This window comes from Ambystoma mexicanum, chromosome 6p (assembly GCF_040938575.1).
Source record: "Ambystoma mexicanum isolate Mex_15411 chromosome 6p, UKY_AmexF1_1, whole genome shotgun sequence".
NCBI lineage: Eukaryota > Metazoa > Chordata > Amphibia > Caudata > Ambystomatidae > Ambystoma > Ambystoma mexicanum.
The window spans coordinates 390,071,172-390,143,260 of NC_090935.1; positions in this window are offsets into that span (position 1 = coordinate 390,071,172).

Here is a 72,089-nt window from a genome sequence, read left to right on the forward strand (position 1 = left end):
ACATATGCATGTGCACTCAAGTGACCATCAGTGTTCCCTACACATCACATGTGAACATCCACCATGTGTACACCCCAGCATGTCAAACCTCAACTATCCCCTCGCACCTGAAAGGAAAACACAACACATGAACAGGCATTGATCAGCAGAACACAACATGTACATGGGATACCACCATTACTATGTCAGAGTTCCCATCACACTGCAGGGCAAGGCAACAATCAACAAAACCCCCCCCTCCCTCACAAATGACCATGACCCACTGAACAACTGCACCTGGGTCATGGAGCCCCCAAACCTCAATTCCACCTGGCCACAGGATCACCTTTACCCTTCGTCATCATCTCCCACCTTGTGTGTAAAAAGATGCCTGAACCCCCTGAATACACACTCATTTCCGAAACACAAAATCCAAGGCATAAAAACGAACCCAAACACCCTCCAGTAGATGACTTGACGTAGCAGTACCTCACAAAGGCCAAGTACTACCACAATGATGCAACAACCAAGGTAGCACAGCAAAACAATGTCACGACAGGATGTGAGACATGTGTGGTACATGACATCGGATGATGCACCATGAATGGATGTGTACTGTCACAGGTCCCCTGTACAGGCGCGGGAGTGCCACGAAACAACCACCCCCACCATGTCCCGGGTGCCTGCAAGGTCAAACTCACACATGCCCCTGAGACCCTGGTGGGGAAGGAGGTTCAGGGATATGCAGTCGGGACAGGTGTTGACACACTGGATGACTGGAATGAGCGGCAGGAGAGGGGAGGTGGAATGACACATGAAACTAGGGAATGCACGAAAATGTACAACCTGCATGAACACATACACAATCCAAACAGACTTGGACATCATTGTCATGGCCTTCTGTAGTCCAGGCTCAGGAGTGGTACGAACCCACCACCCCCTCTAGGGTTTTGGCGCCTGCAAGTTCGGGGCTTACACAGGCATCCGCAACCCCAGTGGGGAAAGAGGGTCAGGGAACGTTGCTTGGATAGGCACGGGAAGCAGGAACACCGGGTAGAGGGTACAGGTTTCAAAATTGCATAGGATCATGGGTGATTAGGGAGAAAATAACATACCAAATAGAACCACACATACATCCATGCATCAGTACACTCCCCAGCAAGCCTATGCAGAGCAGTTTGTAAGAAAAACAACAAGACACTTAGCTCTGGTTTTGAGTGCTGGCCTCCTGCCTGCGCACTCTCAGGTCCGGTTACAGGAGCACTGCAATGCTGCAAAGAGAGACACAGTCAACAACCTGTACGTGCCAATTGCACAAAAACACAACACCAAACATGCCCCATAGCAACAGACTACTCTACAAACAGACAATCTGTGGTTGATGCTTCGTACCCATATATAACATCACCCCTGTGACGGGTCATACACAGTAAATGCAGTAAGGCAGCCGCTGCTGGGTGCGTGGAAAATGGAACACCAATGTGTCACAATTCACACAACATGCAATGTTCCCTGGGTAAGCAGACAGACCCATATTGCAAGCCATGACTACAGAGCAAGTTGTGTACCACCATGACCGAAACAAAGTTGGCAGTGCATTTATCATGAAGTACGTGGAAAAGACATGCACTGCACCCGAGTATGTCCCTTGCTGCATGTCCCTGTGAGCTGCCCCTGTCCATGTCTCGGAAGGCTACATGGTTGATACAAGTGGCTCAATGGACCTTGGTGTACCGGAGAGTATGTGCCACTGCCCCTGCATGTGTCCCAGACAACCCTACTATCAGCAGCCATCAGTCCACAAACACATCTGAGCTGCATTGTGTGCTTCAACACCAATATTCGTCTAAGCTCACCCTCAGTGCTGTGACTAAGCCTGCATGTGCAACTCGCCTGGTGCAAGCTTTGCTGTGTCGTGGCCCCCCTGTGATGCTCACCTTGCCTGGAGTTCCTTGGAACATGTCAGCAGTACTAGGATGTGGGTCTGCAATCACTGTGCCTCTGCTCCTGCACACATGTGCATGTGGGCACCAACAAACGGGTCCAGAATTCCGTCGTCCAATGGGACATGTCTGCTGGCAAAGGTGCTCTGGAGGCTCATCCCCCTGCAGAAAGGGCATGTAACACATGATTAATGCTTCAAAGTAATTTGTGTGTGTCTCATCAGGCATCTCATTACTTGACCATGTCAGAGAGTCACATCACAAATCACACCATCAGTCCGTCTTTCACCTACAAAGTGTGGAACACTATCTACAGCATGAATAGCAACACGCACATGTACAGGAAAGAAATGAAACATACTACACAATGCATAGCAATCAATGTCCACATTAATCATGATACACCCCATCTAGCAAAAGCTGAACAGTGGACAATGACACCTAAATCATCCCCACTAGGGGTGTCAACACAAGTCACACAGCACCAGACATGCCACAGATATGACAGTCCAATGCCCTTGTGTAAAATGCTGTAACACCGAACCATCCTTGCAAGCCCATGGATAAGGGAGGCAGGAGTGGCATATGTGAGTCAAGGAACCCAAGCAGCAAACACATACACAAGACAACCATGAAGGGCCCAGCTGGAACAGACAGTGGATGCCTTCAAAAGCCACAAAGCACCGCACCGTCACATGAAAGCACAATAGACTAGCAATTTTAAACTAACTCAACTATTAACTAATTACACTAACTATGGAAAACCTACATTACCTATTTAAACTAACTATCAAACAGAAACTTAACTAACTAAACTAGAAGAAAAATCAAAAATGGCCACATACGACCCGGGGGGGAGGGGAGGCACCCAGGAGGGGGGAGGTACAGGGTGCTGCTCAACATCCACATGCGATGATGCTGAGCCAAAAAAAAATACCTCCATGGGCTCAACGCCTGCACAGCACGACCTATGTGGGAGATAGATGGTCGTCCGAGTCTGGCTCATCCTGGAAAGGAGGACGTGGCACAGTAGCCTGGCCACGCCTAGCCGCAGCTTGCCCCTCGTCGGCAGCAAGTCTGCCGGACGGGTGAGCCTGGTTCTGTGTGGCGATGTGACGTAGGTCTGCATGCAGAACCTCCCGTGATACACGTGCTTCCTCTTGCAAGGTAGCACGTGTAACACGGAGTTCCTCCTGCAAGGCCTGGCTTGACTACCGCTGCACCTCCCGGCAAGCCTGTAGCTCAGCCGAGATGGTACACTCAAGCTGTGCAAACCGCTCCTCTGCCCGCTGCCTCTGGGACATCATAAGGACACCCAGAGTGGATCTGAGGGAAGCATACTCCTCCCTCAAGGCATCCATGTGCGCCTCTGCGTGAGCAGCAATTGCTTGACGCAGAGACGACATTTCAGCCTGGCGTGCCCTGTCTGAGGCCGCCATGCCCAGCCTGAGCGAGCGGGCCGTGGACCGTGCCGCCTTCTGCTGGAGAAGCACCTGCCTAGCAGGGGGGAGCACAGATCGGGCCACACGCTCCATGCTCTCAGCGATGTTCTCCATTGCTGCCCCCTGCCGTTCGGAATTGGCAGTCATGTCTTGCTCCCACTCAGTATACAGCGGTTGCGCGCGGCGACCGCGTTGCCGGGCTTGACCCCTGCGGGACCCAAGGACCGGGGGTCCTCGCTGTGTTGGCACCGCCTGCGGCTGCACGACTACATGCCCCCGTCGACGTGATGTCCCAGGCACATCAGTGACTGGTGTGGAGGGTGACCCTGCGTCCCGATCCACCACGGGCGGAGGAACCAAGACTGTCTGATCCCTCAGTGCAGGTGTCGCAGACAGAGGAGTGTCCACATCAGAATCACTCACCCCTGACACATGGACTTGATGGTCATCCAACTCAACATGGACGTCAGAGTCGTCATCAAGGCTGGACTCATAGGCAGCCAGAGACAAGATGGACTGCAGCACTTGGGGGTTTTCGTGGCCTACCACCCCACGACCCACACTAGTGCCGGGTTGATGTGGCGTTACCAACCCTGTGTCTGGCATGACAACACCATCCTCTGCCTCCATTGCGTCATCACCTGAAAAATAGAGGGGAAAAGGTCAATACACATGTCAGAAGCACACAACACACACACACACCGACAGCAAAGGCATCAGGCAGACATGTGACACACAACATATGACCTGGCATGCATGCTGGGTCTACTTTGAATAGCTTCTGTGATCAGACCTGTTGAAAGGTGGCAGTTTCCATGGAAGTGGGTCTATGCAGTGCAGAAAATGTGTACGCCACTCACTACCTACATGTACAAGCACTACATGGTGTGTGCCAGGAAATGTGAAGGCAGTGCAATGTCAAAATCAGACATCACGTGCATTGTGCATTCAATGTGTACCATGTCCAGTAGCCAAGCACCCCTCCACCCCAGTACCAAAGCAGGGATGCCTATCATGGTATCAAAAGGCTGACCATGCACCTGTGTATTGACAGGCAGTGTTGACTGGCATCAACAGCTTCATGTGATTCAAATGACAACACTGCAAATGATGCTGGGACAGTGGGCAGGACACATGATGGAAACTCCGGAGGCCGCCCACGTGTGAAGAAGACACAACAAGAGTTGGACAGAGTCATTGGCCATTGAACAGGCTGAGGCCTGTGAGCCACACAGATTGTCAGAGCCTAAACATGTGTGCAACGCAAGACTGAGGCACAGTTGACATGGGAAGGCTGATGAGATGGCAGGCAATGTATGTAACCAAGGACTGATATTACAGTGAACATCCAGTCAAGGACACATAGGGGCATGCGTGCAATGCACATGGAGCATGAATGGGCACTCATGTCCCTGCGGGACATCTGACCCATGCACAGTACAAGTGAGATACCCTGCATCGAGTACTAAGGCTGTACGACATGGCATATGTCTGGCAGATTCTACGCTGGAAGTTGGCATCTACACAGGACACATGGACAAGAAACTACACATTGGCAAGATTGGATCAGACCAGTGCAAAGGTGGAACTGGGGTGCAGAGTGGCGGAGGAGGGGCAAGGGAGCATGCCTACATGGAGTCCCGCATGCAGGCAGAGGTGACATGCATGACGTTAGCATTGCATTAATTACACATCAGAACCATGTACACGTCACATGTAGCAGCAATCATGCACAACACATCCCACAAGTGAACCACACACGTCCTCAACAAACACGCATCAACACTCACTGGACTGGGCATCGAAGTCCAGCTTCTCTCCCACTCCTTCGACCAATTCAGGTGGTATGAACTCCGCAACGAGAGCCTCATGCGGAGTGAGTTCTTCCTCCTCTGGTGCAGGCCCACCGCCAGTCACCAGAGTCAAGTTGTAATTTGAGGCACGCTTGGCCTTAGTGCTGCGCTTGATGTCATTCCAACGCTTTTTGCACTCCTGCGCCGTGCGCACCTCATGGCCGAATGAACTGACATGTTCCGCAACATGCTTCCAGTGGGTGTCACGTTGGGCAGCCGTGGTCTGACTATTGGCACCCACTAGCATGTCACGGCTGTGTCCCCGCACGTAGTCCACGAGGAAGTCCAGTTCCTGCTTACAGAAAGGCTTCTTCCTCGACGTGCAGGAGGTCGTGGCTGTGTGTGGGGTCGCAGCCTGTGCTGCAGGTGCAACCTTCCTCCTCTTGGACTGTGGCGCAGACCCTGGCTGGCTAATGCCGCCCTGACCAGCATGGCCAGTGGGTTCGGTGGATTGAGCCAAGGGAGTGGCAGGTGGAGGGATGACCAGAGGCCTGACTTGTGTCAGTGGCAGCTGGGTGCCCACTAATGGACCCTGCGCAGCAACATCAGCTGTGGCAGGGTGCTTGGCCGCAACGGTCCTGGTTGGCAGGCTCACAACCGGGGTGCTGTTGGGTGCATCTGCCCCTGCACTTGCCAACACCCGGCTGTTCGGGGCAGCAAATGACATGACTGCCCCAGGGACACGTGTCTTGGTCTGAGCAGCCCAGCGTGCCCCTATGGTTTCCCCCCTGGCCTGTTGGAGATCTACCAAGGGCTCTTCAAGTGCCAACGCAGCCTGCGCTGGCAGACCCTGAGCCTGGGTGGCGGTGTCCACAGCTGCACCTGCAGCTACCACCACCCTTGGGCCCGTGGCAGTCGATGGAACGGACTGCCGGGTCATATGGGTGCCAGTGCCAGATGCAGGAGCTGCATCCCCCGGAACCACAGGAGGTGGTGGCATGGCTGCACCGACACATGGCACAACATTGTGCTCAAGTGGCGCACCCCTGCCTCTTCCCCCTCTGTGGCTGCCCTGGACACCCTGGAGTCCCCCTACTCCCTGGTCACCACGGCCACGTCCCCGACCACGCCCGCCACGAGGAGTACGCCCAGCTGAGGCGCCCCTCACCTTTGGTGGCCTCCCAACCATGGCACAGATGTAGTAGTGCTGGCACAGATGGAGTGGTGCCAATGGGAGGTGTACACCACAATTGACCTGGGCAATTGGGGTGAAGGGGGTGGGAAGCAAGATGTTAACATCCCCCCTGCACCTGCAAGGCTGTATGTGACCCCGGTGATGTGGTGACGGGTCATGAAACGCTCAGGCACCCCAAAACTGCAGTAAAACCGTGCACGCAACCCTGCAGCCTACGTGCGTGGATTGGACCTCCCGCAGTACGCGGTGGCACCCAGTAACACGAATAACGCGTACGCGTGGGACACGCAGGCTACTATGACATCAAAAATGGGTGCGATACACAGGGGCACCCGCAGTGGGAAAAAGAGCGTGTGTGACTCACCGTCTGACTAGCGCGATGCAGAAAAACACGCGTAGCCAATACCCCCGCCAAAAGAAGAGATACGTCCTTGAGAGCTGTGAAGTTGTGATGGCGCGCGAAACAACAGGAAGCAGCAACACACGTCGGTCTCCACGAAAGGCACGTACAGCGAACTGCTGGGCCCGCTCACCTTTAACCCGTGCTGAGGGAAACGCACGCGCGCGTCACGTCACTTACGCGCATAGGCTCTTTCCTCGTATTACACGCGGACGTGCAGTTTCCATGCGCGCTTACGCGCATGGGCTTTCCTCGTATGCGCACTTACGCGCATGGCCCTTTCCTCGTATTACACGCTGACGTGCATGTGTGTTGGTGATTTTGAGGACCAGGTGGAGGCTGCCCCTGGTGGCTGGGGGTGCAGGGTCACATGCAGTGGGGGGGAGTAGTGCAAGTTGACATGTGGGTTGGCTGGTGGGCATGGGCATGGTGGGTGGGGTGCCTGCATGACATGTGCTGGGTAGGCCCCTGTGGTGTGAGCCACCTGCAGGGGCCGTGGAGGGTGTAGAGGGTACACCTGGGAGGACCCACACGTGCAATTCAAGTGTGCTGCTCCCCGCGCACCCCTGTAATACACGTACCCTGTTGATATGCGCACACCTGTAATACACGTACCCTGATGGAATTGCGTGTGTAACTTCCCGCGCACCCCCGAGATACACGTACCCCGCTCAATCGCGTGTGTCACTTCCTGCGCTCCCCAGAAATAAGCGTAGCCCGCTCCCCCAGGCCCGATCGCGTGAGAAAGTTCACGCGAACCCCTGAAATACACGTAGCCCACTCCCCCAGGCCCGATCGCGTGAGAAAGTTCACGCGAACCCCTGAAATACACGTAGCCCGCTCCCCCAGGCCCGATCGCGTGAGAAAGTTCACGCGAACCCCTGAAATACACGTAGCCCGCTCCCCCAGGTCCGATCGCGTGAGAAAGTTCACGCGAACCCCTGAAATACACGTAGCCCGCTCCCCCAGGCCCGATCGCGTGAGAAAGTTCACGCGAACCCCTGAAATACACGTAGCCCGCTCCCCCAGGCCCGATCGCGTGAGAAAGTTCACGCGAACCCCTGAAATACACGTAGCCCGCTCCCCCAGGCCCGATCGCGTGAAGAAGTTCACGCGCACCCCTGAAATACACGTAGCCCGCTCCCCCAGGCCCGATCGCGTGAGAAAGTTCACGCGAACCCCTGAAATACACGTAGGCCGCTCCCCCAGGCCCGATCGCGTGAGAAAGTTCACGCGAACCCCTGAAATACACGTAGCCCGCTCCCCCAGGCCCGATCGCGTGAGAAAGTTCACGCGAACCCCTGAAATACACGTAGCCCGCTCCCCCAGGCCCGATCGCGTGAAGAAGTTCACGCGCACCCCTGAAATACACGTAGCCCGCTCCCCCAGGCCTGATCGCGTGAGAAAGTTCACGCGAACCCCTGAAATACACGTAGCCCGCTCCCCCAGGCCCGATCGCGTGAGAAAGTTCACGCGAACCCCTGAAATACACGTAGCCCGCTCCCCCAGGCCCGATCGCGTGAGAAAGTTCACGCGAACCCCTGAAATACACGTAGCCCGCTCCCCCAGGCCCGATCGCGTGAGGAAGTTCACGCGAACCCCTGAAATACACGTATCCCGCTCAATCGCGTGTGTAACTTCCCGCGCAACCCCGAAATACACGTGCCCCGCTCGCACAATTGCTGTATGTTGCCACTTTTGTAATGCGCAGGGATGCTACCGCCTGCCTTCGTGTGGCGGACGTGTATCGGCTTGTGCGTGTCTTTCACTGTGCGTGGCTTTGCCCTATTCGGTTCCATGAATACGTGTGGTTCGGGTGCGTGTGGGCGTTCCCTCTGCTTCCCTGCAGTACATCCCCAGTTACGCCCTTGTTTTCGCAAGTTGTTCCCCATTCCGCGCGTTACGCCCTGTGTTCCGCCCACTTTCTAGTGTATGCGCAGAGGTTGTGCGCTTTCACTGTGCGCGTCGCTCACGTCTTTCGGGATGTTGCAGTGACGTGTGCGCCATGCACGGGTTTGGCGCACATCCCGAGGAAGTCACGCGCAGGGACTTCCATGTATCGCACGCGTGCGCGTGCGCCTCTTTTTTTCCGCTTGCGCCTGCTTGCGCCTCCTTGCGCCTGCTTGCGCGTAGATTTTCAGCGCACGTTTGTTCCATGAATCGGCCCCATTATTGTTTTTGGAGATCTTCTTCAATTGACACCAGTGAAAGGTGAGCCTATTTTTAAAACCTTAGGACACAAACTCTGCCGTAAAACTGTTGGCAGCATTGGAAATGTCAACCTTTGGCAACATTTCCAATACAGAGAATTAACAGAAAACATGTGGCAATCTGCAGATCTCACTTATGCCAACATCTTAAAAAGTATTAGAGTTGGTATATTATCTCAAGAAGCACAAGCAATATTGAAAACCCAGCACATTCATGCACTTTATGGCGATAATGCATGTGCTACGGATGTTATGGAACAATTAGCCCACAAAAATGTCAATTGTATGGCCTTAATGCCAACTCTTGCAAGCTGTTTCAAATTCAATGAAACAATGTTAAAAAAATAAATGCAACCAATAATTGAAATTAGCGCCACAGACAAGCTATACGTACATGGTATGACACTACCCATGTGCGAACAAGCCACAATGAGACTAAATAGTTTAGAAAATTCAATCTCCAACACAGCTGGATTGGAAAACATATAAAAATTATCCTTAAATTGCAGAATTATGCTTAAACGTAACCTTGATGTGGATCAGGGACTAGTTAATGGAGCACTGGGTACAGTTGTTGGCTTTCAAACATACCCACGTGACAACAACATTCAGTTCATCAATATTCTCTTTAACAAACTTTCAGAAGTGAAAAGGATAGGACGCTCAGCAGCTCGATTCCTTCTCTTCAAAGACATGTATGTACGCAGAAAACAATTTTCTCTAACTCTTGCATACGCAGCCACCATTCATAAATCACAAGGTCTTACCCTAGACAAAGCATTGATAGACATTGGTAACACCGTCTTTAAAGAAGGCATGAGCTACGTAGCACTATCACGCTTATGTACACTTGACGGTCTATTTCTAATCAACTTTGATGCAAGTAAAGTAAACGCTGATATTCCTTGCATTTTAGAATACAAAAGACTTCGTTCACTATACACCCCCATCTAAAAACATATCCTGTTCCACAAAAAGTAAAATGTTCTAAAAGAAAACTAAATAAAACAGAAATGCAACAGGATGTAACTGCAAATCCTCCAAAGAGAATAACAAAAGAAAAACGAATACTTCATCAAGTACCACAAACAAAAAAGAAACTATTAGGGAAAGTAAACCAGGTACTTCTTCAAAAAAGCACTCAGATACAGAACTACCTGGTCCATTTAAACTTTCAAATGTAATTGGTGTAAGTTGCTAAGCAAATGTAGCAATGAATATTCTATTTCAATGACCACCAATTGTTGATTCTACAACAACTAAACAGATAAATGAATACCACAAAATTATATCAAACAATAAACAGTTAGTATACGCCAGCTGGTATCTAACTACCCCAAAATTTTCAATAACCAAACAGATAAATCAATACCACTACATTATAACAAAAAATACACAGTTAGAATATGCCAACTGGTATCTAACTGCCCCAAAATTTTACAATATCCAAACAGATAAATCAATACCACTTCATTATAACAAAAAATAGACTGTTAGAATGTGTCAACAGGTATCTAACTGCCCCAAAAATCTACAACAAGCCAATATGGAGCATTAGCCAGAAACAACAAGTGAAGACTGAAAGCAAACAAACAAATAGACTGTAGCATAACAATTTTTTTTTTTTTTAATCCAACATGGATTCTTTTTTTCTCCCACAGACCCAATGATTTTAGCAACAAACACAGAAACTGAGCAAATTGCACAGTACACTGGTTTGTAATCTACTAAATATGAGGGTACATTTTTTTTTTGATTATTCAATGTTATAAGTCGTTACAAAATACCAATACTAACATGATCTTTTCTTTTATCACAGAAATGAACAAGAAATAAGTGTACTCCAGTTACTAAACCAAACAGTATGTGTATCATAATAAGTACAACCATCACAGCAAATCACACCCATAGTGACTTATAACTTTGTTGCTTATAAATTTGGTCTTGTCCATGCACTCAAGACTATAGACCCTGTCCACAACCACCACAGCATATCACACCCATAGTGGCTTATAACTTTGTTGCTTATAAATTTGTTCTTGGATCCCAAAGTTATAAGCCACTATGGGTGTGATATGCTGTGGTGGTTGTGGCCAGGGCAAAGACTCGATGCCCTGGCCACAACCACCGCAGCATATCACACCATAGAGTCAAACGTTTTAACTGTGCCATATGGTAACATTTAATGTCCGCAGACATGATGAGTGTTCTGAGAACAGTTTCAACTTGCCTACGAACAGGATGGACAGGCACACCGTCCTCAGGACACCCCCATTTTGTTTATTTACGAACATCCCAGGACACATGATGTGTTCTTAGAACACTTTCAACTTGCCAGTGAACAACACGGACAGCGTCCTCAGGACACCCCCATTTCGTCTATTTACGAACATTTCAGGACACTGCATGTGTTCTTAGAACAGTTTCAACTTGCGTGCGAACAATTCGGACAGGGCTTGCATCCTCAGAACACTCCCTTTTTGTTTATTTACGAACATCCCAGGACACTTGATGTGTTCTTGGAACAATTTCAACTTTCCTACGAACAGTACGGACAGCTATAGCGTACTCAGGACACCCCCATTTTGTTTATTTACGAACATCCAAGGACACATGATGTGTTATTAGAACAATTTCAACTTGCCAGCGAACAATACGGACAGCGTCCTCAGGACATACCCATTTTGTTTATTTACAAACATTTCAGGACACCATGAATGTTCTTAGAACAGTTTCAGCTTGCTTGCGAACAATACGAACAGATGTAGCGTCCTAAGAACACCCCCATTTCATTTATTTACAAACATCCCAGGACACTTCATGTGTTCTTAGAACAATTTCAACTTGCTTGCGAGCAGTACCGTCAGGCATACCGTCCTCAGGACACCCCCATTTTGTTTATTGACGAACATCCACCGTCCTCAGGACACCCCCATTTTGTTTAATGACGAACATGATGTGTTCTTAGAACAGTTTCAACTTGCCTGCGGACAAAACGGACAGGCGCAGTGTCCTCAGGACACACCCATTTCATTTATTTACAAACATTTCAGGACACTTCTTGTGTTCTTAGAACAATTTTAACTTGCTTGCGAACAGTACAGACAGGCATACTGTCCTCAAGACACCCCCATTTTGTTTATTGACGAACATTTCAGGACACCGCGTGTGTTCTTAGAACAGTTTCAATTTGCCTATGAACCATACGTACAGGCGTAATGTCCTCAGGACACCCTCATTTTGTTTAGTTACAAACATTTCAGGACACTTCATGTGTTCTTAGAACAATTTCAACTTGCTTGCGAACAGTACGGACAGGCATACCGTCCTCAGGACACCCCATTTTGTTTATTGACGAACATCCCAGGACACATGATGTGTTCTTAGAACAGTTTCAACTTGCCTGCGAACAAAACGGACAGGCATACCGTCCTCAGGACACACCCATTTTGTTTATTTTCGAACATTTCAGGACACCCCGTGTGTTCTTAGAGCAGTTTCAACTTGCCTACGAACCATACGTCCAGGCGTAGTGTCCTCAGGAAACCCCCATTTCGTTTATTTAGAACATTTCAGGACATCGGCGCTGTCCGCGGACAAAGCAAACACAACAGGGGGGTCTACCACCTAAATAAATACAACATTTAACCCATCTCTTACTCCTCCACCCTCCCCAAACAGTTTTACACACCAAAACACTCTACTAAATAGTATTTTTCCACCAAGTTTCACCGCGCAGTCCGCGGACATACACAAATCCAAGATGGCGGGCGTTCCCGAAAATCTGACGCACTTCACGCTCTTCACCGTCCAATCAGAGAACACGTTGCATGTCTGCGGACATGACGCAAGCCGGTTGGCCAATCAGGACACTGTCCACGGAGCGAACAGGGAAGTGTGTCCGTGGACCGAACCTAGATATCACACATTTTTTGTGACCTACTTTTTGGTCATTTTAAAAGAAACTACTGGACGGATTTTCACCAAAAGCAAAAGGTGCAGGATGGTGATGTCTTCTCCTTATGCATTTTGTGAACAGAGATACACATTTTAATTGCAGCCTTTGGGCTGCTGTGACTTGGCTGTCACTATAGCTGACAAGAGGACACCCGTGACCTCTGAACAAGTTCTGTGCCACTGGAGAGCTGGCTCTGCAGATCAGGATACTGATGCAGCAGCACACAGGGGCACACTACGGTTCTGGAATGGAGTTATTTTTTGTTAAGGGGGTTCTCATTAGCAGCCCAACCTTTCTTAGATGGAGTTAATCGTATCATTTTACTATTATTGAAAAAGCAAAAACAACAAAGACGTATGCACCCTTTTTTGATACTAGTCCTTCATGCTGGGCAAAATATGTATTTCCCAAATTAAATATATTGTGCTTGAAATATTCCTTCATCAAAAAGTCCAACGTGTTCTTATTTGAATTCTTGTACCTTCAATAAAATCAGTAGAAACCACAGTTACTTAAGTCCTTTGCCGCACTAGGATCATGTGTTGTTCTTGTAGAGACTTGACAGTTTTTCTGCAAAAAGAAAGCCGTTTATCCCTCTAGATGATGTTCAAAGTTTGCTTCATGTGTTTGTTGACATTTTTACTACATCGAATGCATGATTTCACTTCAAATGTACCATGACACAATTACAACATTGCTTACGTAGTGTTTTCACAAGCTTACCACAAGATTGTACTTTTATTCCGTTTCAACATTGAAATCATTTTGCTTCCTAGTTTTGTGTGAGTCATCGCAGCCACCAACTTCTGCATAATCTAAACGAATGCACTTTACTGCGGGCTAGTAATTACCTTCTGCAGGTCAAACGAAGATGTGAAAAAACATAGAAGTGCCATCACTGTATTATGTAATTGTACATTTAATTGGTCATTTATAATGCACTTAATACCCAACTGTTTCTAAGCACGGACACGGCGATCGAACCTGTGCTGCTGCGCAGCCTTGTCTTATGTCCAAGGAGAGCGTGTTGCCCCTGAGCTATCCTCCTGGCCCAACATGTTGGCGTATGTGCATGTTTATTGTGGGAGTGTATGCAAAGTGTGAGGACATATGCACAATGGGAGTATGGGTCTGTGTGTGAACATTCTGGGTCTATATGCTGTGTGGGTGTGTATGTGCACTGTGTGCATGTATGTGCACATGCTGTGTGCTGCTGCAGGTATAGGGAAGTGGTGAATCTGCAGTGTAAACAGGTCAATGCAGTGTGTGGGTGTATGTTTACTGAATGGCACCATGTGCAGTATGTGGTTGTGTGTGTTGGTACAGTATTATGATCCATGTACATTATCTCATTATCTGGGTGTATGTGTTATGTGTGGATGCATCTTTCAGGATAAACATGTATATGTAGTCTGTACGTTCATGTGTGAAGCGTGAGGGTACATTCAGGCAAAACGAGTGTACATGTGCAGTCTAAAGCTATATGTGCAGTGTGAGGGAGTGAAGTGTAGTGGTACATCTACATTGTGTTGATGGGTGCACAGTGTTAGGATAGGTGTACAGTGTTTCGGTGTACATGCGAAATGTGACTATATGCACAGCCTGTGGGGATATATGGAATGTGTATATGGCCCTTCATCAAATGAAATATTACCTTGTAGATAAAAAGTTAAATCGATTTCTGCAAACACGAAAACAAGAGGTTCCTTTCAATATTGCTTCAGAGCAGCCAGATTGCCCATTACATGGTTGAACAGGTCTAGTTGTCTATCAGACGGCCCCTGGAATTCCACGACAAGTGGGCTCAATCGTATAATGTTATATAATGTTAATGTGCTTTTAGAGTGTTCCAAATCGCCAACATATAAGTTTCAACTCGCCTAAAGGGGGAGGGAATACAAAACGCAAGTACCAGAATACAAACTGCTGCTGTATGAAATGTCATTGCTAGGTAGAACACATGGCATGGTGCCACTTGAATCTGTGCGAGTGTTGTTGATTGATTTGTAGTAATGCCGTTTCAGAAAACAACCAGTACAAATTCGATGTGATAAAATATCACAGACATGTTGTATAGCCATGTGCTTGTATTGCTGGTGCCTACTTCCTCAGGTGTGGGTACAGCAGACCATGGACGTATTTATAACATCTGATTTCACCTCATGTATACTTGCGAAAACTGCATATCTAAGGGCCTCGTTTGTCCTATCTGCTAAACGTGGGGACACCTATAAACAATCTTTTAAGTGTTTTTATCAATGGCTGAATATTTTCTACACCTTACACCTAAGAAAGTGTATGAGAGAAAGTTGCATGAATTATTTTTTTATTTTTTATCCTGAATTGGTGAACAAGTCGTCCTTACATTAAGTGAATCAATATTTACATAATATTCATTCATAGTTCATCATACAATACTTATAACAACTTCACAAACACTATAATATCTAAAATCTCTAAACTCTAAAATCAATCAATGAGCACAATATCAAGCAAATAAATTAAGTGATACATCCAGCACTTAAAATGAAAACCCAAACTTAAATTGCATGTATAATTGTAGCCAACTCTAACCAAGCCAAGCAGACTGAATAGGGAGGCGCCCCCTGCCATCCCTACAGTAGGTTGTGATGCCCAATCATTACCTCACCTGAGTTTATTTCTTTTTTTTAATATAAAATCATCCGTTCAATTCTCCTTACATAATAATAAATGTGGCCCTTACACAGAATTCATGAACATTCTACGTATCTTTAATAGGGCTATACCCTTTGGACCAAGGAATTTCAATAGAGTGATATTTAGGCCCATCTCCTGTCCCCCACCACTCTGTGATAAAACTTCTCCATTTGTATCCACTCTTCCTTTTTTCACAAACCCGACAAAATGCTTAGATCTCAATTCTTGTATGGTATTACATTCGATAAGCAGGTGTTTTCTGGTTTGCCCGATGCCCGCGTTCTGACAAAAGTCACATGCTTCACAAGTTGAAGTTATTCTTGAACTAATAGGCAGTATTTCACCAGTCAGGAGCGCATTCAGCCGGACTATTGGCGCCAATAAGGCCGTGGAACACGTAATTTGGCAACACATTCCCTGGCGTGTCAATCCAGGCCAAGCTCTTAAACAGAGTATATGATCGAATTTTTGTCCCATCTAAAGAGCAGCTTCGAATCGAATGCATAGCAACAGAATCACCCAATCAGAGTCAGCAGATTCCTTACAAGTAGATCCATGCTCAAGATCATCCTCATTTGACAGCTGTTTTTTACACACTAGATCTCGATTCGGACACATTCAGTGAACATGTGCTCTACTTGGTCTTGCCTGTAACTACACATTATCTTTAGACAATGGAGTTACAATGGGGTTCCAACGCATCCGGAGCGGGACGTAAAAGAGCAGCATAGAGGGTATATTTACAGTACTGTCCTCCAGTGAAGCAGTTAACTTCAGGTTGCTTTTACTTATTTTAAAACATAATTTACAGTACACTTCTTGATTAAAAAAAAAAACTGTTAGGTGCATATAAATGTGTATACTTAAAAAACGTTTATATTACACAGCCACGCTAGTGGCTGTATAGTTATGGTTAAGTTGCTAATCCCCTAGGAAGAGCACGTTTTGGGCGGCTTATAACTTCGTCCCCCTGGACGAATCCTCACCAAGCTTTGCAAAAAAAGTATATGACCCACTCTGATGTTTTTTGCAAAGTGAGGATTGGTTCGGGGGGGCAAAGTTATAGGGGGGGTCCCAAAATGTCTTTTTTTCCCATAGACATAATGGGAAAAAACTTTGCACACGCCTACAGCTCGAACCGCTGGATGGATTTCCGCCAAATTTGCGGCAGGAGCGGCAGCTTAGTCCTGAAAGCGTGCTTTTGTTAATTTGGTGTAAATCTGTCTGGTAGTTTGTTTTTAAATGGTCAAAATTAAGGCAACAAAATGTGTGATATATATGTCCGCTCTGTGGACACAATTCACTGTTCGCTTTGTGGACAGGACATCGATTGATTAGTCGGCTTACGTCATGTTTGTGGACATGCAACGTGTTTGCCGATTGGCTTGGGTGAGGCGAGATGCGCGTCACATTGTTTCAATCTTGGATCTGCCGACAGCGGAGCGGCGAACAGAGGCAAAATGCAATTTTGGGGAGTGTGTTGGTGTGCAGGAGTGCTTGGGGAGAGTTGAAGAGTAAGAGATCGGTCAAATACTGTATTTGTTTAGGTGGCAGGTGCCCTTGATGTGTTCACCATGCCTACGGTCATAGCGGCTGTCCCTGGACATAATGAATGCACTACTAGCTATTTTACTTTAGTATGATGTTGGTTTTGGGTTGTTAGTACAGCATTGATTATAATTAATATGATCTATAAGCAGCCCACATACCACAGTCAAAATGTTTGGTATTATAGGTGTGTTATGCTGCAGTGGTTGTGGCCAGGGCCTAGAGTCTTGGGTACATTGCCGAAGGCTGTAGGCCATAGGACATGCACCCAAGGCTCTAGGCCCTGGCCACAACCACCACAGCACAACACACCCATAGAATCAAATACTCATCAAATATCCACAACCCAAAAGTTTGTGTACTGTTTCATTTGGAGAGTTTGTATGTGAAGTTTTGGCTAGGTTATGCAGTTAAGATTGTAGTGTTTGTAACAAGGAGTGCAGTGTTTCTGAGTTTATTTATTGGATACTTACTGGTTGAGTTTTTTGTGGTTGTATGCAGTATTTTCATGACATGGGTAACTGGACCAGACATACTTTTTCGATCTCTATGATAAAAGAAAAGATCATATGTTAGAGGAGGTAGTTCATAATGAGTTATTGCGTTGCATAATAGACATTTCTACATTTTTTTACCTTAATATTTAGTAATTTACAAGTACTATAGTTCAAACCAGTGTACTGCGCAATTTGCTCAGTTTCTGCGTTTGTTTTCTAAATCATTGGGTCTGGTGGGAAAAAATCCATGCTGGATTAAAAAAAAAAACCTTCTATGGTGTGGTACAATACATTTCTTTCATTGTTTTACTGTTTATTTCTTGTTTCTTGCTAATCTTCTATCTGTTGGGTTGTTGCAGATTTTTTGGGGAAGTTAGGTACCTGTTGGCGTATTCTAACTGTATATTCCTTGTTTGATTTTAGTGGTATTTATTTATGTGTTTGCTTGTTGCAGAATCTTGGGGCAGTTAGATACATGTTTACGTATTCTAACTTTGCATAGTTTTGAAGTTGAAGTTGTGCTTATGTTCATACACAGATTACGTATTAAATTTTGGTTTTAAGAATATTAAGTAAGCGTTTACAAGATTTGCTGGTAATCTCCGCTTTATAGTAATGGTACTATCATTACATTTGAACCGTCCACAATTCTTTTTTATATATGCAGTTCAGTGACCTGCGTTGGTTGTGGCTCCTGCGTGGTAGATTATACCTATTGTTGTGAAGGTTTTCTTACCAAGTGATACTTGACCATGTGTGAATCCAGTCAGCTTACAGTTGTTTTTGGTACCATCTGCATTGTAACGTAAAAGCATTACTATTATGTATTTACTATGTATCTGTATTTGTAAGGTAGAGCGATTATCTGAACTCCAGGTAGTTTATAAACTGCCATGGTTTGCATTTTGTAAAATTTGCTGAAATTGAACGGATTCACAGTTAGTATGGATACATACACAAAGAGTTCATTGGGGACTACTTCCTGTGCCACATGGTTGCAGAGAGTGCATGCATATTTCCACATGTATGAATTCTGAAAGACTTGATTTATCGGTATGTTTTTGTTTTCCAGTACTTGTAGTAAGTACATTAGAAATTCTTGTGGATCTTCTTGTGAGTTTATAGTGAATTTGACAATTCCAGCACATTAGTCCAATTCTTGTCTTATTCCATGAACATTGTAAGTGTTGTCAGGATTGTTTGTTGCATTTCTATGAAGGACTAACATTTGCAAACACAATTGGTCAGTACTGTGTAAGTAAATGTTTTCAATAATTGGTGGCAATTAGAATAGAATATTTATTGCTACATTTGCGTAGCAATTTACAGCAGTTATATTTGAAAATTTGAATGGACCTGATAGTTCTGTGTGGAAGTCATTTGTTTGGAGTGTTTTTTGCTTCTTTGAAGAAGTAGTTGAGGTACTTTGATCAATAGATTCTTGTTTTTTGTGGTACTTGATGAAGTATTAATTTCTTTTTTTTTCTTTGGAGGAATTGTAGTAATATCCTGTATCGTTTCAGTTTGAAGTAGCTTTCTTTTACAACGTTGTGCTTGTTGTGGAACAGGATAGGTTTTCAGATAGGGGTGTGGAGTGAACACAGCCTATTGTACTCTAGAATGCAAGGAATATCAGCATTTACTTTACTTGCATCAAAGTTGAGTCGAAATAGCCCATCAAGTGTACATAATTGTGATAGTGCTACGTAGCTCATGCCTTCTTTAAAGACTGTGCTACCAATATCTATTAATGCTGTATCTAGGGTAAGACCTTGTGATTTGTGAATGGTCACTGCGTATGCTAGAGTTAGTGAAAATTGTTCTCTGCGTACATACGTGTCTTTGAAAAGAAGGAAGCGGGCTGTTGAGCATCCAAACCTTTTAACTTCTGATAGTTTGTCAAAGAGAACATTGACAAATTGAATGTTGTTGTCATGTGGGTATGTTTGAAAGCCAACAACTGTACCAAGTGCTCCATTAACTAGTGCTTTCTCCATGTCAAGGTTATGTTTAAGCATACTCTACAGTTTAAAGCTCATTTTAATATTTTCTCCAAACCAGCTGTGTATTTAGTCTTGTTGTGGCTGGTTGACACATGGGTAGTGTCATACCATGTACGTCCAGTTTACCTGTGAAGAAAATGTCAATTATTGGTTACATTTCTTTTTTCAATATAGTTTCATTGAATTTGGAACAGCTTGCAAGAGTTGGCATCAAGTACATACAATTGACATTTCTGTGTGCTAATTGTTGCATGACATCAGTAGGAGATTAGCTATGGCCATAGAGTGCATTGATTTGCCTGGTTGTTAATATTGATTGTGCTTCTTGAGATAGTACAACAACTCTAATACTTTTTAAAATGTTGGCGCATGTGAGGTCTGCAGACTGGCGCATGTTTTCAGTTAATTCTCTATATTGGAAATGTTGCCAAAGGTTGCCATTAACAATGCTGCCAAGCGTTTTATGGCACATTTTGTGCTCTAAGGTTTTTAAAAATAGTTTCAGCTTTCGCTGGTGTCAATTGATGAAGATCTCCAAAAACAATGATGTGTTTTCCTCGAAAGAGCTGGTCGCAGTCTGTTTTGAGGACCTCTTTTAATCTGAGGTGAATCAAAGCCAATAATTAGGTTGGAGACCATGCTCACCTCATATATTAGCAGCATTTTCATTTGTTTGAAAACTCTGCGTAGTCCCTTTGCAGCTTCTGTGGAAAGTTTGTAATAGTCTAATTTGTTTTGGTGTTCTACTGGAAGGAGTAGTAATCAGTGTAAAGTGACAAGCCTATGTTGTAGGCAGCTAAACCTGTGGGAACAGTTACAACAGCTGACAGTTTATTGTTTGTCAATTGTTGAAGGAACTTGCTGATGATTTTGATTAAGAATGTTTTGCTTGAACCAGTTTCCTTCACCACTCACGTCCAGCAGTATAGGTTTGTAGTCTTGGCAGTACAGTTTTTATTTTCATTCCACACCATGTCCAATTTGTTTTGTTGTTTCTTGGAAAATGCTACGCTGCTCATTGTTCAGTTTTAGTACATCAAGGTCTTCTGTAGCTTTTTCATACTGACACATGGCGTTTTCTACTTCTGTCATGGCTAATTCTGCCTAATTTGCTATTATTGACTGTGCAAGTGGTTCTTGGCTTCCGGTTGCAGAAGGTAGACTACTGTCGGGAGTGTCCACTTGTAGTTGGTCCTGGAGTTCTTCTTCATGTTGCTGTTCATTGTGCAACATTGTTTGGTACTATGTAAAGTTTACATCTGTTATAGTGCTTTCATTTGCTTTGAAAGCATCTTCATAGGAGTCATATGTATCCAGTAACTCTTCTTCTTTTCTACATGGTTTAAAAAGTTGTAGCAGGGACATGTAATACAGTTCTTTATGTTGAGGAGTTTTTAATGACAAATTGATATGACAAATTAAGCTGTGTTTAGTAAATTTCACTAAGCTGCTTTCACAATTTACCACTATGTATCTGCCTTTCTTTTCATCTGGTTTAACATTATTTTTGTATGTGAAGTTTTGGGCTACGTAATAGAGACACATGGGGCCTTATACGGCACCGGCACCCTTCATTACGGGAGTGCCGATTACGTGCTGCCCATCGCGGGACCCGGATCGCATGCCTGGTAAAAGCAGGCATGCTTTCCGGGTCCTGCGAGGGGAAGAGAGAGGCAATAACAGGCCAGGTGTAACCTGCCCATTATTACCCCTCTCATTTGAGCCATATGGGGGCTCAAATGGGAATGGGGATGGGTTCCTGCAAGGAGGAATTACCAGGTCCTCCTATGTCAGAGTAACCCAGTAAGTCCCCATTGCAGGAACCCAGTAATGGAGCCCGGGACGGAGGCAGCCATGGAGCTAACAGCTCCATGGCTACCTCCATTCTCGTAATGAGGCCCATGGTTTCCAAAGTGGTACTTCTGTTTGGGTAGTATTTGTCTAGTAAATTGTTTTTCAAAATGTCTTGGCTATTGGTCTATGTCCTCATATGATTTGAGAAATGTTTTTCTAGATGTAACAGGACCAAGACTTAGCCATACTATATTGTCAGATTTTCGATACAAGGGAGTACCCGTTAAATGGTCTGCAGCTTCATAGCAGCCACATTCTCTATGATAGAGCATTTTTATGCCTAAGCTGTGCAATTTCTGTGATAGTGCTTTATGCGATGACATGTCATCCCAGAGGTCCTGAAGCTCTGTTTTCTTTGCTTTGGTTAAGTAGGCTGTGACATATCGTGCAACGGCAGTGGAATTGTCTGCAATGTACTGCACATCTATGTTTGCATTCCATAGGAGGGCAATGATTGCATTGTAATCACTGATGTATTTTGATTCTTCTGTTCTTTTTATGTAATATGTGTTTTTAGGTGATTTACCTTTGACACTATGTCTGACTGAATACATGAAGTTGTTTACTTGACGTGTTGCTGAAACTGGTCTAGGGAAACCAAAGCGGCATTTGGAGTAGTATTTCCCTTTTTTTATATTTGTGACAGCAATATTTCCCGCATTTGTTTCTTTGAAATTGTAAAATTTCTGCATGAAGGTCACTACGTGTTGTTTGTGAAAGGATTTCAAAAGTGACATATTTTTGGATGAACTGCAAAACAGTGGCATCACTGTCCTGACCAAATTTAGAAGCATCTTTAATCCATAATAGCATTTGGATGTGTGGTGCTCCTCTGGCTTGGTATTCTTTTCTCTATAAGAAGTGTTGAACTTCTCTGAGGGGAGGAACAGTATTATTACAAATAAAGTGTAGCATAGCAATGAAGCAATGTTGGAAATATCTTGATACATTTACAGGATCTAGAGAGCAGAGTTCTCCTGGTGTTTTTATATCTATGTTTGTTTTATTTTTGTTTCTATGCATAGGAAATCGTTTAAATCTTCCCATGCATATTCTGCAAAACTTAATGTAACAAACCAAGTGAGTGGGCCAAGGTTTCTTTTCATACAGCGTACATCTCCATGACTTCGGAATCATTATTCTTTTGTACCACGCATGTTTGCTAAAAGATTTGTAATACTTGACTGTAAAACCTCATTTTTTCTTGAACGTTTTGTAATAATTGTGTAGCTGACATATTTTGAAAACGGGTACCCGATTTTAATGTTTGTGCAACTCCGTAGCATAGATTTGCTAGTTCACTTTCAAAGAGAAGGTGGAATATGTGTTCCACGTTTTGTCTGAATCTGGGGTTATCAGAATACATTCGTAGAGAGCGATATTCTGATGCTTTTATGAGTGTGTCTATCATCATACCTTCCTCGTTTTCCAGTAGGAAAGCGTAGCGGAAAGGCATGTGCTTCTACACTTTTTTTGCCATATCCTGATTGGAGATAGTTTTGTTTGTCGTATTTGGTACGTTTCCAGTGCATCATCTATAGTGTCTTTAGAGTGTAAAGGGGAAATTGTATAAAGATCTAAAATATTGGATTCTGTATCAGGATTTAGAAGTTCAAATTGACCATTTTCTGGTGACTCTTGAATTATTTCAATGGTTTCTCTCATGTTTTCTTCAATATGAACTTCTTTGTAGTATTCATTGATGTTTTTTAGATATTGCAGGGCTTGTCTAACTTTATGTAAGGCCACAAGTTGTTGCCATTTTGTTTTGTCTTTTTTAGGTACACCATTTACTAAGGCAATTAAAGATTTTTCTATTGGCTATTGCATTCCTAGAGTGTGTACATTTTCTTTGAGATCTAATGGTAAATAAACTACTTTGCCACAAATGCCTTTGACTAATTTAGAGGGAGTTAAGTTTGCTGTTTTTGTTGCAGGCATATTATTGCTAGAAATGAGTGTGCTGTTTGAATTATGATGCTCTCATATAAATTTAGTTGTTGCCGGGGATTTGGTAGTGGGAAAAGTTATGTGTGATAGCGCATGAAGGTGTTTGGTTGTTGTCAAGTTTAGCAGTGCATTAATTGCAAAGTATTAAGGGGTCAGTAATGTCATATTTGTTTTCTGCTATAAGGTAGAAAGCTAATTGGAACCATTTTGAATCTTCATTGTCTTCTATTTTGTACGTTATGTATATAGTTTTTGTGGTACCTTTATAAGAAGTCCTGCGGCAACACACACACACATGGTTTGGTACTTCAGCGGAGGTACTTTTAAATGTTAGTATTTCTTTTTTGTATGTGTTTAATAGAAGGTTGCTATTTGTACAGTAGTTGCTAGTTTGTTTTACATTTATTTCATTTTGTAAGTGGCTTCCAATTCCAGCATGTTTTCTTTGGATATGCTCTATTTCTTCGAGTAGTTGCTTGGCTGGATCATGTAGAAGATTGTTATTTAAATTGGCTAGTGCTAAAGCAGGACTTTTAGCATACTGGGGTTTTTTGGGCCAGATTTCTTATAGTTGAATGATGTGTTGATATTATGTTGATATGATGGATGGTGCTTTTGCAAATAGGTCCTGAAAAGCAGGCTAATGAATTTCCTTGTAGTCCTGTGTATTTGCACACTGGACAGGCATCCATATTTTGTAGTAGTTTCATTTTGATTTTGTCTTTGCTTTTTACATACTGATTGAGGAACTGCCGCAAAGATTTGAAAGATTTTTTGACAATGTTACACATTGATGTGCACGTCCATTTGTAGAGTAGACGTTTTGTTTGACTAGAATGGGGAGGTGATTCTGAGTTTTCTGGTGATATTTTTGTTAGCACAGAGTTTCTTGTTCCATGATGGTGTTATTAAGTTTTTCATACCCTCGTCCACTGCTATGTATGGCAATTGCATTTGTTTGCATTTGTTTATATGCTTCTTTATTAAAATATGGTCATGTGGTTGTGGTGTGACTCCACTCACCTCCACAGATGTTTAAGAAGCTATTTTTGCTGATATTCCGTTTATTGAGAAGTCTTTTTTGTAGTTTAGTAGTTAGCTTTTTTAGTGGTTTATTCCTGTTTAAAACTAAAATAAATAACTTCCTTTTGAAAAGGATTGCACTGTCTACGAGAGCTTCTAGGATTACTTTTCTACATTAGGTTTTTAGGGTTCTGCATGATTTCTCTCATGTTTTTAAAAGGTTATGAAGGACTCTTTTGGCCAAAAAATGTTTGTAAAACATTTTTTTGGTATGCTTACTTGCCACTGCATCAAGATTTATAGGTGCAGCATTAGCAGTAGTGGTAGCTAAAGTCTTGTTAATCACTTTCTGTTTGGTTTTACATTTTGATACAGGAGAGAAAGTTTCCGTACTGGAAGCGTGTTTCGTTTCGCTTAATGACTGTATTAGCTGTTTTGTTTTAACTTTTTGTACAAAATCTGCTAGAGATGGATGCTTATTTTGGACGCTTTTATTTTTATTTGTTCTACTTCTGCGTTGCTTTCTACAGAGTTGTTTTATGGTAGGCATTCTTTGGGGTCTGTTGGAGAAAAAAAAGAAAGTGTGGGTTGGGCTGTTGTGCAGTGTATACATGCTTTGTGCATGAGTGTCTGAGTATGATGGTAAGTATGATTGTGGAGGTGTGTGAAGGCTATTCTTGTATTTGTGTGTTACTATACTGGGCTTCAGTTGACAATATAAAGTATGCAACTGTTAAGGGGAAGCACTAATATGACATCTAATGGTTAAGGGTTAATATATTTGTTTCTTCTGGAATACTAAAATGCTAGTGTGTTTGAGCAATAGTTAGAACATTTTGTTAGTTTTGTACTTACTTTTTTGTAGGGAAAGTGTAGGTTTATTCTAAGTCCTTGTTCGTACTTCAGACGCTGCTGCTTTTCAGGAGAGTGGTCTTCACTGAAATTGTAAAAGAAAGAAGTTAGTGAATTTCTGTGTTTTATAGCACTTTTGTTAACGTACACATAGGTTTGCACTTTGCTTTGCTTATGTGCATTCTGTATATGTTTATGTAGAATCTGTTAGTTGAATATGTTTTTGAAATGAGTATAATAGTAAACGTATAGATCACACTTGTTTTTTTAATGTTATGTTAATGGATGTTAAGAGATAGAAGAGAAAATTATATGCATTTATTGCTATTTTTACAGGTTAAATGGCAGGGATTGTACAAAGTTTTCAATGTATGGCTTTGTAAAGATGTGGGAAATAAAGCAGAAATAATTCATATAGAGGCAGTGGTGTTGTTTGATTTGGGAGCCTTTCTAATGATATTGTCTGCATGTGTGCTTGAATGAAGATGTGTGTACTCATCCTGGCTGTGTGTAATTTTATAATACACTGGATGGTCTTTTTTTATAATTATAGTGTTATTTTTCCCATCTTATGATATGAAACAATATTTTTTTACATAGGTGTGTGTGTAAACAAACATCTGGAGAGCTGAAATGTTTGAAATTGACACTTCATCATAGTAGATGGTAGAAATGACAGTAAGTTCATTTTACAGTTTATACAGGGTAAGTAGCAGTTACTCTGTTCATATTTATATTATTTTATTTTACATTTTTAAAGTGCTTATGCAGCCAGCGAGCATCGAGGTGCTGATACAGGAATTGTTTGTTTTTTAGTTGCATAATCATTTTGTCTTAGTTGCGTATTTATAACGCGCTTAAACATCCAGAGGTTTCTAAGCGCAGACCTGGGGATCGAATTTGTGTTGCTTCGTGTCGTTTTGATTTCAAGGCATGCACGTTGCCGCTGAGCTGTGCTCTCGGGATGTATTGTATTACTAGAAGAGGTGGACATGTACTCTGTAGGAAATATTCATACCTGTAGTCTGTGTTCATGCATGTGGATGTGCATGAATCTGCAAGTAGAAATCTTGGGGAGTTTTACATTAGTTGTTGCTGTAGGTCCTTTGCAGTCACAGCTTTATTGTACTTAGAGTTTTCAATAGTACATCTAAAGTGCTGATCTGTGATGACAGAGTTAGATGTAGAGTTCTTGGATGTGATTGGTAGATGATTGTGTGACTGCTTAACAATAGACAATGAGGAACTGCTGCAGAGAGTGTAGTGGAAAGGGTAGAAGGGCTGCCCCAGTGTGGTTGTTCACAGACAGGACAATCCACATCCAGGGTTTCCGAGCATGAAGTGGGAGTGTATTTTGAGGATTAGCCAATCAGGTGTTGAGGTTATGCTTCGTATTGAGAGGGACTGTGTGTAGTGAAGATGGCAGAAGTGCATAAAGTTAGGGTGTTGGTGGTTGGAGATACGGTTGAGAATGGTTTGGAGCAGTATGATAAATCTAGGAATGTGGCTAACCATTTTGACACAGAAGGAGTGGATGTGGTGCACTGTGCCTGATTTGAATTTGCAACAATTCTAGTAGTTTGTCAGGATATGGCTGGGTTTCATAGTCCACATGTAGTTGTCCTACATTGTGGTTCTGTGCTGCTGGGCTATGTCAGTGCCCCTACTTTGTTGCAAGATCTGCAAAACTTGGTTCAGGCAATCATGAAAGTCTTACCAAATGCCAAGGTTATTTTTTCTGCTTTGTTACCTAGAGCAATATGGGACAATAGTTGTGTTTTTTGTCCTCAGCAAAATATTGCGCAGTGTTCAATTAACCGAGTAATGTTTGCTTTCATGGTTAGAGCTGGTATGTTCTTTTCTAATAACATTGATTCTGGCAATGTTGTTTATTTTAAAGAAGATGGCATTTGTTTATCTTTTATGGGAAATGACATTCTGTTTTGGAACATAAGGGTTGCTTTGGAGAAGCTGATGTGAAGATTTTTGGAGGAAAATAAGAAACAAAATACAAAATAAAAGGTGTTTCTGAAGCATCTGCAAAAAAAGGCTCTTTTCAGAGCCAATATCAAAGGGGAAATAGGGCACACTATTTAAATTTTCATTCCCCACGCTCAGATTTGTCGGCAGACAGCGTGGTTGTTGGCGGGCAGCACGTATTACATACAGGGATTTTGGTGTTGCAAGGCATGCACATGAGACTGAACAGGGAAGGGATTGGTCAGTAAGGTTTACTGGGTGTGTTGTGTAAGGAGAGAGTTTGTCAGTAGGTGTTTTTCTGAGAGAAGAGCAGATAGCTATGGCTGTGTATTTCAGAAAGCAGATTGTTTAGATTTTGGGAGATTTGTGGATAAATTGGTTGGAGGTGCATGCAGATCTTTGTGGAGTGGCTGCGCATCTTGGATTCTCTCATGTGGAAGTGCACTGCTACGGAGTGCGTGGAATGAAGTGGGTTGATTTGCTACCTCTGTGCTTCTTTGGAGACACAGCGTCATCCAGACATTATTATTATTCATTGTGGAGAGAACAGTTTGGGACATGTGTCTAAAATCTTTTTGCAATTTGCAATGAAAGAAGGACTTGGGAAAGTCATGGACGTGTATCCAAATGAGTAATTTTTTCCTGTATTGCAAAGAGACTAATGTGGCTGCGTTATTTTTCATTTGGTCCACAAATGGAGAAAGCGAGGTGCAATGTTAACGAGGCTGTTTGTGCCTTTTTGAGAGATGTTGGTATGTCCTCTTTTCAGAATGAAAATATTGTTGTTTGTAGCACACTTATTTTTCGCAGAGATGGAGTACATCTTACTTATGCTGGCAATCACATTTTTCTGCAAAATAATCAAAATGCATTGCAACCTTTTTTGGAATTACAGCAACCCATTTTTCAGAAGGTGTTGAGCATTTGAAGTTTTCGAAACACTAAAAGAAAACACACAAAAAGGTTCTTTTCAGAGCCCCCACTTCCTCCCAGAGTAAAGAGCAATGGTTGTGAGAGTGCAGCACTGCACAGTTTTAAGATGTCCGCAGACCTCTAAAAAATGCACAGGACCCTGCACTATTTATTTGTCACTTCTGTTTTTAAACTGTGAAAAAGAAAAGAGCCTTTTTTTTTTTTGTTTTTTTGTTTTTTTGTTTTTGTTTTTTTTTAAACATGCCACACAAGGAAAGGAAGGGAAAGGAGGGTAAGGAAGGGACACCAACCACAGGGATAAGAAAGGGCAGGTGGAGAGAGGAAGATGTAGGGTGGGCCTTATTCAGGTAGGTCGCAGACCTTCTGATGCTCCTTGACTGCAGTCTCGAAAACAGTGCAAAGGTTCTACACCCTGCAGAATACTTTGTCGCAGTGCATGCACAATATTGTGACCCTCAAAAGGTAAGGGTCAACAGATCATGAATGGCCTGTGAGGCAGCTGGAGGGATGCGCTTTCCCACAGGAGTGTCTTTTGTGGTGACAGGGATGGAAACGGAGGATGCTGCAGAGGATCTCAACGTACTATGTTTATCGCAAGGTACAACCTTACGAATAGCCCCATTGTGGAATGACTTTAGGTATCGCTTCATTAATGTAGTGCCAAAGCTATACAAACCAGACTCAGCACCATGTGGCACTGAGTGCAGATCACCTTGTTTGCTTGAGCTTTTGACTTTCCATCAACTGTGGTAAATAACCACCACACCCAAGACTCACAATGAGTGCTAGTAGTAGGGACATCCACTACCTCATCCTCTTTATCCTCTTCATCTGTTTCCTCTGTATCCTCACGCCTGTTCCCCTCTGCAGGCCCTTGGGGATGTGGTGGTGGTGGAGGGTGTGAGGGTGCTGATGCCGAGGCTATAGCAGCAGAAGCAATTTGGGATGCCATCTGGAAGGTTAATAACCAGGAACAAGGACCCACAAAAAGCAGCCTGTACAATTGTCCTGTTGTAAATCTTGGAAATCCAAAAGCAGAATGAGGATCAGCCCTAGGGTGTGACCTTTTATAGGGGTGCTGGGGAGCGCTTCGCGGACACCCGTGCCATCCTGAACACTGCAAACACCAAGAACGGGCTCAAAAAGTTCCAAAAAGTATGTAGATTGGCAGGAACATTTTGTGGGACATGTCCAATGGTGAACCTTTACTGTACAATACCTTGGATTGTTCAAAAATGCACTTTTTAAATGTTTGGGGGCCTAGACAGTGTCCACAAATAAGGACACACGTTCAGCGTGGGTGTGGCCACATGATGACATTGTGGACACATTTGCAAATGGGACGGCTGTCCACTGTTTGCACGCGGCTGTTCTACGGTCAGTGGTCAGGTCCCCCAACTAATTAAAAGTGTGACACATGTGCAGCAGACAGTTGCAGAGAGACACGATGTTCGTGGGACTCAAGTGTGTGATGCACATGTGCGGGGGTGTTCTACGAACAATGTTGAAGTCCCCGAATAAAATAAATGTGCGGCAAAACTTTGCAGACAGGCGGACGGGATATGTATTCTACGGATATATTCATTCTGGTTGTGGACATTACGAACAGCAACCCATTTTGGGTGATTGCGGAGAGGTGGACATCTTGTGTGTTCTAAGGACACCTCCATTTTACTTACGAACAGTAAAAACAGGTATATTTTCCTTAGGACACCCTCATTTGGGTTAAATGCAGATAAGCGGACATCTTGTGTGTTCTGAGAACATCGCCATTTCAATTACGAACAGTACAAACAGGTATTTTGTCCTTAGGACGCCCCCATTTTGGTTAATTTATGGACAGGCAGACATCTTGTGTGTTCTAAGGACACCTCCATTTTAATTACTGACAGTACAAACAGGTATAGTGTCCTTAGGACACCCCCATGTTGGTTAATTGAGGACACCCGGGACAGCCGCGCTGTCCGGCGACACCCTGACTGCCTTTAAAAAAAAAAAAAATAAGACACAGGCATATACTAAGAACACACTTAAATGTTATTATTGTTTAACAGTAACAAATACAGGGGAATTAGGAGTTTGGACATGATGTATGGGAGGGGAGTAAGGGTTGTAAGTCTCATTGTACCATTTTTCTTGGTGGGGAGGGTTTGGGGATAATTGGCTGGGACATGGAGAGGGGGAATAGGTACATGTGGGACAGTGGTATTTAATGTTTTCTTTCATGTGGTCCACAACAGACTCTTTTAGTTGATTGAAGTGTTGCATTAACAAATCCATTTGTAGTTCCATTCGTTTCAGAGGATCTACTAATATCTCTTTTGGTATATTATTTTTATTGATTGCTAGTCTGTTAAAAAAATAATGTTTCAGGTACACATAAAGTAATGGTTATTAATTGGCTTATATAGAGACATGTGTCTACCATTATTATCACTGTCTTCATTAATTTCCTCTTGTGGGAAATATTATTCCAGCCATTCCCAAGTACTGGACATTTCTGTGTTAAAAACAAAATATATATATATATATTAGTTTTAGTGTACATACTACAGAAAATGTATAAGTATATGAAAGAAATGTAGCGTACTTACTACATTTTTAGAAACGTTTGCTGTTACTGCTGTGTAAGTATGCTCTTGCTTCTTGCTGTGCAGTTTCTGTGAGGTAATTCAGTTGGAAGCATATTTATTTTGTTTTGGTATATTCCATTATATTGGAAATGCTACTTCAGTGGATGGTTGGTTTCTTACATATACATGTTCCACTTCTTATTTATTATTAAATGTAATGCTTTTTTGTGGTACTTTTTGAATATGTTTGGTGTTTTTATTGTATGATACAATAATGTAAGATACCCCCTCAGTATTTGGATAGTGCCGATGGTGACTGTGTCCGCCCACGGACATGCGCACCGTCCACGGACATCAAAATCACTAGGAGGACAGGGGGTTTAGTATATTCTATGTTATATAAATGTAAGGTAAGGGAGTCTTAGTAAACATTTATCACATTTCCATTATCTATATTTATATTCAGTGAACAAAAACTTAGTTAAAGGGACGTTATGTTTAAGTTGCGCTACTAAAAACCTATGAAATTCAGTGAAAAAAACGTTGTTAAAGGGACCTCATGGTTCCAAGTAAAATCGAAAACCCCCTGAAATTCACCAGTTATGATAAGCTAAGCAACCATAACTCGGCCACCACCGTGCACTGCTAAGACTAACACCCAGGACATCAAAGATGACATCACAAATGTTATTGATGACATCAATGATGACATCACATGTCTGGCCCCCTCTTTTGTCCTTTACTGACATATCTAGGCCAGTAACAGTCAGGAACTTAAAATTCATATACTCATAATTCATATTCAAGTACTATATTTGTAGAGCTATACTTCAAATATGTTCTTACAGTAATTCACTTGGGGTTCACTCACATCATATCAAACAAATACATAGAGGAATAGACCCCTCCATCTCCCATTAAGCATAGTAAAACTGTGACTCTTTAGGAAAATGTTGCACTTCCTCACTTTCATGCTAGTAAGGGCTCTGGATGCAAAGTTATACAGTGCATGGCTTTGATGCGAAATCTCGCTGGATCACAAAAAAGCTTAGCCCGTCAAGAGTTATATGAGAGTACATGGGAAGAGTGATTTTACTCTGGACTATGGCTTTATGAAAGCATGCTTTTTCCCACTAATCCTACGTTTACAATAGAATGTAGGGAAGAAAGCAACTATTTCTCATTACCATGCTCCGGCAAAAGATATTTCATTGGAAATGGCAGATTTGATTTGCACAATTACGGAGAACAAATGTATTATTTGGAAACCCCAAAAACTTGAAGGAGTGGAACAGTGCTTCCTTACCGAAAGAGACATGTTTATGGAACACATTGGAGGTAGAGTGACAAACTTTCAACTTGTTTATCCTTGGGAGGGGGCATCCAGGGCAGAACGGTTACTGGAAAAATATGTGCTGCTAATTACCAATGCCATCTAAACAGAGCTTCTTTTATCCATGCCTTGGAAAATATCTGATCCCTAAGGGCACATTCTCCAACAAAAAACATGCTCGTCCTTACAATGGTATCACTCGTCATAGGAAACAAGCTTTAAGGAGGTATCTCTGCAACAACGTCCATTTTATTGTTGAGCAACAATTGGTTATTGACCACTGCAAATTCCATTCGTAGTCGGATGTGTGCCTATAGAGACAACCAAAAATTATGCTGTTGGAGCAATGTAATTGAGTCCATTAGGAAATGAAGTGCAATAATTTGGGAAAGTAGTTAATGACCATCCTAGAAACCTGAGACTGATAGAGGGAATGTCAAAAGACACATGGGAAGAATGTGTAAAATATTCTTTAAGTATGAATCCTGTGAGGGATTCAGCTGCTTCAGGAGTAAGTGATAAGTGGCACCTAAACTTGAGGACATCATCACCTTAATGAAAAACATCAGAGACTCCAGAGCCACTGGGCGGGATGGTATTTATAACACCCAGATAAAAAGAAGGCCCAAGAGATGGGGCACATTACTCTACCGATTACAGACCATCAGTGAGACCCACTTGTTTCTAGGGATATGGACCAAGAGCAATGTGGTACGTATTTACAAACAAGGTCCAAGTAATGATCCAAACATCCATTGGCTGTTAGCAATGCTGGATGGGCCAGCTAAAGTGTTTGCTATGGTGCTTTTGGCAGAAGTAGCAGAAGGTGTGGAACTAAAACATTACCTACCTTTTAATCAACTAGGATTCTGTAAGACCTGTTCAAACACAGATAATCTGATGCTCCTTAAGACTATTACTGAAAGCACTTCAAGCTTTCATCTTTCATCAACAACCGCTCTATGTATCATTTGTTTACTTTAGTGCAGCCCTTTGCAATAAGATTGACGCATGGGAATGCCCCATGGGCTATTAAATACAGGAACAAGGCTCTATATTAGCTCAAACTATATATGGTGGATCTATGTGAGTATTTGGAAGCAGCAAAATCCCGTCCCCCTAAGTTACGACCTATATGCATTGCCTGGCTAGGATACGCAGACGATCTGCTGTTCATCAATTTTACTCCTAGAGGGCTTCAAGTCCTAATAAATCAATTATTAGAATCAGCTAAGGTGCAGGATTTGAGAATAAACACTGCCAAAACCAAAATGATGACATTCCAACCGAGGAAGAACAAACTGCAAAACAGGTTTCAATGGTCCTTATATGGAGTTCCAATTGAACAGGTTCAGGGCTATTCTTATTTGTGATAACCATTGACAGCCAATTGAATTGGGGATTACATCTTGAGAAGCTAGCGCTAGAAGTAGTCCAGCAACTGGGAGAATTGAAAAGGTTTGCAGCAGAACATGATGGATACTCTCTTGCTTCCCTAGTTACAGTATCTACATTGAAAATCATCCCGAACTTAAATATGGGTGCATAGTTTGGGGAAAAAAGAGAGAGAACAATGTCAGGTGACTTGAGAGCCTTTGTATTAAGATATTTATGAGATGTCCCCCTCGACTACCAATGGAGTTTCTACTGTGAGTTAAAAATGTATGCTGTAAAGGCGATATTCCTCACACAGTGTGCTATGTACTACTGGAAACTAGCTATCCCCAGTGATAACCTGTGGCTCACCTCCTTACAAACGGATAACAAAAAGCTAGTAAGTTTTATGAAGCATGCAACATGCACTTATATTTGTGAATGGGGAGAATACTGGGAAGCACAACTGGATTGCAACATGTGACACCTCTCACTTGCCAAATATAAAAGATTGATCAAGGGATACATAATGGATCTTGATAAAGATCAGCTTTGGGTTCATCTCTTCACTAAAGCTAACAGTGGTGACTATATTAAAGGACTGCTTACCCTGATGTGCCTATGCCAGTGAACCTGCTCCTTTCCTAATTTGCTCCACTGTGCAGAGTATTGAGGCTAAAATTCAACTTAGTTGACATGCTGGAGATAATCGGAACTAGATTGGCTAAATACTGAGTGACAATCAAGACCCTACTCAAGAAATTCAAAATTACTATTAGTGGGAAGGCTGGATTTATGGAGTGAGTTGAGGTTTATTTGCATTGTTTGCAGGATTTAGGTGGTTCTGTATGTTATAGAAGTCATTTTATGTATGTGGAATTGTCAGTTGTGTGTTCATAAAAAGCCATTTTGGGCTGTATTATACTTAAATAACAATCCTACATTCATTCAAACCACACCTAAATATGTCTCATACATATGTCAACATTGTGCTCCAGTTCAGCCATGGACAGGCTGTGTTGTTTCCCACCAGACTGCCTGTCCCTGCTGTCTCTGGTGCCTCTTCCTTTGATACTTGGGGAGGTCAGGAAACATCTCTGTCTAGCAAGATATCCCCTCAACGGTATCTGTCCTGCAAAACAGTATTCAAAGGGCAGGGCCAACACAAAAGGTCTATCCTCACACTAGTGTTTGCACACAAAAGGACCTTTGGTGCAAGGTGTCCGGGAAGGGGTGAGTTACAGTATTTAGGGGAGCTGAGCAGGAGTGGGTAATGGTTCCACAATGTTGTTTCTCTCTGTGAATCTTTTCACTTCCTTTCACCTTCACTTTCTTTAGCACAAAGCACTCTGCTTATGATGCAAAAAGGCAAAGTGCACTTGTCGCAAGAACAGAAATTGGACTCTTAAAAGCAGCCTTGCTTTCATCCAATCACCTGTGGACATACACCTCCTTTTATTTACATTTGTACCATTTGGACCATTAAGAACATAAGGAAGAATTAATTTGGACCTTTTCTGGGAGTGTGTGACCTTTCCAAAGCACTCTGGCAGTGATGTGAAGAAGGAGTGTTCCAAGACAGAGGCAACCCCTCGCTCCTATCAACTCCCAGGGCATGTTGGGGGTCACTCTTTCTGAGAATCAAGGCCCGCCCCTCTAACGCAATCCTCCCTAGAACAGGGAGTGAAAGAACTCAGCTGGTCCAAGAGTCCTGTAGTGGGTTTCCCAGCCTCCTGATAGCCAGAGCAGCCAGGATCCATATTTCTCAAAGCTGAACTGCCTCAAGCGACCTTCGAGCCACCTTCAATGCAGCCAAGCCAGTGCTACCTCAGGCATGTCCTCAACTTGCAACCACAGTGCTCTCATCATCAAACTGGCTTGATGCGCTAGAGCTCCAGCGCCTGCTCTGCTGGGGCACTAGCGCACCATGCACTTGACTATGAATCGCTGCCTCGCATGTGGCATATCCAGCATTGAACCACTAGGATTTAGCTTCTCAACTTGACTTAAACTACAGGATCATTGCATCACTCATCGACCCAAACCAGTGTATTCCTTGTCTCAAAACATGCGTGATTGTCAAACAGCTCTTTGACCTGCACTGCTCGACGTTGCCTCAGAACCACATGGAGCACCCACAAAAGAGTCAATGCTGACATGCTGCCTAGATCAATGCAACTCAACACCTTTGACACTGATTTGACTTGCAATCACAACCGCTCAATGCCCCGTTAGAAGCTATTGACCTCTGAACATTGGATTATGGTACTTTGCATTGCCCATGCCCCTCTGGACTTCACTTTAAGTCACTAGATAATGGCAAAGTACCCTTTTCACCTTTTTTAACCAAAGAACATTTCCTTTTTTAAATTCATCATTGCATTCCTTGCCTGATTCTCCTCCCTCTTGAATACTTAGAGTGCTGAACAATTGCATATTGCATTTCTCTGTCTTTTCCTTGCAGGGGTGGATTTTTGAATCGTGATTTTATATGTATTGTTACATTTGTGTGTTTAAATAAAGCACATGCATTTGTATAGAACCTTGACTGGACATTCCTTTTATTTTGCACTTTGTTACTTTGCTGTTTGGGTTGCTACTGCATCACATTCACACCCCTTCTGAGATTATAGCCTTCCCTCGGCCACATTACTACACAAGGACAAGGAGGTATATCTCTTGGATGTGCCTGTTTTACCTTTATGATTGCGGTCAATATTGGTTTGTAGTTTGTAGAAGTGTCATGGCTCAGTAGATGGTTTAGACATTACTCAACCTTATATTCTTGCACAGCAGAAGTCGATTTGTCACACTTCTGATTTTGTGACACTCCCACACTAGGTGCTAATGCTATTTAGAACTCTCCTTAAGGTAGACAGGTAATCAGCAAACTCCAGGTGCTGGCTGTATTTTCTAGTAAAAGTCTGAATTCCAAGCTGGCTGATGGCTGTGCTCTCAGTTTCCCGACTGTTGCCATTTCTCTCCATCGCTTGGATTCCAGTGAGTTCAAGTGCTAAAAAAACAAGTGTTATCAACCTTACTTCCTCAACCCCTTGCTCTCAGCCACACCTCACCTCCCTCAACACATATACTTGAAAAGTAGCCATTTACACATTGAAACTTGGGTCTTTAACAGAAGAGCAGCAGAGGTATGCAATGTTATGTTACATTTTTATTTTATTTTTTGTTTAAGGGCATACCTCTCTCTGGAGCAACATAGCGTTGTACAGAGTGTGGGTAGCCACGATTTGAGCTTGCATCTTTTAATGTTATCTAATTTCTGTGAGTTGTAGCCTGTGCGTTGGTCTGTGCGGTGGCCTGTGCATCCATTAGCTCAGGTGTTGTTGAAAAAGCCAAGTTTTGAGAGATTTGCCAAACTGAAGAATTTTTAGGGCCTTCTGAACTGATACCAGGATCAAGTTTTCAAGATCTGAGTGCATGGCAACTGAAGGATTATTTATGTTTTTTCTCTTTGCAGGTAAATTGTGATTTGAGTGGGTTGGTCGATTTGCTGCCTGAGGAGCATGGCCACCATGGGACCTTAGCTGTCAGGCACGCTGGTGTGCTACTCGTGACTACTTTGTAGATTGATTGATATTTTATTTCTATCGTGCTCGTACACAAGTGTTTCAGAGTGCGACAAGGCAAGGGAGGGGAACAGGTGAGAACAAAACAGCGATCTTACTAGGCCCAGTGACATTGGGAACGCGCAAGTGCATGGGAGAGGGGGAGGGGAAAAGTGCATGGAAGGAAGGAGAAGTGGAAAGTGTGAAGCAGAGGGGAAGCAGATAAATAACAATAAATAAATAATAAAGGCAACAAACAGTGGTAATGCAGCCAGCAATTTGCAAGTGCTAGGTTTAAGGCAGCAGACAGGGTAGGTCTGATAAGTGAAGGAAGAAAAAGGGGGGGCTGTATGGGTACAGATACAGACCCCAGTGCAAGTGGTGGCCCGGAGGCAGTGAGGGAGGGTGGCAGCATGAGCAGGTACCTGGGCCCGAAATCAGAGGGTGGCCAGGTGCACAGTGCCAAGAGAGAACAGATCAGCAGGGGAGAGGGGGAGCGAAGCCAGAAGAAAAGAGGAAGGTCTTGAGGTGCTTCCGGAACCGGAGATGATTCTCCTCAAGTTTTAGAGTGGCAGGGAGGCTGTTCCAGAGGGAAGCCCCAGCCAAAGACAGAGATCTACCCCCAGCTTGTTTCTTTGAAAAACTACTGACCCTGAGGGAGTTGGAGGTAGAGGAGCGAACAGCTCGAGAGGGGAGGTATTTGCGGAGGGATAGCTGAAGGTATTTTGGACCTAGGCCCCAGAAAGCCTTGTGGACAATGCAGAGGGTTTTGAATTTAATCCTTGCATCCACTGGGAGCCAGTGGAGAGGTTTCAGAGCTGGAGAGATACGATCCCAGGACTTCAGGCCAAGGACAAGTCTCGCAGTCCTGTTCTGGATTAGTTGCAGAGGGTGGAGAGTAGAGGCAGGTAGATTTAGAAAGAGGCTGTTACAATAGTCCAAGCTAGAGGGAACCAGAGCTTGGATACCATGAGCTTCTGGGGGAAGGAGAGGAAAGGCAGAGTACCTCTGAGGAGGTGCAGTCGGAAATTTTACTTTTTAGAGACCTCAGAGATGTGGGTGGAGAAGGAAAGGGTGGAGTCAAAGATGACCCCGAGGTTCTTAGCCTCACAGGTGGGGGTAGGAGGAGGGCCAAGGGAGGCCGGCCAGAGAGTGAGGGGAAAGGATGGTTAAGGTGTGCCGATGAGGAGGATCTCCATCTTGCTGGCCTTCAGAAAAAGATCATTGGCGGAACACCAATCTTGAATGGCAGTTAGGCAATCAGAGATGAGAGAGGGAGAGGAGGTGGCAGAGGGCAGCCTGAAAATGAGTTGAGTGTCATCAGCGTAGCACTGGAATTTGAACAGAAAGTGGCAATGCAGTAGGCGAGAGTTGCCAGGTATTGGTGGAAAATCCAGGGCGAGAGGTTAGACCCCTGGGGAACACAACAGGTAGAGAGGAAGATAGATGAAAGGAAGGACACAAGTTGGACCTGGGAGGGTCGATCTGAGTGGAAAGAGGTCAGCCAGGCCAAAGCCTGATCAGAGATACCAAGGTTTTCACGGAGATGGTTGAGCAGATGGTATGGTTGACTGTGTCGAAGGCAGAAGAGAGATCGAGGAGGATGAGGACAGAGGGAATGTTAGAGTCAACGTTGGAGAGCAGATCTTTACGGATGTTCAGGAGAGTAGTTTCCATGCTTCTGGCAGCTCTGAAGCCAGACTGGTGGTCATGGAGACAGCCAACAGAATTAGAACGAAGGTTAAGCTGAGAGATGGCCAACTTTTCCAGGAGTTTGCCAAGGAATTAATGGAAATTGGGCGATAGTTAGCTGGAAAAGAAGGATCAGCTGTGGGTTTCTTGAGAAGAGGATGCATAAAGGAGTGCTTCAGAGGGTAGGGGAAGGATCCTGAGGCAAAGGAGTGGTTGCAAAAATCAGCAAGGGCCGGAGCCTGGGTGTCAATGTGGTCCTTGATGGTTTTAGAGGAACAGGGATGAACCTGTTTTCATAGATAGGACTTGTCTAGCGAGCTCGCCAGGGGTGAAAAGAGGAAAGGACTAGAAAGATGGTGGGAGGGTGGCTAAAGGAGGGTCAGCAATCACAGATGGAGAGGGGAGAGGAGGGGTGTGGGTGGAGAGGGTGGACAGGATGTCCTGGATTTTTTAAATGCAGTGAGAGGCAAGGGCATTGCAAAGAGCCTGGGGTGCAACAGGGGGGTAGAGACTGCAGCAGGGTTGGCCAGCTCCTTGCAGATTTTAAAGAGTTTGGCCGAGTTGTTAGATGCCGCAGACACATAAGCTTGAATGTGGACTCTCTTCTTGGTGAGGACAGATAGTTGGTATTGCCTTTGTAGCAGGCGACAGGCCAGTTGTCAGAGGATGAACAGGAAGTCCTCCATTTCCTCTCAGCTGCCTTACACTTACGTTTAAGTGTAGCTAGGTCAGACTCATACCAGGAATTACACTTGGCTTTGTACTTCAAACGGATCCTCATGACAGGGGCAATAGCATCAAGCGTATCAGAAATTGAAGAGTAGAGCAGAGACAGGGCTGTGTCAGGATGTGAGACAGCCAAAGTGGGGGCGGGGGGGGAGAAAGTGGCGGCAAACGCCTCAACTGACACACGCTTCATGTGCCGGATGTCCGAGAAGGTAGGTGGCAGTGTTAGGGTAGGCTTGGCTTGGGGGGAAGAGAGGCAGAGATGAGATGAGAGGAGGGAGTGATCGCTCCAGGAGAGAGGAGTATTCAGAGGGATGGAGAGGGGGACGTCAGAGGAGATCAAGAGATCGAGTGTGTGCCCTGCAGAGTGAGTCAGGCCAGAGGGGAGGATGGACAGGGAGAGGGAGTCGCAGAGGTCACGGAAGAATACAGAGGAGGAGCAAGGAGAGTCTAAATGTATATTGAGGTCCCCGAGGAGGAGGAGCTGAGTGGTATAGGCCAGGGGGGAGGAGGAGAGGTCTGCCCACTCAGAGAGAAATTAGGTGATTTGACCAGGAGGCCGGTAGATGGTAACCACAGTAAGAGAATGGGTAGGTGAGAGAGAAAGCCTACAGACAAGGCATTCAAAAGAGGAGTAGGTCTGAGTAGGAATGATAGAGGCAGGAATCCACTCAGGAAAGATCAGGGCTACCCCCCCCCACCAGACCGGGAGGATCTGGGTGCTGAGAGGATCTTGTAGCCATCAGGGAGGAGAGTGTCAAAGCTTGTAACAGAGTTGGCCGAGAGCCATGTCTCAGTAAGACCAAGAACATCCAGGTCTAGTTCTTCAACCAGGTGGCAGATGTCAGAGGAGTGTTTGACGGCAAAGCGAGAGTTGAGAGTGGCAATATGAAGAAGGTTGCCAGCCTTAAATACCTTCCGGGCAGGGGTACAGATCAGAGGTACGCCCTGCGGGGGAGAAAGAGCCCTAGGAGGGGTAGAGGAGGATGAGGGGAGAGAGGGCAAGGTAGCCAAGGGGGAAGAGGATAGTACAGCAGGAGATCAGAGGAAATTGATGAGGCAAGGGAAGAGCCTAACAAAGAGGAGGAGATTGGCCTGAGGGCCTTGGACCATGACAGTGCCATTAAGGTAGACATTAATGATGACTTTAGAGGAGTCGAAGGTAGCCATGAAAACTTCCCAGCGAGTGCCACCATAGATGGTAGATGCAGTCCTGAACAGTACCATGGCTTGGAGATGAAGCAAATTAAGTTTGCATAGGACGAGGTAGATTTAATCAAATATGCATGCCCTATAACAAAGCACACTGCAGCGTTGTGGACAAGCTGCTGTCAATGATTAGGCCTAAAGAATTTGCTGAAACTGAGAGTTTTTAATCAAATACTTCTAGGCACATTTCATTGAGCCATTATTGGCCAACTTATTGTTTAGCACAGGGAACGATGAGGACAAATTCATTCTTGTTTCGGTTAAGTGTGAGATTGTCAGTACACATCCAGGACTGGATGATGGCTAGGATATGGCAGAGGTGACTGATGTCTTGTGTGCTTTTTACATGTACAACTGAGTATCATCTGCATGGACGGCTATATTTGGATCTATGATAAGTGCCCTGAGAGGGTCCAAATAAAAGTTCAAAAATATTGGTGAGAGGATGGAGTATTGGGGGACTCTGTATGAGACACTGCAGGAGACTGGGAGTCAGTTAGAGTGCAACTTGTTCATCTAGACAGCCTGGTGTTTACCAAAGAGGTAGGAGGTAAACTAATGCAGGACAGTCCAAATGTAATCCCATCATATTGGTGAGGAAGGATAGAAGGATTGTTGACAGTGTTGAATGCAGCCAAGAGGTGAAGGAGGACAAGGAGGCATGGGTCAATCGTATTTGTGATTTAGATGGCATCATCCAGCCCTTGGATGTTGGCTGTCTCAATGCCACACTTGTAGCGGGACCCTGAATGCTAGTCTATGAGGGGGTGTAGTTGTTCAATTCTGGTGAGTAGTTGTGTAGTGACTACTTTTTCCAAGATTTTGACAAATAAACTGGTGGTTTTTAATGGGTCTGTAGTTGGCCAGGTGGTCTGGGTCTTGGGTAATTGTTACCAAAAGAGGTAGTATGAGACAAGTTTTGAGGTTGTCTGGGAATTACCCTTCTGTGAGGGACAAATTAATGATGGTGAGGAATGCATTCATCACCGGACTCACAATTTGTTTAATGATGGAGGCCAGGATAACATTGTCCGAGTAGGAAGTCATTTTTAGGTAGGTGATTGTTTTTAGGAAGTATGAGGGAGAGAGGGAAGATAATTTAGTACAGAAGGACAGTGTGCGAGTTGGTGTATAGGTGGGGCTAATGTTGCAGGTGTTTAATTCAATGATCTGTGGGATGTTGCCTATTTTTTCAAAATAAAGTTGTTGATTACATTACATTTTTCCAGAGCAGAGTTGCAAGCAGTTTGGAGTCAGGTGAGGGTTTGGTACCCTACTTAAAAGAGTGTTTTGCTGTTGTTGGAGGTTGCTGTGATGGTGGTGGAGTAGTAAACAGCTTTTGCCCCACAGTAATTCGAATCCTATGGTTGACGCAGAGCGATTTGAGTTTCGTGAGATCATCAGAGATAGGTTTTTTCCACCACCATTTCTCCAGGGCGCGTATTGTGCGTTTGCTGTTGGCGTGCCTGGGGGCAGATAATGTGGTGTTAGTGTGGCTGGTTTTTAAGGGGCATAAGTATCCACCAGGTTCTTGGCATAGTTAATGAATAATTCTAGGATGATGGTGACATGCCCTGTGGTGGGGAAGTCTGCAAAATATGCTGTTAGCTCATTGACCAGAAAGTTTTAAATGTGGGATGGTGTTGTGATCAGACAAGTTAAATACAATTGTCTATGGAATGCCACAAAATATTGAAAGCAGGTCCCTGAACAGCTAATACCTATCAAAATCAACTGCTAAGGCATGGAGACACACCATGTTTTTCAGAATGAACTCAATGACTATAGGGTGAGAACCTCACCGATGGATGAATTGTGATAGGTAACCGCCTTGTTGGCTTCTGCAAAAGGCCCTAGTGCAGAGTGGACACTAAACAGCAGCTGCCACAGACCGGGTGTGAAAAATGTCCCACCTACATCTCTGCTGTCAGGGTTCAGTACTCTTTAATTGCATTTCGCTGCTCAAGTGTCACTCAGATGTTCAGGTTTGTCAATGTAAATGCAACCCAAGACTATTTCCATAAAGCAAGCTAATGCTGAAAAACCGCAGCGAACTGAGCAGCTCCTTTAGTGTATGAGGCAGATGACACAGGGTAGGGAGCATCAAAGACCAATGTAGACGGTTTCAAGTTTAAGTGAGAGTGGCACCATAAAAATGCATCATTGTAGTTATTATTTCTATTGCTTACTCTCTACCAAGAATAGACAAGGGTGCACCTTAGAGATAGCACTCAACACATTCAGCATTTCAGTGAAGGAAGACCGCAGTAGTTTGAAACACGTGTGGGCTGACAAGTTGTAAATAAAAAATCTCCTCTGAAATTTATGAATACATGTGATCCTCTTCTCATTAATGTAGTTGGAGCAGGTTGAGAGTGATGAACACACATCCATCCTCTGGCATTGTCAGTGTATGTTTATCATTGCAGTGGACTACCCATACATATATGATACATGCACCACAGAGACGCTTGAGTTGGACGGGGTGGAGTTAGAGGATACCCTAAATTGGCCTGGTGTCATTCTAACATCCCGAATGCACACAAAGCTTGCAGCTGCAGAGGTTGAAAGGCCACACGCATCATGCCTCACCCTGCCTCTGGATCGTTTGGGTGTGGAAATGTTGTTCTAATGTGATCTTCCCTCACTAACTGGTACCTCATTGAAACCTTGGTGCTTCATCTTTCAATAATCACACAACTGCTCATATCATTCTAGCTGGTTTTGTGCTCCTCCACACAAGTGCCACCGATGGAACATATCACATCAGTCCAATTCATGTGATGGACACTAAATGGTGTTTCACTAACCTCCCTGAATCTCTGCTGCTTCCTCCCTCAAAAATAACACACATGTGAGCCACACACTAGCTGCCCTTATGGATTCACTGTACCCCTCCCAGGTGTCAACAAATGGCACTTGTCATGCCTGCTCTATTCAAGTGATGGCCACTAACTGGTTTATCATCGATCTCCTCACTGTATCTCTGTTGCTTCCTCCCATACAAATCACACAAGTGTGAGCCTCACAATAGTTGCCCTAACAGATTCTCTGCTCTTCCTCCCAGGTGTCACCAAATGGCATGTGTCCCATCTGCACACTTCAAGGAACAGACAGGGACTGGTGTATCATTCGACTCTCGTAATCTCTGATGCTATATCCTCAAAAACAATGTATTAGTTTTACACTAGTTTTCCTAAGGGCTTGTTTGCTCTTTCTGCTCCTCCTTCTAGATGTCACCCAAAAGCCCTAAAGGCAAATGTTCCATCCACTCACTTTTAAAGATGGACACTGAATGGTGTATGACCTGGCTCCCTAAATCTATGATGCTTTCATACTGAAATAAATCAGACAAGCGTGTGTGTTGCAACAGATACACTCAAGGAATACCTGCTCAAACTGGTCTACCAGCTCCTCATGTCTGACACTTCCCCCTGAATGTCTGATTAGTCCTTTTTTGAAAATCACATGATTGTGAATCATGCACTGGCTGCCATCAGGGATTCTATGCTCCTCATGCTCCTCCTCAAAGGTGTCACCTGATGGCAAATACCTTATATTATCACTTCTCGTGTCTTGTAACAAGCCTTCCTTTAGAATTAGCCTTTCCTTATAAACCTCTTCCCATGATTTACCTGATGGAATGTATATTAATCACTAACTTCCATAGATCGATACTGAATGGTGTACAACTTACTTCCTCAAATCTCTGCTGCTTCCTCCCTCAAAAATCCTGCAAGCTTATGACTCACACTAGCTCCCTTCTAGGGATTCTCTCTCATCCTCCCAGGTACCATCCGATTGCATGTGTCTCATCAACTCAATTCAAGAGACAGTGACAGGCATATCACCTACCTCTATGAATATATGCTGTTTCATTCCTCGAAAATCAAGCAAGCAAGAGTCTTGCACCATCTGTACCAAGGGATTATCTGCACTTCCTCCCAGGTATCAATGCCACATGTCTCACCCACTCACTTCAAGAAAGAGACGCTGGCTGTGCATCATCCTCTTCCCTCAATCTATTCTGTTTCCCCCCTAAAAATCATGAGGGTTAGTCTCACACCAGCTGCATTCAGAGATTCTGTGCTCCTCCTCACTTGTGTCACTGATGGAAATATTATGTTCAACTGATTTCAAGAGTAAGACACTGACTGGTCTAACGCAACCTCTTGAATGTCTGCTGATTCCTCCCAGTAGAATCAAATGGGTGTGAGACTCACATTAGGTGCCCCCAGAGATTCCCCTGCAATGCATTCACACTGATCTCCCTATCAGGGATTTCCTCACACTAAACTCATAGCAGATTGCCTGTGTGTAATGCATCCACTTCAAATTACTGAATGGGCCAGGTAGCGCTGCATAGATAAAATCTTACCCTACCCATAATCTAACTCTTTGGCCAACTAACAAAATCATAGCATGTTAGGAGAAAACATCACTTTTTATATTATTAGATCAGTGGCATCATACGACTCAACACTTTCTAAAATCACCACCAGCGTTCCAACCTGATTTTTCCCAATGAAGACAGTTGGTGGCAAGCTCCCCACAGGTCAGGTCACAAGTGTTTTTTTTTAGTTCTTTTCCAATAAAAGAGGTTCCTGAATTCACCTACCTCCAGCCATTGTTTTACTGTTACTAAGCAACAGCTCCAATGCCAGATTGCCGCTCTCCTATGTTCCCACAGTATACAGACCGGGAAAGTGAGGATGACTCTAGGAGAACGCTGGCAGACTCCACACCAGCATTGCCCTACTAAATGTTAGGGGCATTTTCTTTTTGCTCCAAATTAATCTAAGACCACTTTTGTGGTTTCAGGAGGGCTCAGGTAAAATGGGTGCTTCACACAGTTCACGGCTTACTCTTTTAATGCTGGCCATCAACTCATGCACGCACTTGCCACAACAATAGTGAGACATGTATCTCTTGCCTAAGGACACAGAGCAGATAGTTTGTTAAGTTCCCAGTTGCAAGAGACACTCTGCTAGCCTACAATGTCACTGGAGAAAGGCACAAGCGGGGCTCAAGTCGAGGGTACACGCGGGGGGACGGAGTCCACCCACTTTATTCATAGTGTGGACTCAGTCTCCCCAGCGAAAAGAGAAATATTGGATGCCCTCATTGAATTTATGAATGAAAGCCAACCTCAGTGATCAAACTGCAGTAATCAGGTTTGTAGGCAGTACACTTCACCCACTGCACTATATAACCTGATAAAAAATAACAAGCAACTTAAGGGAAATATCTCATTCCAGTACTGCACACCTTTTGTCGTTTTCAAAAAACTCTATTAGAAGAAAATATCCTCTCTTGGTTTTGTGTGTGTGCTGATTTTATAAAAGGCAAATGTCATTCGTCCTGTTCAATTTGGTTAGTTGTGCAAAGGCAATTTGATTAAATGTGCATATTTCACCATGGTATGCTAATTTCTGGTGACGTCACATCCCATTGCGTTTGTTGATGAGTCCCCCACTTTCATTTTTATGATTTGACCCCTAGGCAAGAGTAAGTGCAATCAATATTCTTAGCACACAGAGAAAGCAGCTTCATAAGTATGACACAAACACCCATGAAAGGTCAGTCATGCACAAGGTGAGAGAAATATATGCTAGTGCCAGGGCATACAGGTATAGACCCAAGGAAAGAGTGAAAATCCTCCTCGAACCCAACCCCAACCCTATTTCAACCACTTCTTAAGCAGAAACACGGGGGGAGGGAGATTGCTTGGGTGGTTTTGTGCAATGGTGAGGGCATTGCAGGGCCTGGCATGGGTGCAGAGTTGTCCAACCAGTACTGGCGGGAGGCACTGGTGAGGTAAAAAAAGGTACCTGCTCAGGCACCAGTGAGCAAAAGTTAGGTGACAACTGAGGCAATGGTGTACAGGCAGTGGACTACAATAGTATGGGAGACAACTCTATAGAAAGTACACAGTGGAGACCATCCATTTGTTTAGAAGCAATTGAAAAAGGGCTTTTGCCATCACATACATCTGACCAGCAGAGCGAGCATCAGGGCAGCACAGAAAAACAATACTTTACAAGAATGGTAAGACAGGATCATTGTGGAAACCGACCACAACTGGCAGTTGATGATGTAGCAGGTTTTAAGATCTGAATGCAACTGACACGCAAGTGTTATTACACAGAAATAAGGGCCATCTTGGAACAGTGCCACTGCAGGATGAAGGCTCTAGAAGGAGGAGAATCTGTGAAGAAATAGATCAAAGTAATAAGAGGTCTGGTCATGATGTGCAACTTTAGACCACAGAAGGATGCCTAAGAGACCAATCTATGCTTCAGGATAGAGAGACCAAGGTAAGACATAATGTATGATTAAAAGAGGACCCAGATAGAAAGAAAGTGATGAAGGTGGTGACAATAGTCAACCGTACGATTGAATGTGTTACACTTCTGAAAACAATGGAGCACATCACACAACCAAGCACAATTTAATTAGGACATTCTAAGAGTTCAAATACAGAACAAAAGTAACGAGATTGACAACAGAGGACAATTGTCCCATTGCAGAAGGTGTAAAACAGCACAATGATCAGGGCGATTTTGTAAAGACCTTATTTATTAGATTAGGTTGTACGCCCAAACCCCGGGGTATCATGGCATGGAGTTACAAGTATACAAGTCGTTGCATGTTAAACAGGTTTACATGATTACAGTCTTCTTACTTCCACAACATAGAAAGTTACATGGTAGAATGGCTTGACAAGAGTAAAAATGAAGGTTACAAACATACCAACAAAGCTTAACGGTTACGCAGTAATACAGATTTAAACACTTACAGTCATAGATTTTGCATATATGGTTAGATTATGAAGTAGAGAACTTGTGAATTTTTAGAATTTGTTGAAGAGCAAAGTTTTGAGGACTTTCTTAGATTTCACTAGGGAGGGCTCGTTACAAATATTGGCTGGTAGTGAGTTCCAGATTCTGGGGGCTGCTACCGGAATACCGGAATCACTTAGCTTCTCTCAGTAGAAAACTATTCTTTTTATTTCATCAAACATATATATAACACATCATTAAAAACATCACACATAATACAATGCAGTGCAATACAGTATTTCACAGGCCTAAAGTGCAAAACATTACATGTATTTCATATTGATCATTTTTCACAGCTATTCGTCCAACATTTTGACCCTTCCTTCTCAACAAGGGACTCACGTGATCTTATATACCTCATCACTCAACTTATTATGCAATGTGTATATATTACACTGATGTTTTCAAAACGTGTCGACACAGATGTGTTTTTCGGACTCATGAGCTGATGGAAACTGCTCTCAGTCCCACTGCCTTCATGAGGACAAAGGTCACGCCTTTCTCTCCCAAGTGTGGCTTCCTGCTCCAAAAATCTATAACACAAATAATAAAATAAACTCAAGCTGGGTCGATTCATATTTGTTATAGCCCTATCCAATATGTCACAAACCCATTTAATCGCCCTCAATGTCAAACACGAAGTATGCTTTCACACCTAGCCGTTTGCACGACTGCATCTGATTTTCATTGAATCTACGCCACGCTCAGCTGCATTTCATCTACAAGACAGATGCTGCATAGGGCTCAATATGTCTGTGCCGTAGAGCACAGGAATGCAAGGAGAAATGTAGATCTTCTCACCTTATTTCTGGATTTATTCATGCATCTTTCATTTAATCTCCGGTCCCGGCACGGCTTTTTCGTCTGTGAAATAATTTCAAACAGATTCCTTGTAAATCTCATTGTGTGAATGTAATGGGTTGATAATGCTATACTTACTGAAGTGCTGGTATGTCCGGCTTACCCAAAGGTGAATTTCCAAGTGTAAATCACTTCACATTGACCTCCACGTACTTTAACATCCGTGTTCTGTAAACATGAAAGAGTGCATTAGTGCCCCATAGTGCCATATTGCGCTGCACATGTCCATATTAATGAGTTGCAGCAGAATGGTCTCAAGATGCCCCTTGCACCATTCATTTTTAGTCAAACAACCCATTGACTGACTTTCAATTCTAGGCTAACAGTGTTACGGTTACCGGTACCCTGTGGCGTTAGCCCGGTTCAGCAATTGTAATCATCAGCGCGGTATCTCGCGACATTAAAGCTTCTAGCGCTATACCACTGTAAACAACTGCCCGATCTTTCCCGTGCGTTTCAAATTTCGGCATTACCGCGCTGAGACCCATAGGCTAGGGCCCATGCAAAGTGTTAGTCGAAGAATAAACCCCCTGCCAAAAATCAAAGGGGTAAAAGCACGAGGTGCAGTTTATGTGCCATCAAGAAGGCTTGGAGATCAAATGAAATCCTAACGCCAAAGGAGTTGTGATAGTGTGTGAGGAAAAGCTGGGATAGCAGAGGATGTATCCAGAGAAGGTACAGGTTACCTTCACGGGTTCCCACACAGTGCAAGGCTACACAAAGCCTCAGTGCCATTGATGAATAAAGTACAGAGAGTCCTGATCACCATTGGAGAAGAAGTGAAATAGGAATGTAAAATCCTGGCAGGGCAGGGCATAATTGAATGACTCGAAGGGGCGGAGTGGGAACCTCCAATGATAGTTGCTCCCAAACCAGCACGTAAGCTCTACCTTACCATAGACTGGAGGACATCCTCTGACCAACATCAGAGAGCTTCTGATCATCATTGCCATAACTCAGTACTTTCGACAATGTCTCGGGAGGATAGCTTAGGGGATTCGTGCTTGTCTTGGTAGCAAGACGACAAGGAGCACCACAGGTTCGAACCCAGGGTCTGTGCTTAGCAATCTCTGGGTATTAAGCGTGTTATAAATAACCTATCATTATCAATCACAACAGCCTAGCTCCACACCACATCTGCCTTCAGTTGAGTCAAAACAATGGGCCTCATTCCGAGGTTGGTAGTCGTCATGGCGCTATTTGCACTATGACTGCCACCAATAATGGGTCTGGCACCGGTCTAGTTCAATGGGGACTTACCAGTGTAGTCCGACCATTGCAGGACCGGTAAGTCCCCATTAAAAATGCCATTCCCCATTCCCATTTGAGCCCCAATAGGGCTCAATGGGAATGGGGAGGGCCCAAATAACGGACTTGCGTATGTCAAGCCCGTTATTTGCACCCTGGTCCCTTAACGGGTCCCGTCCACAACGCCGGGTCAGACCAGGCGTTAAAGGAGGCACCCACTCAGGGACCTTGTAGTAGGGCGGTAAGGGCCCAGGGGAGACATTTTCCTTCAACCCACCAGGATGACAAATGTAATGTTGTGATCACAATTCTTTTATCTGTAGATTTAGTGTATGTTGTATTTTACAATTTGTGGTGTGAACTTATAGGAATGGCGGATCCCGGTGCTGATCTAATTCCAAAGCTGTATGTTCCGCCTGTTACCAGATATAGGTCTCAGCGGGACAAGCTCATGGGTTCCCATATGTGGAGGTAAAAGAAGGAAATGAAACCCTGTTTGTATAGGCTGGAGCCAGGATGGCTGTGGGATACATGATGGGCGGTCACAGTGATCTTTCGGTTGTCTTTCCATGACTTCCCATCTTGTATCCCGCAGCCATCCTGGCTCCACAGTGGCTACCCAGCATCCTTATTCAAGGACAACAAATGGTATAATTCTTTGCACAGCCTTGATAAAGACCTTTGGTCGAAGCACGTGTTGGCTTTCCTCAAGTGAATAGGCACCACACGTGCCTTGATAACCACTGGCGACTTTGTGCCAATAAATTCAAAACTACACGCACAATCAAGTGCCTGGACTGATCATTTACTGATGCCAACAGGACTTTAGTGAAATTCTCACAGATCCAGCGCCTATACAAAGAGGGTTTCATTTCCTTCTCTTAGCGTATGTTGTAGTGTATAATTAATGGTCTGTATTTATTCCATGTGTTGCTCATTGTAATTGTGTGCACAATATGATGCTATATGCCAAAATATAATATGAAGGTATTTCCAAGTTAAATATCTAGATCAATATGATTCATTAAATTCATCTAACCACCTGCAATTTTTGGCATTATTTTGTGTACATTGAATTATCACATTTAGAGTTAAGCAAGTTGACTTATAATTATTAGAATTTTGAATGAGTACCCCTTCCATTCTTTATAGATCGCTATATATTCTTTAAAGTATAGAGCATACATGGGTTATCCTTATATTTTATTACTTAGGAGTATGACTGAAGGCAGTGGGGCATTGCCCTATGCCTCTGTATGTTTTCCTTCACAGGGCCCATATTACTCATGTTAAATGCCAGGCATGTAGCAGCCCATATGATGGGTAATTTATAAAACGCTTAATACCCAGAGGTTTCTAATCGCCGGACTCGGGAATTGAACCTGTGTTGCTGCATGTTGTCTTGCTTCTAAGGCGAGCATGTTGCCGCTGAGCTATCCTCCCGAAAGGATGTACTCAATATATGATCAGGAGAGAAGATTACGGTTGAAACAACCTTTTTGAGCACTTGCCGAATAATATCCTAATCAATGAGGAGGGTGTGTGTTCAACTACATTCTAGTTAACTGGGAAATTCTACGGAAACCCCTTGTATTACCAAAACACCAGATGATGTCAGATGGCGTCTAATCCAATCAGGCGTTTCAAAAAGCAAGCATTACATCATGGTCTTGCCACCGATTGTGCCAGTTTGCCTCCTGCGCTCATCCCCGAACCATTTCTCATGTACACTTGCTCTGTTCCTACATCTGCAGCCACAATGCAGTGCTACAACAACCCACCCATCACCACCCCTGGACTCACCTTTACCATGTTCCCGCCTTCACTCTGAGTCAGCTCTGTCCCTTCAGTCATGGCTGCCATGGAAAGGTAGAAGGGACTCAACTACTGACATAGGCATACTGTTACAAGTGGCCCAATGAAGTCTGGAAGTGCACTGCTGTGTTTTACTTTGGCATTTAAATGCAGCATACCAGACTTTAAACCTGTTCCAGTGCCAAAATGAAGGGGAACCCAACCCACTTGAGGAAAATGATTTTTCATTCCTATGCTGCAAACAAGCAGGCTGGGGATTGCAGACAGGACGATGAAAAGCAGTCACTGGACTCGCCTTGTCCACACCACTGGTCTTGTAGTGTTATTTTTTCTAAGTCACGGTCCCGAGACAGAGGCACTGCCTGTCATGGATTCTGGTGTTGAGTATGGAATATGGTTCCATACTCAACACCAGAGAGAGGTCACCAATGGATTCCTGGCGGAGGTGACCTCTCTCTGTTGGGCAGTGCAGAACGTGTACAATGAGTCTAAAAAGAATACACGGCTTATCTGTAGTAAGTGGGGGAGCAGAAGGCACCCTGACTGATACTGTGTGAAAATTGGGAAATTGCGGATTGGGCCCATGTTGTTAGAGGGGCAAAGACACCATTCAAGAGGTTGAGGCTGTCCAACGGAGGGAGGAAGGTCCTAAATTCTTCCACCTAAGAGTTGAACAAGTCACCACTGCAGTTTGGTATGCCTGAACTGAGCAAAATGCAGTGTCCTAAGCCAATCAGAGCACACCCGAATATGCTGCAGGAATAGGTTGCAGCTTCAGTAACCATGCATAATGAAACCCTAACGCTGACAATTGGTCATTATTTAGCCACCAAATGTCCCCCAAGTTGCACCCAAAATGCAGCTTGGTCTCACCTGAAGAAATTTGCTAAATGCTGTGTCCTACTAAATTATCCTTACTCGTATGATCTCATATGAACGTGTATGCAGTATTGATGCTGGTGTCCCTCCCCCAAAATACTCGAATTGGCTACATTTTTCAGTAAAAGTAGTCACACTCATACTACCGCCCCCACCATCCCCAATTGATATCCTTTGGTCTTTCCTAGGCAGGGCACTCCCATTGAGGTAGTACCACTGAATGGCCGTAGCCCAGAGGATGTCCTATGTCCCAGAATGACTGGCGGGATGGATTGTTGGCCAGCTATTCTGTACCTCTTGACCCCTTGGCCTCCTCATAGAGACAGTGACTGGACAGTGACTGAGGGGGGAACTGCTTGCTATTCCAGAAGCCCTACTAGTGCTAGAAGCTTGTCAGGGCTCCTACGTAAAACCTCTCAAGCCATGAAATGAATGTGCATTGTAACCACACAGACAGAGTGGACCCACCAGCAGTCAAGCTTGACAATGGGAACTATCACAATCCGTACCCTGTTTTGTTGAAGAAGCAGCTATCCATCGCTTCTCCTGTGGTATGTTCCACAAATATATGCCTATTTATTTGTAGAAAAAACACCTTGTGTTTACCCATGCCTAGGTTTTAAACATGGGCTTAAGTAATGTAAGAGGATCAATGAACAGATGGGGTACATTATAATTGTTCTTTTATAACGTGCTTAATACCAGAGATTGGTTTCTAAGCACGGGATTGGGATTCAAACTTGTATTGCACTGTGTTGTCGTGCTACCAAGATAAACGTGTTGCCTCTGAGCTTTCCCACTTCCCCCCTGGCCCCTACATTGACATAGGAAGATGGGCTCAAACAAAAATAAAAATAATAACTGGACCAGCCGCTACTCCATGTCTGAGCTTATTCATGGAAAAGCAACAAAAGAAGGTTAACTCCGAAATTCAGAGTAAGTAACATAAAAAAGGAGATACATGGACAAGTAACAAACATACCTGGACCATAGTGACTACCAACACAGGCTTAGTGGTTTGAAATGGAACATACAGGTACATGAGGCCCAGTACAAATGATTGCTGATTCTGCTGGCTCTGAAACACTAAAGCCTATAACCAGGACACTTTTTTGACATACAAGCAACAACTTGGCATCGTACAGTCAGTGAGCGGAGGAAAAGCCAAAAAAAGCCTCACTTGGGAATAACAGATTCTGCAAAATATGCATGCCACACATCGAATATATATGCTACTTTGTTTAATTCAGAGGCAAAGGAAATGATATTCGCACCTGGGGAATGACGCTCAGCCAATCAAGTAGCTGGAAATGCAGGCTGAATCTGCTAGCGGCCATCAACGTTCTCCAAGACACCTGAGCTCCTCCCACAGGTGGCAGCTTTAAATATGTACTGGGCCCACCCCGCACAGACCTTTCCACACAATTTCCCCACACCTCAGAGCATCACACTCCCCCACTATTCCCCTAAACCTTCTAACCAGATGTTCCTCCTGACATCAGAACCTCCTCTACCCGGCTGCATTGCCCACCCTCTGTCAATGTAACAGCCACCATAAAAAATAGAAAAGGGCTAGGTCTTTTTTCTATCTCCTATGGTGGTGTCCATCTTCCTTTTTATATTTGGAATATAGGCCACGCTCAATGCGCGTGCAGCTCATCTACGTTAAAAGAAAACACTTTAAAGCTCTTCACACCACAAAGGGAGCAGGGGGTGTGATTAGCGATCACCACTGCATACCTAAGCTCAGTCTGGGGAGCTGTTATCTGCTCTGTATGCCCCTGAAGGCAGGATTGCTATGGATTGCCATATCATCACATATGGAGAGACTTGCCTGATGAGTGAAGGGACACGGAAATATGTACGATCATGGCTGCACAGCAAAGTGTGCCAGGGTAAGACTAGACCTTATGGTTAGCCCTGTAAGAATGTATTCACTACAAACTCTAATCACCCACATTGTGAGCGACCCATGTGTTGAGCGACTTCACCAGGCCGAGTCGTGACAAACTCATTAAGAAGTTCAACCTAGTAAAAACGTTTGGCCTATAAAAGGATAGAAATGGTGTAACATGTTTTCAGTCTTGGGCATCTTTTAGAGGGGTGGGAGATTACAACATTTAAGGAAGTGTAAATGAACTGGAATGAAATAGGAAGAAAGGCAGGTAGTGAGTGAATGGCGACTCAAAGAGTTAGATTGGATTTGTTAACAGATGTAATGTAAAGGGATTGCAAATTGAACCATTGAAATCAGTCTCTCAATTCTTTGACCAGCATTTCAACATTTCATAGACTGCTGCACTCCAACCCATTGTCATTAATGTTTGATTTTTTTGGTGATCAAGGCCAACGAACCACTGCTAATTTCGTTGATTCTTGGCCAATAGGGCTGTGATTCATCAGAAAAGAAGGGATGGGGGTGAATATGCTGAAGAGGGTGAAAGGGAGGGGAATACATTAGAGAAATGGAAGGAGGGACGGGGCAAGAGGAAACTGTGGTTGATACTGTGCTTGCTAAGCATTTACACAAGCTGATCAAGTAGTGCACAGAAGAAGGCCCAACTGTGCTCCTGAGCATCGCTTGCCTATTGCATCAGCAGCCCCAGATTGCAACATGTGCAATAGCCTGGCCCAGTATCATCTCTATCCATCTTATGTGAAAGAAACTGCAATTCAATAGGGGGACCCAGCCTAGTGAAAAAAATAATACATACTATGGGGCAAACTCTCTTTTCAATTAAATCCCTTCAGCCGGACACAAGATCATCACTAACATTATCACAAGAGGATCCAGTACCTAGTGGGACAGGCCCAGAGATGTGTTCCACTCTGGTGGGGAAGGGGACATCTCTAAGCCTGAGATGGGAGATCTACCAGGGATAAAGCCACAGTTAATTATTCTCATAAGTGAGGTTTGTTGATGGGGGGCCCAGTTCCTGCCTCTTCCCCTGGTGCCTGGTTGTATGAAAGCGGTGGCATTGTCTATCACTCCTTGCTGGCCCAGCACCATTTTGGCCAGTGTATTTCTCTTAACTCATCAGTAGCAATGATATGGGAAGGGAAGACTCCAAAACAGACCAACATCTACCCACAAGAATCAGCACAGGACACACATTAGTAAGGATCAAGTATGCCGCTATGCAGCCCATCCATGAAAAAACACTACGGCAAAACGAGAGCATGGAAAGCTACTCCATAAACCACCCACCATGAGCAAACCCCCACCAGTGCAGGCATAGGCACGGAGCACCTGGCAAGACTGAGGCAAATTTGGACATGATGCTTCACTCTATGGGGCTTGATGGAACAATCTCGACAATTTGGCATTTTTCAAAAGCCAGAGGACCCTCACATGAACTAGGAAATTCATGGTGTTGGATCGCCAATATGAAGGAATGGTGTTGCCCCCGATGAAAAGGGTGCAGGGCTTATGACCCATTTTGAATCTTTGCCTGTCAGTAACATATCACCGGGGAAAACAGCCAGTGGTTGAACAGGGGAATTTGGTGAGGGATTGACACAAAGGTGGCAGAAGGGGGATGATAAAAGGGAGGACAAGAATCAGGAATGAGTGGGTTATTCGCGCAAAGTCAAGAGTGGAGTAGGGGGACCAAGATACCAGATGAAAGATGTATGGAGATGTGTGTAGGTGATGTATTGAAGAAGTGTGAAAAGGGAGGTGTTGGTTAGACAGAGGTACTGAAGTTTGAGTATGCGTGATAGATATTTGAGTGGTGTAAGTAGTGGGAAAATAGGGAGTGAAAGAAAGGTGACTTAAGGAGTGAAAGTACAGTGGCGTTGGGAGAAGTGTGAGTGGATTGCATTATAGAGCAAGGGAGGGTAGCTAAGTGTAGTAATAGTGTGTAGATTGTGTAGTAGTGTGGTGAGAAGGGTAGTAGTAGTGTGAAGAGGGGTAGTAGTAGCGTGTATGGGGTTGTAAAAGTGTGGAGAGAGAAGTTATCACACATAGAAACACTGGTGTACAGGCGATTTCTAAATGGCATCATGTTATATCATAATAGCAGTATGGAGCAGAGGAGGAGAGTGGTAGCACACCAAAAAGGTTTTGAGAATCCACACCCTTGCTAAGTAGTATACATCCTTTATCAGTGCACCTGGGAGGTGTGTGCAGTGGAGCTTGAGCCAAACCTTTTCCTTAATTATCTTTGACCTATAGAATGAGGATGGCAGGGGGATGCAAGCTAGAAAAGACCTTGGAGGAGTCAGGTGGTTGGCAAAGGAGATCTATGGCAGACGTCAGGTACGACTCTATAAAATATGATGCTAAAAATGTTTAGTGAACATCATATTTGTTCCCAAAACTGGAAGCGTCTCAACCTCTCAAGCACAAGAATATCCTGGCCTATTGCATTCATTTATGTTGCACTGTGTCCCCTCCTGCGGGAATTGGAGTTTTTTTTATAGTAGGGATGTACCCAAAATTAAACGTAATGCATCTGTTGCCAAACAGACTAACTTAAAGTTGTTTGAGGTGCAGATGAGAGGGCTTTCGATAATTGTGCACTTTTGTGCAGCACACTCTGTGCCGATCATGTTAAATGTTTATGCAACATGGCTGATAGACTGTTATTTATTTTTTGTTGCAGGAACATGATCTACTGCTATTGATAAATGGGACATAATGGGACATATATGGATTTACAGAACACATAAGCTACCATTCGACCCATTCTGGATATAGTTCTGGATTACTAGCCCCGAACTATGCATCACACACATTTACATGGTGAGAATGCTAGTAATGACTCATATCTTGAGGGGTCCCAACCACAAGAGGTAGCGGCTCTCTATCTGCTCTCCTCAAGGGGTGTGCAGAAGAAGATTACATGATGTTTCCGTGAGGCAGGGTATACCACCCTGAGGATGCCAATGCCAGGGGCGAAGGCATGTTTGGTGGCAGAGGGAGTGAAGGGCTCCTCACGAGGCACCAGCTAATCACATTTTACTATCTTGCAGAGGGCATCGGGATATTGATATTGATATTGATATTTTATTTCTATCGCGCTCGTACACAAGTGTTTCAGAGCACGACAAGGCAAGGGAGGAGAACAGCGGAGAACAAAACAACGATCTTACTAGGCCAGTGACATTGAGAACACGCAAGTGCATGGAAGAGGGAGAGGGGAAAAGTGCATGGAAGGGGGAGAAGTGGAAAGTGCGAAGCAGAGGAGAAACAGATAAATAACACAAAATAAATAATAAAGGGTTCAAACAGTGGTAGTGCAGCCAGCAATTTGCAAGTGCTAGGTTTAAGGCAGCAGACAGGGTGGGTCTGATAAGTGCAGGAAGAAAAAGGAGGATGCATCCACATCTGCAAGATCCCCGTGAGGTGACCGCACCTCACAGCAACGACAAGAACCTTTGTCTGCATATCCTTGGATGTACTGAATCCTGTATTTAAGGTACACAGTGAAAACTAAAAATAGGGGTTTATTCAAATTATTCCAATTATTCAAATGCCATTACTAGGCTGCTGCTACATTTGGGTCGAAGAGCAGGAATTTTCCCGGTTCTTGGTGCTTATCAGTAAACCAGCTGATTCAATTTTAGGCACTGTGTTTGGTCCGAAAGCGATATTATAATCAGGCCGCTGTTTCTTTTTTATCAAAAGCGTTTTAATCAATAATCCTACCTAAATGTAAGCACGTACTTAGGGCTCAAAAGCGTTTTAATCAATAATCCTACCTAAATGTAAGCACGTACTTAGGGCGTTGGTTCTTTTTCAGTACTGGTTTCTAGACTTGGACTTTCTTAGCCTGTTAACACCCACCTTATTGGTAATTATGTAGAGTTCAAGCGGATATTAAAGACACATCTGTTTCCACACTCGTTGTGTCACTTACTTGTTGTGTAAGATAAGTCAGTAGTCTTTGATCCTAGCTCAGTGTTCTGATACCTCTGAAAGGCAGGTAAGTAGTTTATTTGATCTGATTGAGCGCATACAGACATACCAGTCAATGTTAGGGGAGGGCTGCAGGAATTACAGTATACAGGCTCTCTGCAGGGAAAAACATTGCTGCAGTCTCTTTAATATACTACCCTGCTATGCTATCAAAGACATTGCTATGGGTTCTCGGGACACAGTTCAGAATTGGTCTTTACAGCAATTTTAGATCAATACCTATCAATCATTGAACGCAGAAGTTGGATATGTCAACAGTATGTACCTAAAGTCATTATGGGTACAAATCAAACTCGCAGTACACCATTTACTGTACACCACTTCACTAGACTCACTTCAACTATAGAATACGTAGGTGTCCAGTGTGTACTTGATTTAACCTGCCTAATATTTAAATTGAGTTAAGTAGATGTACAGTATGAAGAAAGGTTTGGGCAAAGAGGTGCGTTTTCTCTGACTGCATAGTGACTGTCCGTCCACAGAAGATGCAAAACCTTGTCCTCAGTTCTCACCATCACTTCACTCTACCTGCCCATTGATGTGATTACCTCGATCTGTGTTGGCATTTCATGGGCACTCGCGACTACCTGACACATGTCTACTCAATGCCTAATGGAAAAGCGAATGTCTTTGGAAAAATGTGCTCATAATTAGCATGGAAGCTGACCGCATGGGAGAAATGACATCAATGATGTCAAGTTCATTAACACCGAGATCTTGAAATACATCCAATCGGCCACTGTTGCTGGCTGATGTTGTCGCAGATGCAGGCAAAGCATAGAGGCTCTCACACACCTTTATCAGATTCCAAAGTGTTTTATGCGAGAGCCATGAATCAAGGCCCGCGTTATTGGCTGTTTCTTATCTATCCAAGGAAAGAGGAGAAAATCGAAGTTACCGTCACGTTTATGGTCAAATTTAGAGCTGCAATAAAATGTTCACCTCTAGAAAGCATGTGACATATGTTTTCTGGGATCGGGGCGTTGTAAAGGCTTCTTGAAATACTGTGATGAGAAAAAACAAATTACAGGGAATGTCAGGAAGGTTCAAGGATACGCCAGATATCCAAACCAGTCCATCACTCCAAGCTGTCCACAAACAACATACACACTACATGCATTGTACAGAATTGACCACAATGTGCATTATTCCCTTACACTAAACAACGTCGGTGTGTTAGGCACTCTGTAAGTCGAACTGGAGCAAATCTTTTCTGTTGTACTTCGTGAACACTTGTAAGGCAATATTTCTCACTATATAAGTTTGAGCATCTTTCCTCTAAACATATTCAGCCATTTTAGTATTAATGGTTTGTATTATTCCAGAAAATATTATTATTGCACATCACCAAGCAATCACCATATGTACACATGTGTGAACTATGAATGCAGCCCCTAATATTTTCCCACATTAGACTTACTACCCAATTCATTCTCCCACTAAATGTCTTTCAGCTGGCCTGCCAGGGGACATGTATTTTTTTTTCTTTTTTCAAATAGTTTGTCTGATTGTTTGCTTTCTTCTTTCTGCCAGTTCTTTTGAAAGCCAAACATCTGTCTGGTCGTGTTTTAATTTACACATGAGACGTATACAACGTTAATAAGGAACTGATGAGAATTATTTGTGTGCTGTCTCAGCATTTCATCATATTAAATCCTCTCTGATGGGTTGTTTCAGATGTGGCCATGCAGGATGGAAATGGGTAAACAACTCTTCGGGGAGATTAACTGTAACTACGTGTGTCCTGTGGCATTTCACCAAACACATTTCAATGCAGGTCTACGTCGCAGTGGGCACTTTGGGTTTGTTGATGTCTGGCAATCGAAAGTGGAGTCTTCCCACAACGATCATCGGCGGTCTTAATGCAAAATATTAAATGAAGCTACATAGCATCACTGTACATTTTCGAAGCCATTAAAGGTATTGGGCTATTACCAGGAATAAGTTACTCCTATTAACTTCTTTATGAATCCTACAGTCCCTAACTCCAGGAGTAGATCAAGAGTAAGTCATTACTACCAATAACTAATGTGCGAATCATCCCCAGAATTCCGCCCAAATGTCAGGTATTGCAGTGTAAATGCTCTTGGATTTCAATTGTTCCTTGAAGACTAGTGACAATTTGAAAGCACTCACAAGGAATACGTGATTTGTGGACAACATGAATTGTGCTGCCCGTCTCGCTCAAAATCCTTCTCTTGTTCATCAATAAGATAAACTCCAATTATCCTGGTATGTGCCTATGTCATGGCTATGGCTTAAGCTTTAGTCTTAGGTTTAGAAAACTCTAGAAAGTGCCAAGAAGTCACCAAAATGGCAGATGTTGCGCTAAACAAGACCACTTCACGTTACATCACAAATAAACTGAGGTTGTTTAGTTAGTGGGTAAATGTCCTTTATTCCACACAACTAACTCTACTCTTACATTATGTCCTTCTAGGCAGCAGCAAGCTGAATGGATATCTTAGTAAGGGGAACACATCCAATGGTCCTTCTCTTCTGTGTGCTGGCTTGAATTCACAGAAGCTGTATCTAAAGAACCCACAAGTGCTTTTGGAACTATAATGCTATGTTGAGGAACATCCAAAGGGATACCAGGGTCGGGACCCTGAGTGGAGTTTTCCATCAAGTAATAAAAAAAAAGCATACTTCAGTCTCTGCGCTACACCAATACCCACAAAGCTTAACAAATGGAACATTTGCACTTATAAAGCACATGCAGAAGGGCATGGAATCAGCTGAAACCTACGATGAGGCTGGGTGCTTGAGCAGATGGAGGCTGCCAGCGTCCAGACTCTCACTGATGCTCTTGTTGCCATGATCTACTCAATGCCTGAGACAAGGTTGTGTAGCATAATTGTACGTGTCAGACTGTTGCGGCTTATGCATTCACACTCAACCCAGGGAGTGCCCCCCCAGTGAATGTGGCGCCCAATAACACGCTAATGTTTGTTAAGGTTCATTTTGGTAAGGCGTCCAACCCGACACGCACAAAACCCCAAAAAATACCTTGTGCCAAAATGGACTAGGAACCAGACCAGTGTAGTAAGAATTCAGATGTATTAATTTATTTAAAACAAATTTGACAGACTAACTGCCACGAATGCTGTGGCAACCCAAGAACAAAAATTACATCTGTAATGGCACCAACACAGAGATAATACTGAGATATATAGTCACAATTTCACACAGCTTTCTTTTCAAATCACCCACCAATACAGAAAAAGAACAGTTCAAAACACATACAGCCTGATTCATGGAATTATTTGCGTGAAAAACGCAGATTTCCACACCTTTCAGCCTGAAAATCCCTATACTTCACACAAAGATTTTCAGGCAGAAAGGTGCGCAAATCTTCGTTTTTCATGCAAATAATTCCATGAATCAGGCTGTCAGTGATTGCTGATTTGGTTATGAAAAGTTTTCTCCCAGAAACCCCCACCCTCCAAACTCCAATTAGACTTGGCCCCTCTTCATTGAAGGCCAGTGGCAGAGAGTGGGAACACAATGGGAAAATCGTTTTGGGATTCTGATAAAATGCACTTTTTGGAAAAAGGGATTCAAAGTGCAACATCTTTTTGCACTTATTAGCACAGATGCAATGTAATGGAAAGAAAAACAATGGGACAATTTGTTTTGTCACACCTAAAAAGATCAGCCAGGGCTTTGTGGTTTGGGTCAGAGCACAAAAGGAACAAAGGGGCAATGTTGTTTCCCACCACACATGCAAAAGAAACGCAAAGCCTCACACTTCTGATTTAAAATTAAGGGGACCAATGGGGAATTTCGTTTTGCACCCTGCACCCTCACTTGGAAACAGGGTTTTGGGATTAATACTTTTTGCCAAATCTTTATGTCTATACCGGCTCAAAACACACCAGGAAGAGCTTGTTAGTTTTGAATGCCAACAAAACACATCCTGTCATTTCTATAGGGGAAGAAATTGATTTGCCTTTAATTAAATATGCTAAGGATCTACAAAGACAAACAGGATATTTTGCTATGGGGAAATAACTAAAACAATAATTGAACAATGCAAGGTCTACGCAATCTATGACGTTGGCGATAGTTTTACTTACAGGATAGACCTTGTAATGGACATCAGGGAACAACAGGGCACCTTTGGGACAGCAAGGGTGTCAGTCCAGGATGGTCCCCTCTGGCTCCTAAAAGGGGTCCCAGTCAGCTTCTATGCCTCCTGGTCCATTTCCCCAATGCAAGATTTGGGGCCTCTCTGCTTGGATGTTTGTCACAAGAGCCCAGCAGCAGGTTACCTCCCGGAATACATGGAAAAAGCCCAGTTCTAATGCAAATTGGTTTACTTATGGGGCAAATGACATCAGAACTTGTCATGATTCCTGAAAATTGATTGGTTGGTTTTCTCTAACCACCTTCCACCTGTTTGTTGATAGGACAAGGAGATCAGGGGTGTGAGTTAGGAATGCTGTGGGAGGAGAAAGCTTTGTCATCCTAAACTGACATGTGGACTTGGCATCTTCAAAACTCTGAAAAAGTATCAACATAGCAAGTACTTAAATGTTTCTAATCGTTAAATGGATAGATATATTTCTAAGAACTACATTTTAAGGTAAATCAGATGTTGCTAATATGAAGTCAGCATGCCCTTCCTATACAGAGTTGTGTTTTTTCTTCATTTACTCCGGAGCCGAATCAGTGAAAAATATGCCACTGCATAGTTCCATGTTAATTTTATCCTTCACCCTCACACCAACTTTCAAACCTCTCTGACTCAAGGGAAGGCTCAAATCAAATTTTCATTAATAACTTTAGCTATGTTAATCACACAAAAATCATTTTTGCATGGTTCAAAGGGGGATACTGTCACCGTAAAAATAATAAAAGTCTGGAATGACTGTTGTGACATATATGCTGCCCTTTATATGCAATAATATGTAGTTTCCTATTAACTAATCTCAGTTTTTTTTCTTTAATCACTTTCAGTTTCATTTTCCATTGAGCATGTGATCAGCCAGAGGCTGGTTCATGCTTATCTTCTCCCCTCCCTTAAGGTCACTTCTGCTGAATGAACAGGCATGTCCTTATCTGTTTCCACCGTGGTTTAAATCTAGACAATGGGCCTCATTACGGCCCAGGCGGTAAGTTACTGCCTGGGTCGTACCCTTACCACCATGGTGGATGGCGGATTTACCGCCCCATTCCAAGGTGAGTGGGGCGGTAAATCCCCATTTCCCATTTTACCCTTCCCCATTCCCATTTTTGCCCCAAAGGGCATAATGGGAGTGGGGAAGGCGCTAACTACGCCACCGTAAATTACGGTGGCGTAATTAGCACCATGGTCCCTTAGCGCCATAGATTTTAACGCCTCCAAAAAGCAGGCGTTAAAATCACCATGGCGCTAAGGGACCTTGTAATCAGGCGTTAAGGGTCGGCGCCGTTTACGGCGCCGTTAACCCCTTAACGCCTGACTCGTAATGAGGCCCAATGTATTTTGTCCTATATTTTTAAGCAATGGCCGTAATTGATGGTTGACAACCGGATCTCCCTCTCCAGGATCAGCAGAGGAAAGGTCTTGGAGGTAAAGTTTAATCTTTAGGAGAAATGACCCATTGCATGTATTATTCTGCAAGAAATGTGTTTTAAACTCACCCACAAAGCCTTTTACATGACATTGTTAAGGCTTCTGAGCCTTATATCCATGTGTAACGTACTTGTTTGATCTCACAGTTGCAAAATACATGAATATTACTTTTGGCTTGTTCATATGTATAGAGCTGTTATATGAGAAAACCATGTTCAATCTCTGAAAGTCTAGTGAGCACTTCTCTTAGAATACTGTTATTTGGATGAGGAAAAAGGAAGTTCTTTTATTTCTTATAAATGCAATGAGCTTGATTTCACTTCAGATGACTGGAGCACAGTCTGGTATTACATTGAAGATAATATACACACACCTATCTGTCTCTGTAAGTAAAAGTGCAGCTCTCCATGGATTTAGTAAAACAGCATTGTCAGCCACATGTCTTTCTTTTTCTTGCTGCAATGCATTACAATTTCTTTGCACTTTTAAGATTCAAGCCAACTTTTTTTCCATTTCTGTGATTACCTTATACTTCAATGGGACTTCCCAAATCACTCTGGCCTATGTATTTCTTGATTCAAGGGCTATATTTCACTTCACATGTCCCCCCTCCTAGTTCTTTGATTCCAGTGAGACAAAGAGAAGAGCATGGAGAGAGTGGGGTTTCTGTTTCCTTGTGGCCTGGGGACATTCCGGGAATCTCCATTAGAGCATGTCTGCTCTTTTCCCCATCCTGAGGGAGTGGCGCTCTGGTCTGCACTCCACTCTTTTTGTATTTTGTGTTTTTGGTCCTGGACCCCTCCCTTTCCGGTGGCACCAACTTCGGCCTGTAGAGGCAACGAATTATTTAGTTTGCTGAGAATAAAATAGAGGTTAAGTATTTCATACAGTGCAAATTTCCCTGATATGATCGACGTGCAAATTGACAACAAAACAACAATTTTCACATTACCTTTCACTTGACATATACAATTTCAGACATGATCATTGCTTTTGGTACATTCCGTGTAAGTATAAGTTGTTTTACTCCCTATAAATGTGTGATTTTCTCCATCCGGTTTCCCATTCCTTAGTTCTATTCTTCAGATGATTCCTGGGCACAACCCTCACTGGGTTCTTCAATTAGTCACAAAGTCTGTTTGGGATGACAGCTTTTCAACTGATTGATATGAACCCATTTCTCTTCCGCCTGTTCTCCTTTAGGGATGCAGATTTTATAGGCGACAGGTGAGATTTCGTCAACAATTTCAAAAGCACCACGCCAAGAGGAGAGGAACTTCTGCTGTTTGGTCTGGTTCCTTTGGAAATTGTATATGTAGACAATTTCTCCTACTTCGTATTATGTCTTGGTGGGTTTCCATGCCCTCTGCCAACTTTTCAAAATGTTGCTGAGCATAAGCAAAAGTGTGCTGAAGGTTTTTCGTAATTTCTCAATGCACTCATTGGTCATGGACGCATTGATCAGGGTCTGCTCTTGAGTTCTGTAGGGCAGATGCTGAGGTAGCAGACATTTTTGTCGCAGAAGATGCTGTAGACCTGAAGGCCATCTGGACAAGCGATAATCGGATGTCCTAACTAGGTCCAGAGTCTGCCACAAACTGCTTCAAGATGCCCACACTTGTTTTATTGTACCTCACAACTCCCCTGCTCGAGGCTAGGCACTGGGCAATGACATCCCCTGCACTAGGCAATGACAACTCCCCTGCTCGAGGCTAGACATCTTTGTCATCACCTCACTGGTAAAATGACTTCCTCGCTCTGACTCAATCCTTTGGGGAAGGCTGAAATAAGAAAAGATGTGATTGATCATTAGGGAGGCAGCTGCCTTACATTTTGGGGCCAGAATACATTCCACCCCCTTGGCAAACAAGCATGTCACGGTCATCATGTACATGTTTCCTCTAGAGGAGTGAATCACTGACCTGAAGAATTCGAATTGCAAATCTGTCATTCCCCTTTTCAGTAGGGGGGCTTGGTGTGTGAGGGAGCTCCACTGAAACTGAGCACACATGACACCCCTTTAAGTATCAGTTGAGGTCCTGACACATGTGTGACCAGTATGTGACCTCTCGCAATATTTCTAAAGTTGTATGAAACCCCCTATGACCGGCAGTGGCCTCGTCATGGGCATGACTTAAAATCAGGCTTCGGAATGAGGTAGCTACCACCCACTGGTCACAGCCAGATATGGATCGCCGTACCAACAAATCGTCTTGGATTCAGAACATTTTGGAAAACTTCATCAACACCCGGAGATCCTCTTTCCCTATATAAGCAGATTCTGTCAGAGGAAAATTCACTGGGTTTTCAATATTTTTATAAACTTTTCCAATAATCCGGTCCTCTTTTTGTACAGTAATCAAATCTGCATTTGGGTTTCTTTACTCCACTGGGCAGTGGAGAGTTCATTTTGGGCATGTGTTTGGGACCTGGTGACAGTAGCAAGCTGGATTTCCCCCAACAGGGATTTGGTTTCTATGAGATCCCCGTGGATGGCACTGGTTTTGGCCAACTGATCAGCCAAGTCATTTACCGTTTTGCCTGGCTCATCTCTTTTGGAGTGACCTCTGATCTTTCTCCAATAGATGGTCATTTCATTAGAGGTGACCAGATCATCAATTACTTGGATTTATTTCCCATGCTTGAGCGGTTTGTTATTCGCACCAGCATGCCTCAATTTTTCCAATTAATCAGGTGCTCCATGAATCCATTCCTAACATAATCTGCTCCAGTGATTATGACCAGTTCTTTGAGTTGGTGTTGCACAGCAGTGAGGATGGCTTGATGTACCACCATCAAATCTGCCACCTGTCTATTTTGGGGACCTATTTTGTACCCAGCAGAGGACTCTGGGGCATCATTTGTCCAGGTGTTCCCAATGCCATCCACTATTTATTTTTCCCTGTGATTATCAACATAGTAGGAGCACCCATTCACATAAACTGTGGGTATCCCCTGGCAGGTGTCTTCCTCATAGACTTTGCGCTGGGAAGTAACGTATGCCTCCATATTATCATTGGTCTTTAGACTTTCGTCCTCAAGACAGTTTTCCTGAGCATAATCATGCAAGTCAACCAAACCTTGCGCTATGGGACTCTTCTTATTTTGGCCATATCTGACCTCCACAGGAAATGGCCATAATCCAGGAAGTAATCCTGGAATTACTCATGTTCCCTGTTCAGATTCAGTCACTTTGGAGATATTGCAAGGGCTGGTGAGGAGTCTCGACAATGATGCAAAAGGGGTTTGGTTCCATGAGTATTGCTGCTCCCCAAAGGCAAAGGCAAACTTGTACTGGTCTTCCCTACTCACGGGTACGATCCAGTAACCATTGGTCAGGTCAATGGCAGTATACACCTTTGACCCTTGGATCTGGTCAGTCCCTGATCGATGTAGGGCAGGGGCCATCCTGACATGTGGATCCATTTATTTAACTCCCTAAGGTCTGTGCAAAGTCTCCATTGGCCATTGGATTTGAGTTTCGCCAGTACAGGGTAGTTAAAGGTACTGTGGACTGTGCGAAATATCCCATGGGATTCTAAATTCTTAATAATCTCTGTGATTCCATAGACGTGAGAGGCAACTGGTGTTGCTTCACAAACACTGGACCCATCTCAGGGTCCATAGGTATGGAGGTTGAATGTATCTTTGTTTGTCCACAGTCATGCAAATCTACGGTAAAGATATCCTGAAAATCCCAAAACACCTGTTTCAGATTCTGCTTTTGCTCCTCAGTCTCACAGGCATCAGCGAGATAGATTAGTTCTTCGAAAGCTGCTTAAAGCTTGGAAAGACCTCAGGATAGGCAATTTTGCTGTATCCTCCAGTTGGGTGGAGAGATCTCTTGTTATGCTGTTACCCTGGACATGAGGTTTAAAGGATGGGAGGTAGTCACTGTTGACTTGAAATACCACCTCATCCTTCCTGAATTCACAGGTCACCTCTTCCCCACCATCCCCACCATAAGAGCAGGAAGAGTACACCAGGAAATTCCCACCTTGCTGGATGAAAATCTTTTCCGGAGGGATATCATTGTCAAAATTGCAACAATCATTTGGTATTGGTCCAATGATCTCATTACCTAAGTCAATAGCATAACGTTGGGCATCAACCAAAATTCCAATAAAGGTGTCTGCACCCAAAGTGATACTTCTAGAGTCGCTGTTATCCACCAATATTCAAATGTGTCATGTTGTAGGTCTGCTAGGTGTGTCGGATGTAAATACAACCCTTGCTATTAGAGGTGATAATTCACATTTATATAAGCATCCTTGTTTTTGAGGTTGTGTCCTCAATTAATTTTTAGAGTATTGTAAATTGCCATACCTGTCTGGGATGGTGACCTCTTTTCCCATTTTTACTTTAACCGCATACGGCAGCATTTTACCTGACCGACATGCTTTCTCAGTGTTGTGAAAGCCCATGGGGTTACCGCCATCCAGGCATTGTGATAAATGAGGACCAAATTAATTGTGAATTGATTGAGAATGTCACTGCCTAAGAAAAAGGCGGAGGGGGCATCTCTCACAAACCAACAATTGTGTTCTATGCTTTTGTCGCCAATGGACATTTTTAGCATGCACCAGCGAGGCAGGAGATATTTGGAATTTGGAGTTTCCAGGCCCATTTCCCACTTATCATTCAACTTAAACGTGGGATGTCTGATCTTTTGGGAGTTTCCTGAATAATGCTTCGCTGATGAAGCTTCTTCCATTATTCAGGCATACGCTGGCGAGAACATGCTCACCCCCTCCTTTACCTGAATGGGGAAAAACAGCTGTTCCCCTTTATCTGGATGTCGGTCCAACTTTGAACTGGTTTTTCCTCATCTTTTATCATGAGATTTGGGTTTTCTTCAGATTGCGGATTGGTATAACATTTTAGAGTATTTCCCTCCAGTGTGGAATGCCACGTAACACTGTGAGGGAGGTTAATTTTCAAAAATGAAGGATTCCCCTCACCAGTTTGTTCTCCTGCAGAGATGAAAGTGATGTCTGGGACTGGATTTTTCCCAAAGTGATATTCTATTTTGTCAGACCATTGTTCAATCATGTGGCACGTACCATTTAAACTCACCTAATTTGTACTTTGTTTTAAATTGATTGGCTGGTTAGTCTGAGTCCGGAGGACCTTGTTCACACAGTCAATCAGGGGTGATAACCTCCAAAGGAGGTAAATCCCCAGTAGAAAAGGTGTCCACTCTAGAGTGACTACTATAACCAGGTGTTTCGCCCTATGTCGCCCAATTTTGATCTCCATATCTGCAGTCCCTTTGATGGAAATATAATCTCCATTGAATTTTGGAGTTGTCCAGGAAGAGGTGTGGGGGCACTTTGGCGACTCTCCCCTGTTCCTGAATTCATTTGGTCAAAGGCCTTTTGGGACAGGAGAGTGGCTTGGGTTCCAGTATCCAACAGCGCTGATAATGCACCTTGACTCTGTACCTTGATGGAGGCATAAAATCGTCCTTCTCTCTCTTCAAGAGGACAAAGAAAACATGCATTGTGTGCCAGCCTGGCACTTAATTCTTTCATATTGAACTCTGACAATGTGTGATCTTGGACTGTTTTCTGTGTTGGAGTCATGGAATCTGTAAAGAAGATTTTGCACCCAGATATCTGTGGGATTGGGGAGTCCCCTTTTTCCCCCTGATTCTTTGCTGTCTCCCTTTTCCTGGAGACAGTTACCCAAACATGTTTGTGGGGAGGATCCCTCATTGATTTCAGGGTCATCTGGGTGACATTGTTGGGGTTTAAGAATGTATTGCACTGGATCAGTCTCCATACTTACCCAGTCTAAATCAGGGTCTTTTGCTTTTGGGACACATTTCTTCCTTCAGAGGTATCCCTCCATCTCTGAAAGAGAAGATTTTCTTCCTGAATCCTCCAGGGATTCTTCCCATTCAAACCGGATGATGCAGACTTCCTCCACAAAGTGGGTTCTCTTTTGCTCTTGATTTCTCCTACTTACCCTCTGTTTCCTAGGTTCCAGCTTTTCGGGGTAGAAGATGTGTGTTCAGGTTCAGAGGTTTCCAGGGCTTTGTTCTGGTGGGAAAGGATGCTTCTTCTAGGGCTGTAACCCCTTTTCCCCTGGCCTCCTCCTCTGGAACCTGTTGGTAGTCAGAGGTTTCTTCCCGTCATTGAACTCGGGCGCTTAGCTTTCTGGGCAGCAATTTCCATTTGAGGCTCTGCTGAGCCCTCAACATGCGAACCAGGTCTTGTGTTAAATGTTGAACTTTGTGCTCCAGTTGAGACAACTTTCTGGTTAGTAGGTGGGTCTGGATTCATATTTTTGCTGCTTTCGGAAAGGGTAGCTGTCCTTTCTTCCAGGGTAGCTCTGATAACCCTACATCCTTGGTGTCCCTTCTCCCTGGTTTGGGAATCTATTGTCCTGAAAGCGGGGAGAAAGGGGGAGGATTGTTCTGAAAATTGTGGTTTGAAGGGTATCTGGGAAAGAAACATAGGTTCGGGGTGGGGTATTTCTTCCCTCCTGAGGGAAGTTCTGAGGGAAGTTTTGAGGGAGGTTTCCAGGGGCAGTACTTACCTGATTGGGCCCCCCCTTGTGCTGGGGGAGTCCATATATACCCGAAGGTGGGTCTGCTGCCCTTGTATGTAGTGCAGATATAGGTGGTAGTGTCAGCTGGAGCGTTGATAGGATACCCTGTCTTTATACCACCCAAATGGGTTGAATCAGAAGGTCTCCTCTGCCTCTCATTCTGCTTATTAGTATAAGCGGGAGGAGTATTTTTAGGCCCCACCATTTCCAAGTCCAATGTGAGGGTATTTTTCACCTCTGCCACCTTTGCAGCTGCGGGTGTGGTTGACGGTTGGGGGTTTATAGGATTATTTTTATTTTCAGAGGGCTTTTGTACTTCATAAATCTGGGTGGCCTTTTCTATCACCCAATCCAGGGTCCTACGCTCATGGAAGTCCCTTATAAGTTGGGTCATAATGTATTTCGGGAGCGCATGAAAGTAAGTGTTAATGAACTCTCAGCTATTTGTGTTCACCCACCTAGAGGTCTGAGCAAATGCCCATTTCAGCTCTTGCACTAACTCTCTAGGTGCTTGGTCCTCCCCACACTGCAGGTTGTAGGCCGCCTTGCGGGACTCCTGAGGGTTCTGGTGAATGGAGAAAAGCTTTAAGATACCCGCCTTATAGGTGGACCATCTTTGGTGGTCTTGATCCGGCAGCCCTGCAAAGAAGCTGGAGAAGTATGGGGAGAATGTCCATTTGATGAACACCATGGAATTTTGATCATTCTTGATGCCAAATGATATCATCATTTGGACATAAAGTTCTAGATGCTCCCATACTGAGTATTTGGCATTCTTGTGGTAGGGAGTCACAAAGCTCTTTATGGGCTTTAGTTGCCAAATTGGATCTTTCACATTACCTCGCTTCTGGGTGGCAGACTTACTTTTCCACTGCACCTGATCCACTCACCCTCTGACTCAGAGCTGCTACTATTGGTGGTCCACCCCCTGTCCTCTAGACGCTCGCTACCTCCACGATACTGGTAATCCCTCCCAGAATGACAGGGCCTGGTCTAATCTCAACTGTGGTACTGTGGGCTCTCAGCTCAGGGTCACTGTTAGGGAGAGTTCTCAGACATGTGCTAATTCCTCCCTACCTTAGAGACCCCCAGCAACATTTCTGGATTTTGGGGACTTGATTTGTTTGCCTGGAGAGAGTGAGACCCTTTTATGCCACTCTCTCATGTATTAATGTGATTTTAAACACTGTGTTCCTTTTGGTTGTGGAGTCTGACAAACTCCATAGGCGTCATCTTTTACATTGTGTCACACAGCACCTTCAGTGCAGCAGCACAGGGAAGTCTTCCACATTTCCCAAATGTTTAAATAAATTCTCTTGCATAAACTAATGTTTCCAAGAGCATAAAGTGAAATTGACTTTACTTACATGTGTAACTTTCTAGACCCAACACAATAGGGTGCTTGATGGGTTACTTAGTATTCCCTTTGTCTAGCTTCTCATGTAACAATTTTAAGTTAGCCTTGCCTCACTGAATGGCCAGTGGCAGTGGTTTACTTTTTACTACTGTGGTGTGCATTTACCATGGGCTGCGTTCGCAGCTGTAGTAAAGCACCCAAGGGTGTCATATTTGTCAAAATGGCCCTGGTCTTCTTCTTTTGCCATTTCATTATGGAAAGGTCCTTCTTGATATTTACTCTGCGCGCCAAACCAGGTTTGGTCCCTTTGTTCACTTTGCCTTTGCTGGGATTCACG